The sequence below is a fragment of the Ammodytes marinus genome, assembly GCF_949987685.1.
Source record: "Ammodytes marinus genome assembly, chromosome: 21".
Lineage (NCBI taxonomy): Eukaryota > Metazoa > Chordata > Actinopteri > Uranoscopiformes > Ammodytidae > Ammodytes > Ammodytes marinus.
Window position 1 is genome coordinate 24867059 of NC_137225.1, and position 72089 is coordinate 24939147.

The 72089-nt window shown below is 38.8% G+C and overlaps 4 protein-coding genes across 5 annotated transcripts; all 4 read right to left on the reverse strand.

Moving 5' to 3' along the window:
- Nucleotides 1-15178: 15178 nt before the first annotated feature.
- Nucleotides 15179-18098, reverse strand: LOC307267501 (programmed cell death 1 ligand 1-like). The gene is made up of 5 exons (XM_080049834.1): nucleotides 17970-18098; nucleotides 16983-17312; nucleotides 16536-16796; nucleotides 16095-16223; nucleotides 15179-15725 (listed from the first exon to the last, which is right to left on the reverse strand). Exons 1-4 carry the CDS (start codon nucleotides 18046-18048, stop codon nucleotides 16135-16137), a joined length of 759 nt encoding a protein of 252 aa, XP_079905960.1. The 5' UTR covers nucleotides 18049-18098; the 3' UTR covers nucleotides 15179-15725; nucleotides 16095-16134.
- Nucleotides 18099-25196: 7098 nt separating this feature from the next.
- LOC307268110 (CD276 antigen homolog) lies at nucleotides 25197-30690 on the reverse strand. 2 transcript variants are annotated; one of them, XM_080050633.1, is made up of 5 exons: nucleotides 30566-30690; nucleotides 29543-29875; nucleotides 28771-29031; nucleotides 28343-28458; nucleotides 25197-27963 (listed from the first exon to the last, which is right to left on the reverse strand). In XM_080050633.1, the coding sequence occupies exons 1-4, from the start codon at nucleotides 30642-30644 to the stop codon at nucleotides 28376-28378; spliced, it is 756 nt and encodes a 251-aa protein (XP_079906759.1). In that variant the 5' UTR covers nucleotides 30645-30690; the 3' UTR covers nucleotides 25197-27963; nucleotides 28343-28375. The 2 variants fall into 2 exon arrangements, with proteins under 2 accessions (XP_079906759.1, XP_079906758.1); XM_080050632.1 differs by having other exon boundaries at nucleotides 25198-27963; nucleotides 28336-28458.
- A 1100-nt stretch (nucleotides 30691-31790) lies between these two features.
- Nucleotides 31791-42214, reverse strand: LOC307267724 (CD276 antigen homolog; the record flags this gene model as incomplete). Its single annotated transcript, XM_080050106.1, has 10 exons — nucleotides 42166-42214; nucleotides 41489-41592; nucleotides 39198-39533; nucleotides 38684-38959; nucleotides 38034-38184; nucleotides 37288-37351; nucleotides 34538-34646; nucleotides 33747-34001; nucleotides 33067-33303; nucleotides 31791-31849 (listed from the first exon to the last, which is right to left on the reverse strand). Exons 2-10 carry the CDS (start codon nucleotides 41553-41555, stop codon nucleotides 31791-31793), a joined length of 1554 nt encoding a protein of 517 aa, XP_079906232.1. The 5' UTR covers nucleotides 41556-41592; nucleotides 42166-42214.
- A 2841-nt stretch (nucleotides 42215-45055) lies between these two features.
- Nucleotides 45056-53787, reverse strand: LOC307267573 (butyrophilin subfamily 1 member A1-like). The gene is made up of 7 exons (XM_080049932.1): nucleotides 53381-53787; nucleotides 51054-51377; nucleotides 48025-48291; nucleotides 47260-47553; nucleotides 46679-46783; nucleotides 46540-46582; nucleotides 45056-46172 (listed from the first exon to the last, which is right to left on the reverse strand). The coding sequence occupies exons 1-7, from the start codon at nucleotides 53445-53447 to the stop codon at nucleotides 46145-46147; spliced, it is 1128 nt and encodes a 375-aa protein (XP_079906058.1). The 5' UTR covers nucleotides 53448-53787; the 3' UTR covers nucleotides 45056-46144.
- Nucleotides 53788-72089: the final 18302 nt, after the last annotated feature.

The window sequence follows — 72089 nt, forward strand, 5'->3', positions numbered from 1 at the left end:
CACACAGGAGAAGGAGAGACTGCCGAGCCGTGAGTCATGACAGACGTCTTAACATATACAGGTCCTTCTCATATAATTAGCATATTGTGATAAAGTTCAATATTTTCTGTAATGTACTGGTACACATTAGACTTTCATATATTTTAGATTCATTACACACAACTGAAGTAGTTCAAGCCTTTTATTGTTTTAATATTGATGATTTTGGCAAAAAATTTAAGAAAAACCAAAAATCCCTATCTCAAAAAATTAGCATATTTTATCCGACCAATAAGAGAAAAGTGTTTTTAATACAAAAAAGTCAACCTTCAAATAATTATGTTCAGTTATGCACTCAATACTTGGTCGGGAATCCTTTCGCAGAAATGACTGCTTCAATGCGGCGTGGCATGGAGGCAATCAGCCTGTGGCACTGCTGAGGTGTTATGGAGGCCCAGGATGCTTCGATAGCGGCCTTAAGCTCATCCACAGTGTTGGGTCTGGTGTCTCTCAACTTCCTCTTCACAATATCCCACAGATTCTCTATGGGGTTCAGGTCAGGAGAGTTGGCAGGCCAATTGAGCACAGTAATACCATGGTCAGTAAACCATTTACCAGTGGTTTTGGCACTGTGAGCAGGTTCCAGGTCTTGTTGAAAAATTAAATCTTCATCTCAATAAAGCTTTTCAGCAGATGGAAGCATGAAGTGCTCCAAAATCTCCTGATAGCTAGCTGCATTGACCCTGCCTTTGATAAAACACAGTGGACCAACACCAGCAGCTGACATGGCACCCCAGACCATCACTGACTGTGGGTACTTGACACTGGACTTCAGGCATTTTGGCATTTCCTTCTCCCCAGTCTTCCTCCAGACTCTGGCACCTTGATTTCCGAATGACATGCAAAATTTGCTTTCATCCGAAAAAAGTACTTTGGACCACTGAGCAACAGTCCAGTGCTGCTTCTCTGTATCCCAGGTCAGGCGCTTCTGCCGCTGTTTCTGGTTCAAAAGTGGCTTGACCTGGGGAATGCGGCACCTGTAGCCCATTTCCTGCACACGCCTGTGCACGGTGGCTCTGGATGTTTCTACTCCAGACTCAGTCCACTGCTTCCGCAGGTCTCCCAAGGTCTGGAATCGGCCCTTCTCCACAATCCTCCTCAGGGTCCGGTCACCTCTTCTGGTTGTGCAGCGTTTTCTGCCACACTTTTTCCTTCCCACAGACTTCCCACTGAGGTGCCTTGATACAGCACTCTGGGAACAGCCTATTCGCTCAGAAATGTCTTTCTGTGTCTTACCCTCTTGCTTGAGGGTGTCAATGATGGCCTTCTGGACAGCAGTCAGGTCGGCAGTCTTACCCATGATTGCGGTTTTGAGTAATGAACCAGGCTGGGAGTTTTTAAAAGCCTCAGGAATCTTTTGCAGGTGTTTAGAGTTAATTAGTTGATTCAGATGATTAGGTTAAGAGCTCGTTTAGAATACCTTTTCATGATATGCTAATTTTTTGAGATAGGAATTTGGGGTTTTCATGAGCTGTATGCCAAAATCATCAGTATTAAAACAACAAAAGACCTGAAATATTTCAGTTGGTGTGCAATGAATCTAAAATATATGAAAGTTCAATTATTATCATTACATTATGGAAAATAATCAACTTTATCACAATATGCTAATTATATGAGAAGGACCTGTATATATCCCTTAGTGATGATACATTTTTGACTTTCACTGATGGTCTTGTTTGCTGTAACATGTCATTTATGATCATCAGAGGAAAAATTAGACTGTTTCAGAAATATTCCTCGTAAAACCTTTAAGGGCATTGAGCAAAGTTACCTGTTACATTGTTATAAGAGCTGCAGTGTGTTAGGATGGGCTATTAGCAGGTGAAGAACACAGATGCAGACAGATTGAGGATATGACGATTTATTATTGTTTACCTGCTCGATTTCAGCAATGGATCTCAGGGTTCTGACTAGCATTTTATGCATTTTTATTTTTTTTATTTTTATGTTTTTATGTTTATTTTATCTTTTGCTCTTTGGTTTATTTCCTGTGATAAATGTGTTTTGTTTTATATTTTTCTTTATTTTGTGACTGTAAAGCTCTGAGCTGCATTTTATGTATGAAGGGTGCTATACAAATAAAGATTATTATTATTATTATTATTATTATTATTATTATTATTATTATTATTATTATTATTATTATTATTATTATTATTATTATTATTATTGTTATTATTATTATTATTATTATTTTTCACTTACTTTGGCACATAAAAAAGTTGGTAAGTAATTTGTTTTATTTTAGTCTTTTGACAACACGATTGATTTCCAGAAAAAAAGTATGTGGAATTGAAAAACACACACCTGTTATTTAACATAAAAAATACTGGTATTGGTAAAAATTAATAAATAATGGTTAAATTAAATACAACTCCAAAAGGCTCCAAGAGGTTCACATAGTTTCAAGCATCACTGAATGTTTGCATCTCTTTAAAAAAAACAAAAATCTAGATGTTAGATAAAGCCAGAGTTGAAATCTTTATTTAATAGACATAGTGCCCAAAGTTTTTACAGAACAGATTTTGGACACAGACTATTTTAATTTAATAGTGCATTTCGGCATGTTTTTAACAACAAAATATATCACAAATCAGACAATTAACAACATATGAATTAATATCAACATTTCCGGCAGATTACACAATCCAAACTTCATTAGAAAATCGTATAAAGTTATAAAGATACGGGAACACACGATCACAGTAAACATTATGATAACCATTTAAATTGCACATTTATCCAACATACATTTTGGTGAAAGAAATAATTTAAAAAAATATGAATAAATTGATTCTTCTTCATAGGAGCGTTTTTTATTTGAAGAGTGATGATGAGATGTATAAAATAAAATAAATATATATATAGTGAGATGATTTTACTTTAAAAAAATAAAAATAAAAAAACCAAATTTTATTACAATGAGAAGATACATTCATAAGCAATAAAATACAGTGGCTACAGTAGTCTTTGTTATCTTAAGTTTCACAGTTTCATTTTAATAGCTAGATAGCCTTTAATCATTGTAATCATCTTCACACCCACACAGGTGTTTTCACTATGGTAACTGGACTCCACTTAGCAATAAAATGCCCAAATATACACAATAACGGGGTTATATAACGTGTGGGAAACAACCATTTAAAAAGCAGGAAAAAATACAAAGAAAAACAATAAATTGAACAATTCCAATGAACGTAAAAACAACAACAAGAATGAACAGTTTAGTTCAACTATTAGAAATCTGCAAAAGTAAAAAGCGAAAACTTACCTTTGAGAATATTCTTAGTTCTTATGTCGCCTAACCGAAATAAACTCATTAACGCTTTTATGGTTGAAATGGTTACTGGATACATAGTGCACAGACACACAAACACACACTAACAAACCACGCTAACCATCGGGAGCAGTTTGCGGTTCAGTGTCTTGCTCTGGGACACTTGGACCTGTGGTAGGAGCCGGGGATTGAACCGTCACCACTTCAGTCCCATTCAGATTCACAGTGGTGCCTTCTTTTTGCTCTCTTTCTCTCTCCGCTTTCTTCATTGCAAATACTGTGAGAGAGAGCAGAAGTTTTGGGGTTAGAAGTTATCTTTGTTGTCATTTTATGTGTTTTTGTGTGGTCATTTGTATCCATGGCTCACACATGCTTTGCCTTTAAAACCTACATTTTAAATTGATGGTCTGCTCTCTAGAATATGCCAGTGTAAACTTTATTAAGCCTAGTTTAAACTTTGAAAACCAGTTCTGCATGCTAGAAGAACGTCCTACTCTCAAGCCTTGCTCTGTGTGTGTGTGTGTGTGTGTGTGTGTGTGTGTGTGTGTGTGTGTGTGTGTGTGTGTGTGTGTGTGTCCAGTTGTTTAAGGTGTGTTCAGGTTTTTTTTTTTCATGACTTGTTTGAAGACAGAAGTGACATTTGATTGGTCAACACACGATGAGTTGACAGGTTTGACTGTGAACTATTTGCTCTATGGTCAGACGAGTGTGGGTGGGAAGGTGTGTGTGTGTGTGTGTGTGTGGGTGTGTGTGTAGTGTAAACATACTGACTCAGTGTAATCAGACCTCACACCCACGCACACACACACACACACACACACACACACACACACACACACACACACACACACACACACACACACACACACACACACACACACACACACACATAATTGAATCCGAACACTAGTTAATTTTCCAATGAGTCTATGAAATGATTGGTTCATGTAGTCGTCAATCTAGCCTCCAGTCAGACCGGACCCTCCCCACTGTCTGTCTGTTAGTGGAAGGCAGCCCCTGATTGGTTCATGTAGTCGTCAATCTAGCCTCCAGTCAGACCGGACCCTCCCCACTGTCTGTCTGTTAGTGGAAGGCAGCCCCTGATTGGTTCATGTAGTCGTTGACATCAACATGGATCAACAAAATAAACTCATGAGATATGGCTGGTCTCACGGGGCTAGACTGACGACTACATGGACCAATCAGAAGCTGCCTTACACTATATGTAAGGTCAGAACAGGGAATTTTTTGGAACTGTTTGAATATACTCACATCGATTGCCCTTAACTGCCCCCGTCACAACCGCCACACACAGGAAGACAGCCAGTGTAACTATGACGTCGATGTACTTTCTATAGACTGGAAAGTCAATTTGAGGGAGAATTGGTTACTTATATATTCCGGATATCGTTCAAAAGTAAACATACAAGACATCAAAGCTTAGCCCTTCATCTTTACCCAGTGGTTAAAAGTAGCAAACTTAAAGTCCCTGTAAACCCAAGGTCACAAAATCCTTCTTTGTAATGTGGGGAGTTAGTTGCATGATAATTAAGCATCTGAAAAGAGTTAGGCATATTTATCAATCAAAATAATCAATCAAAAGATATTGTCATTTAAGTTTGATAAACTTTACAGGAATTCGGTTTAAATGAGGCTATGGGCTATGATCTGGTTCTTATGACACAATAAGTATTTTGAACCAATCACAGCAGTTCTCATGCCGAACATTCTATAAAAACATTGACTGACGCCCACACAGTCCTGTCAAAGGGTCTAGACTCTAGACAGTAAAAAAATATGCTTTTTTAAACTTATTTTATAATATTTCTGAACATTTATTTTCATCATCATTTACATCAGATTTTTGGAAACGCTCATTGAGACAGCCAACTTTGATATCATATTTTTATTTTATATTTTCTTTAATTTTTTACTATTTTAAACCAGGTTTACATGAGGCTTAAACATTTCATTGCCCCGCCCCTGTACAAAACGAAATTGGATGCAGTGACAGTCCTATAGTAGTAAATATATTTATTTCGGTCCATCAAAGCACATCACATACGATCAATACAAAAAAAAAAAATAATAATCTGTGTAAACATAAGAAAAGTGCAAAAAAGTCATATATATATAAAAAAAACATGGTGAAATTGGCCTACCATCCGTCACAGTGATGTCTGTGGAGGTGATGTAGGTGTGCTCAGGTGTGTTGATCTCACAGGTGAAGGTTCCCCGGTGTTCTGTCTCCAGGCTGTGCAGCTGTAGGTGTCTCCATGCCAACGGGCCACTGGTCACGTGACTCTTCCACCGATCCCAGACCTGAGAAGAATCATGAGACTGTTTCAGAAATATTTTATTTACTGTAAATTCCTCGTAGCACACACACACACATATACACATGCACACACACACACACACACACACACACATATACACACATGCACATACACACACACACACACACACACACACACACACACACACACACACACACACAGGGAGACACACACACATATACACATGCACATACACACACACACACAAACATATACACACACACACACACACACACACAGACACACAGGGAGACACACACACACCCTCACCCTCACACACACACACACACACAAGCACATGCATACACACACACTCACACACACACGCACACACACAACAATGTAACGGGTAACTTTGCTCACTTTCCTTGCATCAGGACTTTAAATTTGATATTCTAATTACATTTATTTTTTTATTTTTTTCTCATGAACGATTTTTATTTAAATTTTTCTTTTTTAACAAACATACAAAACATTTAGAACCCCCTCTCCCCCCACCCCAAACAATCCTTGGAAAGATGTTAATTACATTTTAATGGGAAAGTTAAGTGGCATATAGTAAATCATGTACTAAAGTGTGTTAATGCTAAATTTAATTGTGTTTTAATCTGAAATGTATAACTACAGCTGTGTGTATTGACTCATGGTACCTATTAATTGTATTATTCACTGTATCTCTATCACTGCATTTATTGTATTTAGTATCTTTGATTGTATTTTAAAGCCTGACCCAGGGACAAAGACTGCAAATTAGCTGAAGCTAGACGTCTTATATGCATCACATTTTCCCATTTTTTTGTGGCAATGTTGTATGTATTGTCCCTGTCAAATAAACATTAAAATAAAAATAAATAAATAAACTTCCACTGATCCCAGACCTGCACACGCGACTTTGAGATGGAGAGAATGGTTTCCGTGTGTTGGAACCTCCAGGTCAGGTTGGAGTTCAGGACATCGATGTGAGGCAGACTGCAGGCCACCGTCACATCGCTGCCCGAATAGACCACGATGGAAGCTATGCAAGAAAGAGACAGAAAAGATGGGTTAAAGGCCTACTTCACCGGTTTGAATATGAAGGTGTATTGTCACAGTAAAAGACATCACAGTAATATTTACAAAGTAAGTTTTTTTTAACCCTATATTTCTCTTTCTGTGATGTCACGAGAAAGAGAAATATAGGGTTAAAAAAAACACTCTTTCTGCCTTTTCTCAGGCAAGAATGAACCGATTTTAATTTTTTTTGCACATTTATACTACATAGGATCTCAGAATTCAATACACCTTCATATTCAAACCGGTGAAGTAGGCCTTTAAAGATGTTTAAAAAAAATATAAAAATTTGAGATTATTGCACTAAGGTCAAGGTTCAAAGGTCAGTATTTCTGAGTAGGAGCCCAGGAGAATCCTCACACTGACATTATGTTTTTAGCGTTTTTCGCTTTATTAGACAGTGTGGAGAGACAGAGATGAAATGTGTCAGAGAGGGGAATGACATGCAGAGAACGACCCGGGCTGGATTCTAACCCGGGTCTGCTGTGAAGAGGACTGAGACTCTATGGAGTGTGTGGGGTGGAGCGGGGGGGGGGGGGGGGGGGGGGTCTCTAACCACTACAACATGAACAATTGTTTTAACGATTTAAGTTATAATGTGATCAGCTTGTATCACTTTATAACGAGATACTGATATATTTCTTTGTTTACCTAGTTGTTATGGAAGACAAAATGAAGCATTTCGCTATACAAGAGAGCTGAGCACATTTCTACAGGTGAGTAAAATATATGAAAAATAGATAAATAAATATATTTACTCAGTTTGAAAATACATCTTATGTGACTTTTATCACAAAATCGTCATATTTTCGAGCATCAGAATCATGACGAGCAATAATGTTTTCTTTTCACTGTACCAATGTAGCACTTGTTACTTATACATGCACCTTATTTGTCTAAATAAGTGTCTAATGGAAAATAATACTGTTAATGGTGATGGTGAAATGTAAGTAAGTACTTTCTACTTTTATTCTACTTCTTGTCAGAGAGAAAAATATTGTATTGTGTATTTCACTGCATTTGTCTTGACCGCTTCAGTTACTTAGTTATTTTGCAGATAATGATTTCACATACAAAATGTGGCACTACGCAGACCAAAGTGTATGTCAATTGTTTTATTGTTGCAGTGCAAACATGAATACACTTAATTTTCCCTGTTTTAAAAAATAAATCAAACACACAAGTTATACAGTATATTACACAGCCAACAGCAGTTAAAAACCCTTAATCCCTTCCAATGGTTAACCTCCCTCCCACAAACCATAGCCCTACAGCGACACCCAGTGTACAACCAGTGAACAGCAATTACATGATGACTATTCAAACAACATATTTGGCTCTTTGAGATTCAGTGTTAAACATGTTAACATTTCTACTCAAATGAAATACACAAGATATGAAAACAGCTTTGCAGCGAGTTTTCATTTGCTCAGAAGGACAAAGAGATACAATCATTATTGTTGTTGTTGTGTATATTCCCCGAAACTGTGCAAAAGACGACAAGAATCTGTGTTTGTTTCAAACCTTCCCTTCAAAGCATGTTGAAGTTTCGATAGATAAATGCAATCCAGTGTAGAGCCGTACACTCAAACCTGTCTTTCATTAATCAGTCTGGATGAATATGCTGCCAAATAGCTCCAAAATACAGAACAGAAAGTAAAAAAAAAAAAAAAAAAAAATGTGAAATATGTCAAAACATTAGGGCCCGACCGATTTATCGAATTAAATCGACCGATTATAGCATATTTCTGAATTATCGGCATTGGCCGTTTTTTTGCCAATTTTCGGACGATATTTTTATTTTTTAATTTTTTTTTAAGCAATCATGTTTGAAATGTATTGCAGCCCTGGAGGTAGCCTAAATTCAAGTTCTTTCATTCCTTTCTCTTCGTTTCATCTTTAAGGATCAATTTTCCTGCAAACAAAAGAGACACAGAGAAAGATAAACTTTTACATTAAAAATCACAATGTTAATGTACAACTCTTTGTGTGCGTTTTGCATGTTTTTATGATTGTTTTGCATCACTTAGAAGTCGTTTTTATATATTTTCTTAGTCTATTTAAAACTTTGTCGTCATAGTCTGTTTCTTTGTGGCCGTTATGTCTCTTTCAGTAGTTTTATTTCATAGATAGCTTATAGGATTTACTTATATTATTTTGATCTCATCATTGTCTGGCTCTTTTGGGCATTGTTCTTGTTTACCTGAGAAATGTCTGAAGTCCAGAAGGCATGTATCATCAATACAAACAATTTAACACAAAATGAATTAAGTACTAAAAGGCAGTAAACCATATCACCGTTTACATTTTTAATTCTCCGGTCCATTATGAAGCCAGCTCATGCTGCTGCTGCTGCTGCTGCTACGATCAGAAGGACTCCAACCACACTGCGACTCACACCTGCGGCTTTATTTGGACACGCTGAAAGTGAAAAACAGTCCAATTATATAACTATAAGTAAATCAGGGTTCCCCCCCCCTCCCAAAGAGGATCAGGAGCTTATAGGCTTAATTAACTTTGTGTTGACTCGTTTGGCAATGGCCTGAATGTAACCGAAATTCATTTATATGAAAAGTTACGCACTATATCTTTAATGTTGAAGTTAAACAATAACACATCATCATCTGTAGTATCTGCACAGCAATATCCTTTGCATTGTATAAAAACCCTCTGAAGTACCAGACCAACACACTAACTTTGCCTGTTGCCGTAATATTACTGTGGGTATATTTCAATGTTGAATGGAAAACCAATATCCATTTGGTTAATTGGTTTAAAGGACAGATTACACGTTGTACTCACGTGGTGGACAGAAAGTTGCATTCCTCCAGTTTGTTTGAGTGCTGACGTTGCAGCTGTAGACCAGACCAGAAACACTGTCTGAAAGCACCAGAGAGCTGCTGATGTTGTAGAGCTGCTGGTCAGTCTTCTGGACTGTGGTGTTGAAGGTCACGTTGGATGAAGGGCTGGTGGACCAGGTGATCTCAGGCTCAGGGTAGATCCTCTCTGAGCTGCAGATGATCCTGTTTCCTACCTGCTCAATGTCCACTTCACCCACCGGAGCTGAAAACAAAAAATCCTTTAGTTTGCAACAAATAATTTTAGTTAAAGTATCAGTACAATATTAGACTGTTTCATAAACATTTAAAAGTTCCTTTAAAATGTAAATTTGTGCAATCCTTTACAAATGCACTGCACATGTGGAAGTATGTCTGTGTGTTTCTCATACCTTCCACTTTTAGGTTGATTTTTTGGTGCAGGTAGCCAAGGCTGATTCTAATAGCGCATGTGTATTTGCCCTCGTCCTGAACATCCACCCCAGTCAGCAGGAGCGAGGCGTTTCCTTTGGAGATTTGGTCCTCAAATAATGAAGTTCTGTTGATGTATTGCTGGCTCACGGGTGGGTGTTTGCTTGAGCCTGTGTAGTTGTATTCAATGACAATCAACATATCCGCCTTCATCCATAACATATCCTCTTTAATGCCCCCCTCGTGACTGCACGGTAAGATGCAGCTCTCCATGAAAACACAGGTGACATCAACATCAGGTTTTTGCTGACCTGTTTCAAAAAAACAAACTTAGTTATTCATGATTAAAGTTTATCTCCTTTTTTAATCGTTAATAATAAAATGTTATTTAAGCAAGAAGCATCTTAAAGTTCTCTACAGCCAAATAAAAACGATAAGACCAAAAAGACTGCAGAAGGAGTTTAACTCTGTCGTTTATACTACGAGAATAAAAGCCGTAATATTATGAGAATAACTGGAAGTTTTAGGCTCTGTGTTGTTTAGAGAAGAAATATCAGGAGAAGAGTATTTTCCCTTGTATTAAATTGAGTAACGTGAAGCATCTTGTAAAGTTGTAGTTTCACAAATAAGAATAGCCTACTCTACTTAATCTCTTAACCGCAACGAAAGAAACTGTGTCTGTTCAGAAGAAAGAATCACACATACTTGGATGAAATTGTCTCTTTTGTGGAGGAAGAGGGTGGTTTTGCCGAATTATGTATTTTTCCCTGTAAAACTACGACTTTATTCTCGTAATATTATGACACATTACTCAAACTGCTATATAATTTTTTTTATTATTTAATGTAATAAAATACTAATAAATAATTGATGAAAATTAGCATTGCAATAGAATGTAGCACACTGAAAGGAATGCTATAGTTCCTCTATGGAATAACATCAGACGGGCAGAGAACGTCTCACTCACCTCCTCCTGCTAAAGTAATCGTCCACAGAAAGGCCGTGACCACCAAAACCAGAATGCCCTTGACCCCAATCATCCTCATGTCAAATTCAATGTGTCGTGCAGCACAGTACTGCAGAGGAAAGAGACTGAAGTGGGTATGGCTTTTCCACACCAAGGAAGCAATAAGTCAATCACCTGGAATCTGTGACAAATTCATCATGTTGTAACTGGCCCAGAAGGAGTCATGTGAGGACACGCTGCAACAATATGCTGCGTCAAGAAATCCCAGTGTTTTACAATTCATAATACCTGTTAGATTGATTCTCATATGTAAATGTTCAGCTGTGCTTGTTCCAGAAGTAGAAAGTTACTAGGTTTAATTGAGATACATTTTGATCTACTTGTGATTTATTAAGCAATTCAGTGTTATGCTTTATGTCACCTTTTAATAGCAGTCAATAAGACCAGTTCAAATTAGCTTTAACTTTAACAGCTGCAACATTGTAATGCATCAATATGATTATAATATTAATTTGCTATTTAAACTATACTCATGTTTTAGTTTGTTGCCTCATTTCCTTATTTAAGGGAACAGACAATAGACCTGTATTAAGGCTTGGGAGTAACTGGGAGAGCAAGGCTATACGGTTACCATGGGACTTCAGCCAATCATCATTAAAGATGACCTGATACGCTGTTCATGTAAAGGCAGGTTCAAGTCATGCAATAATAGGTACTGCATATGTCTTACAATATTCCTGCAGAGCTGGTTAGTAACTGACAAGTCAAGTCAATTTGATTTATATAGCCAAGCAACCGCAGTCTGGTCTCAACAAATAACAATTTGCCCCAGGGAACTTTGCAATCTGCACAGCCTACCACACCCTCTATCCCTGATTCAGATAAAGAAAAACGGCCTGAAAATAACTTTATCAGGAACAAAGAGAAGGCAGAAAGAGACCAACAGAAATCCACAGTTGAATGTTATGAAGCCATCAGACTGTTAAACAAGACTGAGAAAGTCAGTTAGCCCACAGCCCCATCATTATTTTAGTCTTGCACTTTATAGTTGAACTACAGCCGGACAGGTACATAAGAATTTCACTGCGCATTGCCCTGTGCAATTGTGTATGTGACAAATAAATAAACAAAACTAAAATGTGTGAATAGGGCAGGGTTTCCGCTAGACAAAATTGGTGCCGGTCACGTGACCAGGTTTCATTAACGGTCATATCGGAAAAATCCAGTTCAAGTAGGCCTATTGATAAGCAACTACTGTAGGCCTATATAAAGATTGATATCATCAAGGCATGTATATTTTTAGCCTACTATATTTAAATGTGGGCTGCTTTCAACAGGCAGTGACGACAACACAATTCAATCAAAGCACAAAACATTTAATGTGCCAATAGGCATATTTTTCACTTCAAAAGCAGAGGAAATAAAACAGCAGTTTTTGCCTAGAACTTTGTGAAAAATGTCGACTCAACACCGATCTTCGACTCGTAGCCGACTGAAGTCTCAAAATAATTGTATTATTATAATGATTGTTGTTGGAAATGGAAGACGTCAGACGCAGCCGTATGCGAGTTAAATGTTGTGAGCGCACTGCAGGAGCTTCACTTCTGCTGTGTGTACATGAAAATGTCAGCTTCACAAATGGTTTGGAGATTTTTTTCAAACAAATGAGAAAATAGTGCAATGCAAATTATGCAGCATAAAGTTATAACACCCATTTACGACTGGGATGTTTATAAAAAAGCCTTCGTCCGAGGAAAGCAGCGTTTCACCGTGACACCTCACCAGTGTGAGAGAGTGAGCCGATGCGCAGACAGACTGTGGTTTGACGACTAAAATCATAATCGGGGATATTCCGCCCGTAAGGGCTGCCAGGGGCGGAAGGCTTCCGCTATCTGATTACATTTATCAAGCCCGAAAAACACAGTGCCATGTCGCCAAACTGACTGCGCAACCGGAGAAAAAGTAAAGTGAAACAGCCGCTTCCCTCCGTGAGATGTCTACAGCAAACCGATATACAACCAGTCACCACCGTCACATGGACAGCGTTTAAATAAAGCTTCTCTTTATTACTATCATTAGAGCTTTGGTGCAAATTCTGAACATTACGGTGGCCGCTGTCTGTGGTGCTTAAAGGAAACCTCCGATCGCAATTTGTTTGCCCTGCCGCTGCAAAAAGTCAATGAATCGACTGATTTGTCGATATATGCCTCTGACACGTCTACACGCAAAATAATGAGTCGTTCATATAAAACAAACTGGCTAGTCATATTATAAAGTGCGGACACAATTATTTACGCTGCAAGTCAGAAAGTCATAATAAAAACTATACTGGCTTATAACAGTAGGCCTGCTGCCTGCAGCGACTTACCTAGGCTACTTTTATAGCCTACTTTAAATAAAGTTTAGGTCTTTTCTCATATCAAATACTCTTTGAAAAAATAATAAAAAAATGCACTAATGAGTTTAACAGTCTCTCTCTCGCTCGCTCTCTCTCTCTCCGTTTCGGCTGAGCCACGGGCATCAGCTGTCTCTCCGGAGTCAGTCTTCTTCATTGCAACTTACGTTAGACTGGCCGTTTCTTGGTATTAAGAAGTCATTCTTATATATAATATGTCCTTGTTTTGCTGTGGCTTAGGCTTTGATTTTCCCGCTTGATGTCGCCGTTTTTTTAGTTTGTAAACAGTCCATTCAATCAAAACGAGAGCGCGTCATGCAGTTTTTTTTCCTTTTCCTTTTACGCATTCGCTACAGTCTACACAGTTATTGTTTTAAATGAATGAAACATGGTTTTTCATCTATTCAGTAGTATTAAATAGTTGAAAATCACTGTAGCATGTTTTAAAACAATTCAAAGTGTGAAGAGGGAATTATTTCAACCAGACAATCTGACCGGAGACAATTAGAATTTTCGGTCCCCGTCATTTTTTTCCGGTCAATGACCGGTAATTACCGGACAACGGAAACTCTGGAATAGGGTGCACAAGGACATATAGAAACGTCAGCATGTCGGTAAGTACAGTAGGTTCAACCTTAGCTAAAAGAGAGGCCAACAAGCACAGAGGGAGAGAGAAGGAAACAACATCATTTTTATACCTCCAAGCCTGCGATAGCCGAAGTCTGGAAATTTTGCACAAATGTCGACTTAAAGATGAACTGAAGTAACCTTGTAACATATTGTAGCTTCCTAGGAGCTTTACCTTCTTAAAAGCAAACGTTTATCTTTCTTGTAACAAACCTTGTCCTGTCCAGAAATATAATAAATGCAAGTCATAGACCTATAAGATAATAATCATTTGTGTAATTATCACAAGCTTTGACACAATCATGAAAACATGGGTGTTTGTTACATCCCAGACAAAACATAAAAGTTCCTCCATCATCAGTAAGAGTTTGAACAGTCAGTTTTCCTCCTGTTGGCTCATGGACTGGATGTCTGATGGGGCTGTGGCGCCCCCTGCTGGGTTGAAAATAACATAAATGTGCTCTGACAGTAAACTATAGCTGTATCCCATTCGAGGGTCTGCATCCTTCTAAGGACCCGGTCCATGAAGGCCATAGCCCGTGAAGGCTGAATCGAAGGCCGAACGAGCGTTGTTAAACGAGAAGGCCTCCGCAGGTCTCCGTATACGAGCATTTCCAGTTTGCGTAACAAGCCGTTACCTTGCGTGACGACTCGCCGCTCCTGTGCTGCCTAGCAACCCTGATTGCTACCAACGGAGCAGCCTTGTCAACGGAGGAAAGAAGAAAAAGAAGTTGCCTACCAGACGAAAAGAAAACAACATTTCTCGGCCGCATATTAAGGAGCCTTGCAAATGGGACAAGCCTTTGCGCGCTGCTATGACGCAATCGGTCTTCAAATGCAGCCTTCGTAGGCTGCGGCCCCTTGAATGGGATACAGCTTATAATTTACAGCCATCAGCATTCAAAAACCCTTTTCCAACCTACAAACCATAGCCCTACAGCGACACCCAGTGTACAACGAGTGAACAGCAATTACATGATGACTATTCATACAACATATTTGGCTCCTACAATCAGTAACGTGCAGATTTTTTATAAAGGTACAAAAATAAAACTAGTGCCCTAGCGAAATACAAATGGTACTTAAAAGTAGACACTAAAAAATGACAGTAAACCTGCATCACGTGACACCACTCACTACAGTGAACAAAGCTGGAGCCCCAAATGAAACCAGACCTTTGAGATTCAGTGTTAAACATTTTAACATTTCTACTCAAATGAAATACACAAGATGTGAAAACAGCTTTGCAGCGAGTTTTAATGTGCTCAAAAGGACAAAGAGATACAATAATCATTGTCGTTTCTTTCCAAGCGTTGTGTAAACTCCCCAAAACTGTGCAAAAGACGAGAAGAATCTGTGTTGGTTTCAAACGTTCCCTTCAAAGCATGTTGAAGTGTCGATAGATTGATGCAGTCCAGTGTATAGCCGTATACTCAAACCTGTCTTTCATTAATCAGCCTGGATGAAGATGTTTGCCAAATAGCTCCAAAATACAGAACAGAAAGCTTTAAAAAAATTTAAAATGTTGTACGTGAAAACATTACTCAGGTGAGCTGGGCCCTGTTAGTTGTAACATGATTCACCATGGCAACAGGAGAAAAAAGGCTCTGTTCTCCCATTGGACTTGGGAATTCTAATGAATGCACGCACAAAATGATTAAGAAACTAATGAGAATATTAGTATTAGTCAGTATTAGTCAGTTCCAGCGAAGCAAAGACCATACTCTACTGAATGTCTTTCATTCCTTTCTCTTCGTTTCATCTTTCAGGATCAATTTTCCTGCAATAAAAGACAAACAGAGAAAGATAAACTTTTACATTAAAAATCACAATGTTAATGTTCAACTCTTTGTGTGCGTTTTACATGTTTTTATGATTGTTTTGCATCACTTAAAAATAGTTTTTATATATTTCTTTAGTCTTTTTAAACTTTGGCATGTGTTTCTTTGTAGCCATTATATCTCTTTCAGTAGTTGTATTTCATAGTTAGCTCATAGGATTTACTTATAATTCGATTGTATCATTGTCTGGCTCTTTTGAACAGTGTTCTTGTTAACCTGAGAAATGTTTGGAGTCTAGAAGGCATGTATCAATTCAGACAACTTAACAAAAAAATAATGGAGACGTAAAAGGCAGTAAACCATTTTACCATTTAAATTTTTCATTCTCTGGTCCAGTACGAAGCCAGTTCATGCTGCTGCTGCTGCTGCTGCTGCTGCTACGATCAGAAGGACTCCAACCACACTGCAACTCACATCTGCGGCTTTATTTCGACACGCTGAAAGTGAGAAAACAGTGCATTAAATGATATAACTATGAATAAATACAGAGATATTTCTGGAGCTGATCATTTATATTTGAAGTTACGCACTATATCTTTAATGTTGCAAAAGAACAACAACACATCATCATCTGTAGTATCTGCACAGCAATATCCTTTGCATTGTATAAAATCCCTCTGAAGTACCAGACCAACACACTAACTTTGCCTGTTGCCGTAATATTACTGTGGGTATATTTCAATGTTGAATAGAAAACCAATATCCATTTGGTTAATTGGTTTAAAGGACAGATTACACGTTGTACTCACGTGGTGGACAGAAAGTTGCATTCCTCCAGTTTGTGCGAGTGCTGACGTTGCAGCTGTAGACCAGACCAGAAACACTGTCTGAAAGCACCAGAGAGCTGCTGATGTTGTAGAGCTGCTGGTCAGTCTTCTGGACTGTGGTGTTGAAGGTCACGTTGGATGAAGGGCTGGTGGACCAGGTGATCTCAGGCTCAGGGTAGATCCTCTCTGAGCTGCAGATGATCCTGTTTCCTACCTGCTCAATGTCCACTTCACCCACCGGAGCTGAAAACAAAAAATCCTTTAGTTTGCAACAAATAATTTATTATAATTTTAGTTAAAGTATCAGTACAATATTAAACTGTTTCATAAAAATTTAAAAGTTCCTCCTAGAAGATTTAAAATGTAAATTTGTGCAATCCTTTACAAATGCACTGCACATGTGGAAGTATGTCTGTGTGTTTCTCATACCTTCCACTTTTAGGTTGATTTTTTGGTGCAGGTAGCCATAGCCGATTCTAATAGCGCATGTGTATTTGCCCTCGTCCTGAACATCCACCCCAGTCAGCAGGAGCGAGGCGTTTCCTTTGGAGATTTGGTCCTCAAACAATGAAGTTCTGTTGATATATTGCTGGCTCACGGGTAGGTCTTTGCTTGTGCGTGTGTAGTTGTATTCAATGACAATCAACATATTCGCCTTCATCCATAACATATCCTCTTTAATGCCCCCCTCGTGACTGCACGGTAAGATGCAGCTCTCCATGAAAACACAGGTGACATCAACATCAGGTTTTGGCTGACCTGTTTTAAAAAAACAAACTTAGTTATTCATGATTAAAGTTTATCTCCTTTTTTAATCGTTAATAATAAAATGTTATTTAAGCAAGAAGCATCTTAAAGTTCTCTACAGCCAAATAAAAACGATAAGACCAAAAAGACTGCAGAAGGAGTTTAACTCTGTCGTTTATACTACGAGAATAAAAGCCGTAATATTATGAGAATAACTGGAAGTTTTAGGCTCTGTGTTGTTTAGAGAAGAAATATCAGGAGAAGAGTATTTTCCCTTGTATTAAATTGAGTAACGTGAAGCATCTTGTAAAGTTGTAGTTTCACAAATAAGGATAGCCTACTCTACTTAATCTCTTAACCGCAACGAAAGAAACTGTGTCTGTTCAGAAGAAAGAATCACACATACTTGGATGAAATTGTCTCTTTTGTGGAGGAAGAGGGTGGTTTTGCCGAATTATGTATTTTTCCCTGTAAAACTACGACTTTATTCTCGTAATATTATGACACATTACTCAAACTGCTATATAATTTTTTTTTATTATTTAATGTAATAAAATACTAATAAATAATTAATGAAAATTAGCATTGCAATAGAATGTAGCACACTGAAAGGAATGCTATAGTTCCTCTATGGAATAAGATCAGACGGGCAGAGAACTTCTCACTCACCTCCTCCTGCTAAAGTAATCGTCCACAGAAAGGTCGTGACCACCAAAACCAGAATGCCCTTGACCCCAATCATCCTCATGTCAAATTCAATGTGTCGTGCAGCACAGTACTGCAGAGGAAAGAGACTGAAGTGGGTATGGCTTTTCCAGACCAAGGAAGCAATAAGTCAATCACCTGGAATCTGTGACAAATTCATCATGTTGTAACCGGCCCAGAAGGAGTCATGTGAGGACACGCTGCAACAATATGCTGCATCAAAATGCTGCATCAAGAAATCCCAGTGTTTTACAATTCATAATACCTGTTTGATTGATTCTCATATGTAAATCTTCAGCTGTGCTTGTTCCAGAAGTAGAAAGTTACTAGGTTTAATTGAGATACATTTTGATCTACTTGTGATTTATTAAGCAATTCAGTGTTATGCTTTATGTCACCTTTTAATAGCAGTCAATAAGACCAGTTCAAATTAGCTTTAACTTTAACAGCTGCAACATTGTAATGCATCAATATGATTATAATATTAATTTGCTACTTAAACTATACTCATGTTTTAGTTTGTTGCCTCATTTCCTTATTTAAGGGAACAGACAATAGACCTGTATTAAGGCTTGGGAGTAACTGGGAGAGCAAGGCTATACGGTTACCATGGGACTTCAGCCAATCATCATTAAAGATGACCTGATACGCTGTTCATGTTTTTATTTTTATTTATTTAACTTTTATTTATCCTCGAGAGACCAATTGAGGGGTGACCCTCATTTACAATTGCGTCGAGTTCAAACAAATTCAAAGGAAAAACAACAATACATAAACAATATTCAATGCAAATACATCAAATACACAACAACAGGTGAAGAGAAAAACAATTGAAACATTTACACAGTGGTGAAGAGTGGCAGCAATTAAAATGAAATGGGTGAAAGTACAATATAGCCTAATTAAAACAGTTACAGGTAGAGTTTGGCAGATTTAAGATAGTTTGTTTAAATTGGTTAAAGGATATGAAGTTATTTAGTTTAATTTGTTGCTGTAAGTTGTTCCAGGAGTCAGGGGCACTGAAGCTAAAAGCTGTCTTTCCCAGCTCAGACCGGGCTTGTGGGACATAAAGCATAAGCATGTCAGTGGAGCGGGTCTGATAAAGCCCATCTGAAATTTGCAGCATTTCTGTTAAATAACGAGGAAGCTTCCCGGACAAGGCTTTGTAAATAAAAATGTGCCAGTGTGCGTCACGTCTCTCTTTAAGGGAGGAACACCCAACCTTTTCATATAAAAGACAATGGTGTGTGTCATAAGCATCTCCTGTAATGAACCTTAAAGCAGAGTGAAAAACAGAGTCCAGGAGTTTAAGACATGAATGTGATGCATGCCGGTAAACCACATCACCGTAATCAAGGACAGACATGAAAACTGCCTCAATAATCCTTTTCCTACTAAATAAAGGGAAGGTGGTTTTGTTCCTATAAAAATAGCCAATTTTTTGTCGTAGTCGACAAACAAGATTTTTTATATGAAAATTAAAAGTGAGTTTATCATCTAACCAGATGCCGAGATATTTGTACTCTGTGACTCTTTCAATTAAAAATCCATTATTTGTAAAAATATTAAAATCATTCAAATTTGTAGTTCTTGCTCTGGAGAAACACATATATTTGGTTTTGTCTGTATTTAGAACAAGCCTGAGGTCCACTAGACAGTCCTGCAGGGTGTTAAAAGAGCTTTGTAGGTTCTGAATAGATTGGTGCACCGAATCGGAAATGCAATACAGTACTGTGTCGTCAGCGTATAGATGGGCGTGACAGTTTTTTAGCGATGAAACAATGTTATTTATATAAATTGTGAAAAGAACTGGACCTAAAATTGAGCCCTGTGGGACACCATTTGTAACAGTTAAAAACTCAGATTGGTATCTTCCGAGTTTAACTGACTGCTGTCTATCAGAGAGATAATCCCTAAACCAGCTACATGCAGAATGATCAAAGCCAATGGCATGCAGCCTCTGTAAAAGCAAATGGTGGTCAACAGTATCAAAGGCCTTTGAAAGATCAATAAAAAGTGCTGCACAGTGCTTTTTCTTGTCTAATGCTCTAACAATGTTGTCTACAACCAAAGTCACAGCAGAGACAGTACTGTGACCTGCCCTAAAACCAGATTGGTACGGGCTCAAAATGGAAGCACTAGTTAGAAATGTTTTTAATTGATTATTAATGAGTGATTCTAGAATTTTTGCCAGGCATGGGAGTTTGGAAATTGGCCTGTAGTTATTAAGATTATTTTTGTCACCACCTTTATGTAAAGGAATTACGTGAGCTTTTTTCCAAATTTTAGGAACTATTCCAGAGGAGATGGAAAGATTAAAAATATGGGTTATTTGTTTTGATATTATATGTGTCGAAAGCTTGATTGAAAACGGGTCCAAATTGTCCTCTCCCATGTACTTCTTGGGGTTGATGGCGAGGAGCGCATCTACAACAACACTTGTGGGAAGAAGATCAAGGCTGAAAATAGGAGTTTGAGAGACAGGCGGTACGTTACTACTGGTGGTAGAAGGTGTACATCCTCCATTCTGAAAGAGTTGACCAGCAGCTATAAAATGTTTATTAAAAGCTAAGCCAATCTCTTTTTGATCATTGAGAGTGTGATCAATTAATTTGATCTGAGTGGGAACTGTGCTAGAATTGTTTTTATTATAGTTCACAGCTTTCCAAAATAGTGCAGGGTTAGAGTAGCAGTCGGAGATTAATTCAAGGTAATATTCGGATTTGGCTTTCCTGACCATGGCTGTGCACTTATTCCTAAATTGTCTAAAAATAGTCCAATTTGAATTATCTCCAGAGCGTCTAGCTAGAGACCATGCTTTATTTCTTTCGGAAAATAAATCAGAAAGTTCACTTGTAAACCAGGGGTTTGATCTACTTTTTACTCTATGCTTTTTAAGGGGCGCATGCTTGTTTATAATTGAGGTGAAAGTATTGATGAAATAGTCTAAGGCTAACTCAACATCCGAAATTTCCGTAGTGAGTTGAATGTCACTATGACGGAGATCACTTAAAAAGGCTTGCTCATTAAAACCTTTAAAATTACGCTTAATTATGATTTTAGGTTGAGATCTTTTTAAATGAATACTTCTGATACAGGCCACTGGGCAGTGATCACTAATCCCAAGATCAAAAACACCAGCTGAGACTATTTTATTTATTTTATTTGATAGGATTAAATCGATTAAAGTTGATTTTGCTGGGTTTTTTAGATTGGGTCTTGTGGGCTCAGTTATTAATTGTGTAAGATTAACGTTGCTACAGATTTCTTTGAAAGGTTCAGAGGCACCAGAAAGCCAATCAACGTTAAAATCACCCATCACAATTACCTCTCTATTTACATAACTGGAGAGCATATGTGTTAGATCGTTTAAGGAGCTAGTTACAGCTGAAGGGGGCCTATACACACCAATTACAACAAAAGAATCATTTGACGATAAAGATAATTCTAGCGCGATGAATTCAAAGCAATTTGGAACAGAGACAGCATGTAAAAGTGTTACAGAATAACAGGATTTAACATAGACAGCCACTCCCCCACCCCTTGCGTTTCTGTCTATTCTGAATAAGTTATAATCATTAATTGCCACAATAGAGTCATCTGTACTCTTCTTTAACCAGGATTCAGTCAGAATCAAAACATCTGGGTCTGCCTGGGACACTAAAATCTTTACGTGGTCTAATTTATCATGCTGCAATAAACTTCTAATATTTAGATGAAGAAAACCCAAGCCCTTTCTTGATTTGAGAAATTGTGGGGAATTTAGATTAGAGCTAGGAAGCGTGGTTTGTTTTTCAGGGTCATACAATACAGGTTTGTGCCTGTAGAAGGAGCCAACGTTAGAAGCAGCAGATGGATGGGTCATTGGAGGTGAGAGAGGGCAGTCAGGTGTGATGTCCAGAGCTGGAGGAAGGTTTGCAGCATAGATGGAAGGGGAGTATAGTTCATGTTGAGCAGGACTTCCGGGGGGGTCTTTTTTAATGGAGGTTCTTCTGATGGTGTCATGCTGTGGTGAATATCAGTCCAAATTAAATGCAATGTGCTGAATGAAGTTATTTGTTAGTTCTCTTACACCTTTGGTGTTGGGATGGAGGCCGTCAGATTTAAAGAGCTCGTGTCTGGTCCAAAAAGAGTCAAAGTTGCTGATGAAGCCCAGCATGTTTGAAGAGCAGAAAGACTTCAGCCAGTCATGAAGACTCAGGAGGCGACTGAAGCGCTCTGGGCTTTTAGACAGAGTGGGGGTGGGACCGGAGAAAATGCAGGTTTTCCCCAAACTCTGCAGGGTGATGGACAAACTCTCTAAATCGGCATAGAGTTTGCATGATTGTTTGTTCATAACATCATTTGTCCCAATGTGAAAGATGACAGTGTGGGCTGTAGGGTGGCGGTCGATGAGGGCAGGTGATAGCTCAATTATGTCACTTACCTTTCCTCCAGAAAGGCAATAGGTGAAGGCACCAGGGAGGTTAAGATATCTAATAATGGAGTCACCTATGACCAGGATCTCTGGCTCCTCATGCATACAGCTCCCTCTGTAGAGTGACAGCTTGGAAGCGAGTGACAGCATGGATGTGAGGGGCGGGGCATAGCTGCGAGAGTGAGCCGCACCTGTACAGGATACGTCATCGCCAGCTGCAGCGATCTCGGGGATATCAATTTGTAGAGGCACTGATGGATGAGCAGTAAAGAGGGAGTAGTTGCAGTGTTTTTAGACATTGAAAAGGCTTATGACATGTTGTGGAAGGAGGGGCTAATCATTAAGCTGTATGATGCAGGGGTTAGAGGTCGTATGCTTAACTGGGTACAGGACTTTCTAAAGAACAGGGTCATTCAGGTTCGGGTGGGGGAAGCGATGTCGAAGGGCACGTGCATTGAAAATGGAACACCACAGGGAAGTGTAATAAGTCCAGTTTTATTTAATGTAATGGTGAATGACATTTTTAAAGAGATTGGATCAGGGTTTGGTTTCTCATTGTTTGCGGACGACGGAACAGTGTGGAAAAGAGGCAGGAACATCAAGCACATAACAGAGAAAATACAGGAGGCATTAAATAAAATAATGCAATGGGGAAGCAGGTGGGGATTTAAGATTTCCACGGAAAAAACTAAATATGTTGTATTTGGCAATAAGAAAACTGAGTGTCAAGGTTTGCAAATGTATGGGCAAGCAGTAGAGAGGGTAAAAGAGTTTAAATTATTGGGAGTAGTTTGTGATGAAAGACTGACTTATAAAAAGCATGTAGACAGTATTGTGAGCAAGTGTGTAAAAGTTATAAATGTTATGCGGTCCCTATCAGGAAGTATGTGGGGTGCTGGCCAGGATACACAGATGATGATTTACAGGGCAATGGTCAGATCGAGGATAGATTATGGGTGTTTGTGTTACGGGACGGCAGCAAGAACAATTCTTAAGAGGCTAGATGTAGTGCAGGCAAAGGCTCTGAGAGTCGTCTGTGGGGCCTTCCGTTCGACCCCAATTGCAGCCTTACTTGTGGAAATGGGGGAGACCCCATTGGGTATCAGAAGGTCTAAGCTGGCAATGCAGTATATCTGTAAACTAAGGGGACATCAAGGGGAGAATGTGGGGGAGTTGGCTCTGGAAGGGGCATGGGAGTGGGGAGGAGTAAGAGTGAAAAGGGAATGTTTCATTTTTAGAGTCAATGAGGAAATGGGGAGGATGGAGTTTGGGGAGGAGGGGGTGGCCCCTGTAGTTCACTGGCCAACTATACCACCATGGATGCTACCAGTGCCAGAGATAGATCTGAGTGTGTTAGCCCAAGAAAGAGCTGCAACGGTTGGGGGAATTGTCAAGGAAAGGCTAAGGAACAAATGGGGACAGTACATGCATATATACACAGATGGGGCTCAAGACCCAATAACTGGGAAGTCTGGGTTTGCCTTTTGCATCCCAGATTTGGATGTGGTCAAATATAGGCGACTGTCTGAGGGGGTTTCAGTTTACACCACAGAGCTGCTTGCAATAATCTGGGCTATGCAGTGGGTGGAGGAGGTCAGGCCGGGGCCAGTGGTGATATGCTCTGACTCTGCTTCAGTGCTGATGACATTGAGGGAGGGAGGGCTTGGAGCCAGGTCGGACCTCATGGTCGAGCTTCTTACCCTGATGTACAGGATTGAGCAGGCGGGAGAGTCAGTGGGGTTCATGTGGGTCCCAGCTCATGTGGGGATAGAGGGGAATGAGCTAGCTGATGGGGCAGCAAAAAGGGCTTTAAGAAGGGAAGATGTGGACGTAAAAGTGAAGCTGGGGTTAACTGAGTGTAGGTCAATCATCAAAAAGAACATCATGGCTGTGTGGCAGGAGGAGTGGGATAAGGAAAAGAAGGGGAGGCATTACTACAGCTTGCAAAATAAAGTCACAAAGAGCCAGTGTTTTTTGGGAAAGGAAAGGAGGCATACAGTCATGATGACCAGACTGAGGCTGGGGCATTGCGGACTCGCATGGGACTTGCACAAAGTTGGGAAACATGAAGATGGACTTTGTGGAGTGTGTAAAAAACAGCAAACAGTAAAACACATCCTGATGGAATGTACTGGACTCACTCGACAGAGGGAACAGCTGTATGCAGCAGTGGAAAGCCTGGGCACAACTCCGGTTACACTAAGGAGCCTTCTAAGTCCTATTGAGAACCAGCCTGGGACAATAAAAGCTGTCCTGGTGTTCATAATGGCCACTGGATTATCCCTATGGAAATAGGATGGACTGATTGCGGCTGAAATATATATATATATATGTATATATGTATATATATGTTTTGTTTGTTTGTTTGTTTATTTCATTAGTCTATTTTTGTCCTGTGGGTGGCAGCAATGTGCCTCAAAGGCATACAGTCTGCCGGAAAAAGAGAAGAAGAAGAAGAAGAAGAAGATGGATGAGCAGCACGGGACTCACGTCTGAATTGAGCTGGTGGACGGCGGGGATCCTGGCGTTTACCCTGGGGAGTGGACTGGGAACTTGAACGCGAACGCCTCTGAGACAATATGGAGCGGGTTGGGATTGGCGACTCGGAGCGGGAGAAAACAGCCCCAGCTAGCTCTTCCAGCGGAGCAAAACGGTTGTGCATCAGCACAGGATCTGGCGAGAGTAGAGGGGGAATTTGTCTGCCCTTCTTCACGACAGCCGACCAAGAAGCGTTGGAAGGTGGAGTGGAGACCGGAGACACAGTAGCGCCACTAGCCGGCGGCTGAGAGCCTCGGAGCGGAAAATGCTCCAGTGCGGCTATCCGGGAGACCAGAGAGGACTGCCGCTGGAGGACATTGTGAATGAGGCTCTCGATAGAGATAAGCTCAGCCTTCAAGATGGAAAGCTCTGGGTCTGCCTGGGTGAGTGGTGACATTTTTAAAGAAAAGAAAATAACTCTGTTTGGCTAGCGCTACCAGGGTCAGTACTTGCTAGCATGGATCGTCAGCTTTCACCACTCCGTACCCGAGCGGGACGCACTCTGAGGCGGTCACGGAACGCTGGACTCACCGCTGAAAAGTTCAACTGATAATATTAGCCGCGATAGCTGTCCATTACGACCAGGATTACTTCCAAGTGTGAAATTAAGTATCAGAGTCAAACTGTCCGGTTAGATTATCTCAAAACGTCGGAAAAAAACATTTTTTTGTCATTTGAGTAAAACAAAAGAAAGACGCGACCGTTAATTAACCGTTCACTAATAGTCCTCTTATTAAATATGTAAAGGCAGGTTCAAGTCATGCAATAATAGGTACTGCATATGTCTTACAATATTCCTGCAGAGCTGGTTAGTAACTGACAAGTCAAGTCAATTTGATTTATATAGCCAAGCAACCGCAGTCTGGTCTCAACAAATAACAATTTGCACAGTCTACCACACCCTCTATCCCTGATTCAGATAAAGAAAAACGCCCTGAAAATAACTTTGTCAGGAACAAAGAGAAGGCAGAAAGAGACCAACAAAAATCCACAGTTGAATGTTATGAAGCCATCAGACTGTTAAACATGACTGAGAAAGTCAGTTAGCCCACAGCCCAATCATTATTTTAGTCTTGCACTTTATAGTTGAACTACAGCCGGACAGGTACATAAGAATTTCACTGCGCATTGCCCTGTGCAATTGTGTATGTGACGAATAAATAAACAAAACTAAAATGTGTGAATAGGGTGCACAAGGACATATAGAAACGTCAGCATGTCGGTAAGTACAGTAGGTTCAACCTTAGCTAAAAGAGAGGCCAACAAGCACAGAGGGAGAGAGAAGGAAAAAACATCATTTTTATACCTCCAAGCCTGCGATAGCCGAAGTCTGGAAATTTTGCACAAATGTCGACTTAAAGATGAACTGAAGTAACCTTGTAACATATTGTAGCTTCCTAGGAGCTTTACCTTCTTAAAAGCAAACGTTTATCTTCTTGTAACAAACCTTGTCCTGTCCAGAAATATAATAAATGCAAGTCATAGACCTATAAGATAATAATCATTTGTGTAATTATCACAAGCTTTGGCACAATCATGAAAACATGGGTGTTGGTTACATCCCAGACAAAACATAAAAGTTCCTCCATCATCAGTAAGAGTTTGAACAGTCAGTTTTCCTCCTGTTGGCTCATGGACTGGATGTCTGATGGGGCTGTGGCGCCCCCTGCTGGGCTGAAAATAACATAAATGTGCTCAGACAGTAAACTATAGCTGTATCCCATTCGAGGGTCTGCATCCTTCTAAGGACCCGGTCCATGAAGGCCATAGCCCGTGAAGGCTGAATCGAAGGCCGAACGAGCGTTGTTAAACGAGAAGGCCTCCGCAGGTCTCCGTATACGAGCATTTCCAGTTTGCGTAACAAGCCGTTACCTTGCGTGACGACTCGCCGCTCCTGTGCTGCCTAGAAACCCTGATTGCTACCAACGGAGCAGCCTTGTCAACGGAGGAAAGAAGAAAAAGAAGTTGCCTACCAGACGAAAAGAAAAACAACATTTCTCGGCCGCATATTAAGGAGCCTTGCAAATGGGACAAGCCTTTGCGCGCTGCTATGACGCAATCGGTCTTCAAATGCAGCCTTCGTAGGCTGCGGCCCCTTGAATGGGATACAGCTTATAATTTACAGCCATCAGCATTCAAAAACCCTTTTCCAACCTACAAACCATAGCCCTACAGCGACACCCAGTGTACAACGAGTGAACAGCAATTACATGATGACTATTCATACAACATATTTGGCTCCTACAATCAGTAACGTGCAGATTTTTTATAAAGGTACACAAATAAAGCTAGTGCCCTAGCGAAATACAAATGGTACACTAAAAAATGACAGTAAACTTGGAGCACGTGACACCACTCACTACAGTGAACAAAGCTGGAGCCCGAAATGAAACCAGACCTTTGAGATTCAGTGTTAAACATTTTAACATTTCTACTCAAATGAAATACACAAGATATGAAAACAGCTTTGCAGCGAGTTTTCATTTGCTCAAAAGGCCAAAGAGATACAATAATCATTGTCGTTTCTTTCCAAGCGTTGTGTAAACTCCCCAAAACTGTGCAAAAGACGAGAAGAATCTGTCTTGGTTTCAAACGTTCCCTTCAAAGCATGTTGAAGTGTCGATAGATTGATGCAGTCCAGTGTAGAGCCGTATACTCAAACCTGTCTTTCATTAATCAGCCTGGATGAAGATGTTTGCCAAATAGCTCCAAAATACAGAACAGAAAGCTTTAAAAAAATTTAAAATGTTGTACGTGAAAACATTACTCAGGTGAGCTGGGCCCTGTTAGTTGTAACATGATTCACCATGGCAACAGGAGAAAAAAGGCTCTGTTCTCCCATTGGACTTGGGAATTCTAATGAATGCGCGCACAAAATGATTAAGAAACTAATGAGAATATTAGTATTAGTCAGTATTAGTCAGTTCCAGCGAAGCAAAGACCATACTCTACTGAATGTCTTTCATTCCTTTCTCTTCGTTTCATCTTTCAGGATCAATTTTCCTGCAATAAAAGAGAAACAGAGAAAGATAAACTTTTACATTAAAAATCACAATGTTAATGTCCAACTCTTTGTGTGCGTTTTACATGTTTTTATGATTGTTTTGCATCACTTAAAAATAGTTTTTATATATTTTTTTAGTCTTTTTAAACTTCGGCATGTGTTTCTTTGCAGCCATTATATCTCTTTCATTAGTTGTATTTCATAGTTAGCTCATAGGATTTACTTATATTTCGATTGTATCATTGTCTGGCTCTTTTGAACAGTGTTCTTGTTTACCTGAGAAATATTTGGAGTCCAGAAGGCATGTATCATCAATTCAAACAACTTAACAAAAAAATAATGGAGACGTAAAAGGCAGTAAACCATTTTACCATTTACATTTTTCATTCTCTTGTCCATAATGAAGCCAGCTCATGCTGCTGCTGCTGCTGCTGCTACGATCAGAAGGACTCCAACCACACTGCGACTCACACCTGCGGCTTTATTTCGACACACTGAAAGTGAGAAAACAGTGCATTAAATTATATAACTATGAATAAATACAGAGATATTTCTGGAGCTGATCATTTATATTTGAAGTTACGCACTATATCTTTAATGTTGCAAAAGAACAACAACACATCATCATCTGTAGTATCTGCACAGCAATATCCTTTGCATTGTATAAAATCCCTCTGAAGTACCAGACCAACACACTAACTTTGCCTGTTGCCGTAATATTACTGTGGGTATATTTCAATGTTGAATGGAAAACCAATATCCATTTGGTTAATTGGTTTAAAGGACAGATTACACGTTGTACTCACGTGGTGGACAGAAAGTTGCATTCCTCCAGTTGCTGTGAGTGCTGACGTTGCAGCTGTAGACCAGACCAGAAACACTGTCTGAAAGCACCAGAGAGCTGCTGATGTTGTAGAGCTGCTGGTCAGTCTTCTGGACTGTGGTGTTGAAGGTCACGTTGGATGAAGGGCTGGTGGACCAGGTGATCTCAGGCTCAGGGTAGATCCTCTCTGAGCTGCAGATGATCCTGTTTCCTACCTGCTCAATGTCCACTTCACCCACCGGAGCTGAAAACAAAAAATCCTTTAGTTTGCAACAAGTAATTTTAATTAAAGTAGCTACGAGGAAATTTCATTTTTTTGTGAATCCTAGCACACCCTTTGGACCAAAGCGGTAGTGTTTTTACGATACAACCTTTGCTAGCGCATGCATTTGTTTTGGAAGCGAGAGCCCAGATGCATCCCCATTAGATAATGTATTTATTTAAATGTGACCAATAATGGTAATATGCCGATGGAGAAGCAGATTAAACTTGCTTGAGTACCGTTCTGGAAACACAGGCTTTACGGTCTGCCCTAAATCATTTTGTCTATGTTAAAAATCAGACCTGTGCAAAGGCATTAATAGTAACTAAAAATAGCTTTCTTTTGCTGTTACAGGTAATTTATTATCATCAGAAGAAAAATTTGACTGTTTCATAAGCATTTAAAAGTTCCTTGTTGAAGTAAAAAGTACATTTTCTGCAAACCTTTACAAATGCACTGCACATTCTGAAGTATGTCTTTGTGTTTCTCATACCTTCCACTTTTAAGTTGACTTTAGACTCCTGGTAGGTCCTGTTGACTGCAATTGAGCATATGAATTTGCCCTCGTCCTGAAAATCCACCCCAGTCAGCAGGAGCGAGGCGTTTCCTTTGGAGATTTGTTCCTCAAATAATGATGTTCTGTTTATGTATTTTTGGCTCGCGGGTGGGGGTTGGCCTGGGCCTGGGTAGTTGTGTCCAATGACTAACGTATATCCTAGCTCCGTAACCCAATAGATATCCTTTTCTATTCTCCCCTCGTAACTGCACGGTAAAATGCAGCTCTCCATGAAAACACAGGTGACATCAACATCAGGTTTTGACCAACCTGTTTCAAAAAACAAACTTAGAGTTATTGATGATTAAATTTATCTCCTTTGTTAATCTTTAATAATATGTTATTTAAGCAACAAGCATCCTACAATTCTCTACAACCAAATAAAAACAATAAGAAAATTACTTAAAACCAAAGAGACTGCGTAAGGAGTTTAACTGCCTGTCGTTTATAATCCTTGGTCTGGGCCTTGGAGCTGCAACAATGGCTAAATCATAGATTCGGAATTATAACATTACTACATTTATTTTTATCATTTATTTGTTTATTTTTACAGGGACAGCGCAATATTAAGAAATAATTGTACCAGAGTTATAAATAAGCTAATTTGCATCAGGCAGATAAAACAATACAAAATAAATACATTACATTGTGGAAAACAAACGTGGATTAAATCATCCCTACGAGGAAAATCAAATTAACATTTTATAGTTTACATCAAAAAGTTTTATTCCTGGTCACTCGTGATGTAGTGGTAAGAGCATCCACCCACTCCTCTATACAGCAACCTGGTCCGGGTTCGACCCGTGGTCGTTCTCTGCATGTCATTCCCCTCTCTACCCCATTTCATCTGTCTCTCCAAACTATCACAAATAATCATTGCAATAGAATGTAGCACACTGAAAGGAATTCTTTAGTTCCTCAATGGATTAAGATCAGACGGGCAGAGAACGTCTCACTCACCTCCTCCTGCTAAAGTAATCGTCCACAGAAAGGTCATGACCACCAAAACCAGAATGCCCTTGACCCCAATCATCCTCATGTCAAATTCAATGTGTCGTGCAGCACAGTACTGCAGAGGAAAGAGACTGAAGTGGGTATGGCTTTTCCACACCAAGGAAGCAATAAGACGATCGCCTGGAATCTGTGACAAATTCATCATGTTGTAACCGGCCCAGAAGGAGCCATGTGAGGACACGCTGCAACAATATGCTGCATCAAGAAATCCCAGCATTTTTAAAGTCTTTATACCGGTTTGATTGAACAGCCTCCTTAACACTTTTTATCAGTTAACATTTTTTATCTACCTTCTCTCATGACAGTGTTCAGCTGTGATTGTTCCAGAAGTAGAACGTTACTAGGTTTAATCATTAAAGATAACCTGACAAGCTGTTCATGTTAAGGCAGGTTCAAGTCATGCAGTTATAGGTACTGAGTATTTTTATTTGATTTGTGCAACCGAATATCACATCTCTTTAGACTGCACTTTGACTAGGAAGATGTCTTACAATATTCCTCCAGAGCTGGTTAGTAACTGACAAGTCAAGTCAATTTAAACTATAATATATAGCAAAGCATCAACTGCAGTCTATGTTGTCAGCAAATAACAATTTGCCCCAGGGAACTTTGCAATCTGCACAGCCTACCACACCCTCTATCCCTGAACATTTATCTGGAACATAGAGAAGGCAGAAAGAGACCAACAAAAATTCACATTTGAATTTCATGAAGCCATCAGACTGTTAAACAAGACTGAGAAAGTCAGTTAGCCCACAGCCCAATCATTATTTTAGTCTTGCACTTTATAGTTGAACAACAGCCGGACAGGTACATAAGAATTTCACTGCGCATTGCCCTGTGCAATTGTGTATGTGACGAATAAATAAACAAAACCAAAACGTTTGAAATAGTGTTGATGCCTCAACCTGAGCCAAACAAGAGGCCAAGGGAGAGGGGAGAAGGAAATAACCTACATTTGTTATACCTCCAAGCCGGCGATGGCCGAAGTCTGCAGGTATTTAGATTTTTGGTTGTCCATCCGTACGGCCATTATGAGCGCAATATCTCAAGAACATTTTTAATTTGTGTAATTATCACAAGCTTTGGCACAATCATGAAAACATGGGTGTTGGTTACATCCCAGACAAATCATAAATGTTCCTTAAATCATCAGTAAGAGTTTGAACAGTCAGTTTTCCTCCTGTTGGCTCATGGACTGGATGTCTGATGGGGCTGCGGCGCCCCCTGCTGGGTTGAATCAGCAAACAAATAATTTATTTTCAGATATCTTATTTCTCAAATAAAATAAATAAACTTTACATCGGAAGTAAGAGTGATAGTAGAGGAAACATACAATTTAAGTATTAATCTGTGTGCAGAATATTTCATCATTTCAGTCTTTAAAATTGTTTTATACGTTACAAACATCTCAAGAATGCTTAGGCATTTGAATTAATAGCAGCTGGTTCAAGGCGAACTGTGATATTTTCCTAAAATATAAGTATAAATATCTCGGTCTTAAAACAATTGTTAAAACAGAATGTCCCAAAAAAGGTAACAGGCATGTCCAGGTGCAGGTGATAGGTAGAAAAAAAAACTAAAGGCAAAGTTGTATTATCATTTATTTTAATTCAAACAGGACACAAACGCACAACAAAACTTTATGTATCTGTTGAAAATGAAATAAAATATTCATGAAAACATAAGCAACAAAGCCAGAGTTAGGAAAAAATAGAACATAACTGAATGACAGCGTGCCCTGTCCTAGAATGGTTTGTGTTTGAAGTTTATTTCAGTGCTGCAGTGCTATTGTATTTAATACAGAGGGTATACTTAGAGAACTACATTGTTCTACAGATACTTGTGAAAAAAGTACGCTGCCAGGGCAACAAATCCAACGACGAGTACAATTACAGTTACACATACAATGGCTATCGACGCCGCGCCGGGAGTCGGAGGTTCTGGAACCAAAGAGTCTGAAACGAAAAACAAATCTGTTAATTTAACTTTCTACAAACCAGCGTAACTCTGCGGAACTCAGTGGAACTACCACATGGAAACGCCTTTAAAGTGCTCCACCGATTTAGCACTGGACTCTTATTACACTTGTCAAACTATGTCAAATACCATAGAAGAAAATAGTGAATATGCACATTGAGCGTCTTTTTGAGCGAGGGCGGCGAAAGGTCAGCAGATGAAAACAACATTTGCCATGCACAAATTAAGACCATGAGGGCAACATTTCTCATAACCTCCGTTTTCCCTGTTGCTACGGAAATACTGAGTTTTCCAAAATCTACACTTTGACCGTAGTTTTCAAAACTAACAGAAAATACCCATTTACTGTACGTGTGGACATGGTCTTAGAACATACTCAGTGGCACCCCCCAACACCCGGAAACAAACGCTGACTGTGGCTTAAACTGATAAGCTAATGAGAGAGAACCTACTTCATCCCACCTTACCTTCGCTTTTTTTTAACTTCAGATTGGTGTTGGCCACGTAGATCTCCTCTGCGTCACTGAGTTCACACGTGTATACTCCCTCCTGTTTGGAAGATAAGTCTTGTAGCGTGAGGCTACCTGACCTAGACACAGCCTTCACCTGCTGCCTCCACTCCTCTGAGACTGAGTAGGAGACGTCAGCTCCGGGCTTGGTCAAGATGATGTCACTGTGGTTAAATCTCCAGACGAGGGTGAAGACTGTTAGAGGAATGTTTGAGGCAGAGCAGGGGACCGTTGTTTCAGTGTATGAACCATTGATAGAAGCTGAAATGATAAGAACACACCATGAATATGTTTTTTATTATTTAATGTTTTAGCTGGTGAAATGAGAGGTAGACCAATGCTACAAAAACACAAAATTTAGAATAGAAATATATCCTTTATTGACATTGTATAACGAGATTCAGTGTGCAACTGCCTTTTATCAACACTAGTAAAAAAACTAATACCATTTAAAGATTACAAAGTAAAAACAATAACAAGGGATTTAAACTAAAAGCACTGAATAGAAAATAAATATATACAATATAAAAGTAGTTCAAATCTGAAGGTGATTGTATTGGCCTAGGGTGGAGCCATAGTATGTGGTGCAAGTTTGTGTGAGGTAGTTTCCCAATTTAATAATTAATTAATAAACTCACATTGTGGCATCAAACTGGCTCTTCTCCAGTTGCTGTGAGTGCTGACGTTGCAGCTGTAGACCAGACCAGAAACACTGTCTGAAAGCACCAGAGAGCTGCTGATGTTGTAGAGCTGCTGGTCAGTCTTCTGGACTGTGGTGTTGAAGGTCACGTTGGATGAAGGGCTGGTGGACCAGGTGATCTCAGGCTCAGGGTAGATCCTCTCTGAGCTGCAGATGATCCTGTTTCCTACCTGCTCAATGTCCACTTCACCTGCTGAAATCAAAACAAAAAATTCAAAATAATATATTTTAGGTTGAAAAAAGTTGTAACAGTTGTAGAGCACTTCAGCACCGCCCTTGAAGGTGCAAGAAAAGACGCAACTCTCCATGAAAACACAGGACACATCGGCATCTGCAACATCAGATAAAAAGTCTGTTATTGGGGGCACCCTTAGCTCAGTAGGTAGGGCCCAGCAGCAGACCCGGGTTAGATTCCCGCCCGCGGTCGTTCTCTGCATGTCGCTCCCCTCTCTGCCCCATTTCACCCCTGTCTCTTCATACTGTCAAATAAAGCATGAAAAATGCAAAAAAAAAAAAAAAGTCTCTTATTGAGAGTCGGGCTGTGAATTCTAAACATTTAAACGCTTAACTTGCCAGAAAATGACCGGCAACAGACGTCTCACTAATGGTGACTGTTTTCACTTTAAAGCTATAGTGCCTAACTTCTGGCGCCCCCATTAAGGATGTGTTGCTTTAACAATGATTTTTTTTTTAAATACAAGATTAAAAAAGGTAAAACGCTTCACTCACCTGTTCTGGAAAGAGTAGATATCCACAGAAAGGACTTAAACACCAAAAACAGGGAGCACTCGACCCTCGTTGACGTCCTCTTAAATTCCATGTCAGTGCAGCTCTGTGCCTAGAAGAAATGTGAAATGTGTAGCAGTTAGACCAACTCTATGTGGTGGCATTCACGCCCTAAAAAAGCAGGATTTCCTATGGGGCCATTATTGTTGCAAAACATTTACAAAGGTCTGACTCAATTCATATTTGTGTAATCAGATGTGGATCTCAATCCACGTGTGTGTAATCAGATCCGTATGTGGGTACATCTTTGTGGGTTACATAGAGCGCGGCTGTGGAGAAGCGGGTAAGGTGGTCGTCCACTGGATTGCAGGGTCAGCGGTTCAGTCCCCACCTCCCGCCACATGTCGAAGTGTCCCAGGGCAAGACACTGAACCCCAAGTTGCTCCCAATGGTTAGCTTGCACCCTGCGTGGTAGCCACTGCTATTGGTGTATGAATGTGTTTGTGTGAATGGGTGAAGGGGGCAGAACAATGTAAAGCGCTTTGGGGATGAAAACATCAGGGAAGAGCGCTATATAAGTGGAGTCCATTTTCCATGAAAAGGTGAAAAGGACACGACACAGACTTCAGAAGGACATAATTAATCATAGGATTGCTTTGAAGAAAAAGGGGAAGCACATTTGTTCAGGAAAGCCTAAATTGCTTCACTCACCTTTTGTCGAAAGAGTCGATGTCCACAGAAAGGTTGTGAACAACTGGATGCACTTGACCCCATTTGACCTCCTGTTAAACTCCATGTGAAAGAAAAGGGAAGTGAAGTGGGTGTAGCAGTCAAACCAACCCAAACCTTCCACTCAGACCATGTTGTCGCATTCACAACCTGAAAGGAAAGACTTTGCCCCTGTTTGGGGGCGACTGTGGCTCAGTTGGTAGAGCGGGTTGGCCGATGATCAAAGGGTTGGAGGTTCGATCCCCGCCCTGCCACTTATGTCATAGTTGTTGTGTCCTTGGGCAAGACACTTCACCCAACTTGCCTCGTGTGAATGTTGATAGTTAGCCTGCTATCGGTGTATGAATGTGTGTATGAATGGTAACGTGGGAAAGGAAAACAGGTCTCCCTTGCAAAAGAGTCTTCGGTCTCAATGGGATATACCTGTATAAATAAAGGTTAAAAAAAAAAAAAATAATCTTTCCCTTTCCTGCTCCACATTGGACTGTCTAAACACATTTGGCATGAGGTGGAGGGGGAAAGTTATCTCCTAAATGGGCTGTTCTGCTGAATTAATACTTTCACTTTAGGTAATATGTAGAGGATACTTTGATGCTAAAACTTTTTCTTGACAGAAGTGGAGCAGGTATTCATATCAAACTATGGTTTTAAAATATAGTGATCAGTTTACTGCGCCTCCTGGGCCAAGACTAAAAACAAATATCCCCTTTTGCCTGAGCTATTTGAGTTCTAAGAAATTGAGTTGATAAGAGGAAGAATAGTAGAAATATAACAAACACAAGATCTAGCCGTGAAAAAGCAGTGTTTCAATACCTTACTTAAACATGATTTTGTTCCGTTATAAATCATTCTAAAGTTACAAGTCAATAATATAAACAAAAGCTGCATCTTGACTTCATTAATTTTAAACCTCATGTTTATATTTAGACTCTTGAATACAATATTTGTTTCCCACTTGTAGACTTTCCTGTTTATTGGTGCAGTTATAAATACGTTTCACCTGAACTTCATGCCTATAACCTCACCAAATCCTCAAGGTAAGGTAATGTGTAGGGTTAAGGTGGTGGGATTTTATAAATATACCATTTTAATGTACTCAGAAATAAATACATTTGTCACATGTATTTAGACCATAAAACTTCTAACTTAGGCACATATAAAACCCTTGTGGATAGAGTCGGTAATGCAGTGCCACTTTTTAAAATTGTGCTTTTCTTAGCTCTTAAAAAGTGTGTATGGTCTCTCGAGGATAAATAAAAGTTAAATGAAATGAAAATGAAAAAAGTGTGGAGATGTGAAGTTTGCACCATAATCATTTATTCTAATTCAAACAAAACACACATAAAAAAAGTTTTAAACAGTTGACCATTCAGCACCTTTGCGTATAATTTGTAGCTTCACCAGCAGGTGTCACCAGGTAAGCTCACTAACTGGTTGCCTTAGTTTTGATGACAGCTGCCACATATCAGGCACTGCAGTGAACACACCTTGCAACAATACAATCGGAACTCTTGAGGTGCAAACGATCTTTGCTAAAAAGTTTCTGCTAAAAAGTATGAAATCTAATGTCTAATGTCTCACTTTATACACAAATAAAAACACATACAAAATGTAGATTGACTCTTGAGATGTAGACGGATACAACTTGTAATTAAAGCACCTTTTCCCAGCGAGGCTTCAGAAAATCCTGCCCTCTCTCTTTCACTCGCTTCCTAAACAAATGCACACACCGCCGGCACGCGCTAGCAAAGATCTTTAGGACAGCAGGCGCTGGTTTAGTAAACACACTACCACTTGTGTCTAAAATCAACGGAAACTGAAAGTTCCCCGAAGCAACTTTAGGTATTCCTCTGTCCATTTTTTTTTTTAATCGTGAAAACATAAGCAAAAAAAGTAAAAACAAATAAACATTCTTATCATTGTTCATCACTCAAAAACTCAAACACGCATAAGACTGGCTTGGGAAACCCAGATTGGCACATTGTAGCGTAGCAGCAGTGTAGTGCAAAGCATCACAGTCTTACAGCAAAATGTCCATCTCCTTCATTATTCAGCTCAGATAAGGATATTTTCCTGATAGGATACATCCTTCAATCCCACATGGAGAGATGTTTCTGTTCACTTTGAATCCAGCTCTTTGTTTAGTGCAGATTCCTTCACTAACGTCTTTGTAAACTATTTATTTATATTTATTTAATTCAAACACACTTCTATTGAGTCTTCTTTATGTAGGACATTTTATGTGGAAGCTTGTGGGGTGTTCAATACTTCCAACTCTTGATCGCTGCAAACAAAATGAAATAAAACTCAGTGTTGAAACATTTTAAACTCATAGCAATCCTCATTACTTTTTCTTGAGTTAGAATCATAATCATAATTTTCTTGACCTATCTAAGTCATCTTTAGCTGAATTACTTAATTTTAAGTTAGATTTAACTGTAGGGAAAGGATTCCATGAAAAATATTTAACAGAATTGAGCTTAATTGTTGCACCAAGGCAGGAGATTTGACTTGGCATTGACAATGATTCAAATGATAAACACATCTCACATCACAAACCACCCTCAACAGTCATTAAATGTGTAGATGTTATTGATTAAATAAATGAATGACAGCATGCCCCGTCCTACAGAATGATTTTAGGGAAATGTAACTAGACACTAAAACAGAAATTCAATGACTGTGTTCTCCCTTTTACCCAGGCACAGCTCATACAAAGTTCATTTCAGTGCAGCATTACTGTTACATTCAATAAAGTGGTTATACTTACTTGGATCCCGCACTCGGTTTCTCTGCATTTTTGGGTCTTTTACAGAATGCTACTGATCCTATGACAATTATCAATGCAATTATCCCACATACAATGGCTGCTATGACCCCGCCTGAAATTCCTTTGTCATCAGGGTTCGGAACCGAAGAGTCTGAAACAGAAAACAAATTTGTAAATTTAACTTTATACAAACCAAACGCCACCAGGTGCAATGACGGCTACTGAATAATCACAATGTTAGGGGACTTTTTACATCACAGTTATTTCTTTACTCCATTTAAAGATATTGTCATAAGCAATCACACAAGCTCACTTCTTTCTAACTCCACACTAACACATTGTTTTCATCTTCAGTTTCAACCGCCAAAACACTGACTAAAATTCACACAGCATAAAGGCTTTTGCACACCGGGCTCATTTCTCGCGGGTTAGAATCCAACCCATGTCGTTCTCTGCATGTCATTCCCCTCTCTGCCCATTTCAACTGTCTCTGGAACTGGCAATAAAAGCATGAAAAATGCAAGAAAATTCAAAAATAAATCGCAAAAAAAACATTTATCATGTTGTTGTCACCATCTGAGCTGGGTCATGACAAATAGGGGCTTGTCCGGGATGCAAATATTGCAAAAATCTTTTGCTATAAAGTTTACCTCGACCTTGACCTTGTTGTTTCGTCAAACTGGCTCTTCTCCAGTTTGTGCGAGTGCTGACGTTGCAGCTGTAGACCAGACCAGAAACACTGTCTGAAAGCACCAGAGAGCTGCTGATGTTGGAGAGCTGCTGGTCAGTCTTCTGGACTGTGGTGTTGAAGGTCACGTTGGATGAAGGGCTGGTGGACCAGGTGATCTCAGGCTCAGGGTAGATCCTCTCTGAGCTGCAGATGATCCTGTTTCCTACCTGCTCAATGTCCACTTCACCCACCGGAGCTGAAAACAAAACAAGAAATTCAAAATAATATATTTTAGAGTAAAAAATAATTTTTGTAGAAACTTTTGAGTTGTTGTAGCGCCCTGTTTGTAGTGCCTGTGTTTATTAACACTGGATTTATTGCACAACCACACAGTATGGACAGGACCAGAGGAGATATTCAATGATTTTGACAACAAGCATTCTTCAGAATCGCCGACTCCTCCTTCAACTCTTTTTTCTGTGCGTTTCTCATACCGTCTACTTTCAGGTTGATATATGACTCCTTTGCGATGTCAGTGCTGATGTAGCACAGGTATCTGCCCTCATCCTGAACCTCCACCCATGTCAACAGGAGCGAGGCGTTTCCTCTGGAGAACTGATCCTGGAACAGTGATGTCCTGCCTCTGTAGCGCTGGTGCTGGTAAGCGAGCTGATCTTGGTGGTCATAGAAGGAGTGCACAGGCGTTTTATTTTCTCCCCCGTGAGACACATCATACCAATGGATCAGCAATCCATCGGTGGTGGATTCGAAGCTACAATTTAAGATGCAGCTCTTCATGAAAACACATGGCACCTCGACATCTGCAGCATCTGTAAAAGAGATCATCCATTAAAGTTCACTTAAAGGAGTAGTGAGCGATTCTGAAGAATGCTTGTTGTGAAAATCAGAGAATATCTCATCACTATCCGCTCCCTGTCTATGTGTGAACAAAGGGTATGTAAACAAAAGGGGCCCAATGAAGGAAGCAACATGACAGTTTACAGATCATAGGCTGTGTATTAACCCTGGATTTTATTTCAGCACACACACAGTATGGTGTACATTTTAAGTTTATTTCGTAAATGAGAGACACAGATCTGGCCTGATTGATTATTGTTGGTTATTGGTCTGAGCCTTGGAACTGCCAGATTTATAAGAATATAGATTATAAATGAGAAAGAAATAGCAGCGCTGCATGTCAGGAAATGTGTTTGTAAAGTGTTAAAATGCATTGAAGGGCCTGTCAGCCAGTTTCAGAAGTGACTGTAGATTCTGTTGGAGATGTGAAAAGACTTTAGTGGGTCATTATGCCCTTAATAAAACAACAAGTAAAGTAACTGAAACCATAGTTTAATAACTAAATTACATCTTTATAACACCACCACTATAACTACTAGTAATACTTGTGATTATTATGCTAACAGTCATGTGTACATGTTTTCACTTAAAAAAACAACAAACACTTTGACCTCCACAATCGAATCAGTTCATCTCTTGAGTCAAAGGCGAAATGTGATTCAATTTGATTTGATTCAATTTTATTTCAGACATATCAAAAAAAGAAAAATTAAAAGCATGAAAATACAACAAAACAATATGTTCAAATGATTTCACAAATAAAAATAAACAAAAAATAAACAAATAACATATTGAATTGATATGCCTGAAAAGGAGTAGGAAGAAGTATAAACTTATTTGATCCTACCCCTTTTCCACAGCTCAATAACTTTATAATAATTTTTTATAAAAATGTTTGCAAAGTTTGAGGAAAATCGATTGTGGCGTACTTGTACTACTAATATAAAGTTATTTGTTACCTTCTCTTTATGGAAAATAAAAATTTAGAAAAATATAAAAAAAATACAATCATAAAATGCAGCGACCGGACATTAAACAACATTAAAGGACGTTTTGTAGATGTAGTAACTGCATTTGTTGTTTTGTAGTAACAAGGAGGAAATGCAATCCTCAGAAATGTGACCGTGTCAGCTTTTAACAGAGATACTGGGTGTGTGTGTGTGTGTGTGCGCGCGCGTGCAGGGGAATGTATGCCGACACGTTCTGCAACATTCCTTTTACAGCTGTCACACTTTTATCGTCTCAATCTTGCCTGGTGAAGGATGTGTGACCAAAACGTTGCTTCCTACTGAATAAATGTTTTATCAGCGAAATACCTAGACAATGTGCAGGAGTTTTTTTCCTATAGTTTTACTGAACTCTCCTCCAATCCACCTGTCATCCACTCAGGAGTGCAGACATCTTTTAGAACTATTTAAGGATCTCAATCTTGACATTCTACGTAAATCAAACATTTTTAAAAGAACTACATTATGTTGTATCTGTAAATCCAAGTATCTTTAACTATTGCAGGCGCAATGAATGTAAACCTCAGTGTCTATACTAACTCAGACTTTTCATTCAGCAAAGCTTTATTTAATTTGGTTGTTTTCATTTGTGTCTTTGATTTCAGCCTAATAATAAGAGAGTTTTTTAACATGTTGAAACATTTGATACACTTTAAAAAGGTGTGATCAGATAAAACAAATACAAATCAGTTCATGTCACCAGCTTCTTTTGTTTCAAAGGATTGTATCTTTCAACATTTCCACATAACACCAAAACTATCTGAACGGCTGAACAACACTTTCGTTCATCACAATAATCATATCTTGTTTAATTACATTATCTGATTTTACACTTTTCTCTGCTGAAAGTAAGAATGACAAAACAATTCTCTAAGTTTAAACATTTATTTTTTGATTTCGGTTTTGAAAGCTTCACTCACCTCCGTTTGAAAGATTCTGTAGAAAAGTCAGGACCGCAAAAAAAACAACACACTTGATCCCATTCATCCTCCTGTAATGGATCCTTCGTCAACACTGTCGTGAGCTGAAAAGGAAACCATATAAATAAACAGAGAGAGTGACAGACACGTCTGACTGCCTGTGCTTCGATTGAACCTGAAATCTCACACTGTGAGGCAGTGTTTTACTTAAAGGAGGAGTCAGTGATTCTGGAGAACGCTTGACGTTTGTCAAAATCAGTGAATATCTCCTCACGATCAGTTTCCTGTCTGTATTGTGTCTGCGCTTTCCAGTGTTAATATACAGCCCAGGGTTTGTAAAGTGGTGTGTAAACAAAACGGCCCACTGTAGCTAGCAACATGCCTGTGAGGAGAAAAGATATTCACTGATTTTGACAAAAATTATTTAATCCTTCAATCCTCTCACTATAGGTGTTTTATTCCTGCTTCCACTCTAAAAGTTGGAAAACAAAACAAAAACATTTGTAAAAAAGAAAACAAAGTTTGGTCTGCACACACACACACACACACACACACACACACACACACACACACACACACACACACACACACACACACACACACACACACACACACACACACACTTTCCCTTTCAGAGTAATGTAAACACAAAGTAGTAATCTCACTATTCATCTTACCTTTTCTTTATAGTTGTCCTGGTATGTTATAGAGTAGTTAGTTAATCCTCAGCTCAAAACTTATGTCGACGATGTTCACTGAGCTTAATTTAACAGATTCAAATTCAATTGAATCGGAAGCAGCGTACAAACAATGACTCAGCAACTTTGGAAATACTTGAAATATTTGCCACACTGCCAAGGTCAGGGTGTGTGCAGATACACCTGTAAAGTAGGGCTCCGAACGTCAAGACATACAGTACCTGTAATGGAACTGGAAGGTCTTGTTGCACTAGAACTAGAACACAAAACTGCTGTGCAATAACAACAAAGATAAGACAGTAAATACAAATCAAAGTATGAAATAATATAAAGAAATGTAAACATGTTCCATCACTTAAGAAAAAAATTCATGAGATGAATTTCGAGTTGACAAAATATTCCAAAAAGGTGTCACGTTCCCTTACCAAATAAGTTACAGTAAATGTGGAAAAGTAAGATTAGAAGCTATTCAGACAATAATAGTGCTTATAATAAAGGTAATTAAATATCCACAAAGTAACACATTAGATATAGGAAACCTGAGCTGTTTACTCTCTTAAACATCACCTACATTGATGATTGAAATAAATTACAGACTGTATACACAGACACATAAACCTACTTCTATACTGCAAATACAAGCAGAAAAATCATTTCTGCATTAGAAAATCATGAAAGAAATTAGGAAAAGTGAATCCTTCTCCTTCCTGTAATATTCAAACAGATAGAAGATACAAGAAGAAAATTCCAGACTGGTCTCTTAATTTTTTCCAGAGTTGCTGTATATATAATATAATGTTGGCATGTTCGACATTAAGCACACATCACAAAGTGCAGCTGAGGTTGATGTGAAGGCCATGCGTTTTGCAAGATAAATACAAACTTTGACCTGATGATGGCGCCAGAGAAAAAGTTAAATGGATCACCAGACTCAGCTGCAATCGCATAGAAATCCATCCATACAGTAGTTGTTGAGATATTTTACTAAAAGCCAAAATCTGACTGGAACTACAGGTACATTTGACCAACCAAACAATTAAATTCAATACAGTTTTTAAATATTTCTGAAACAGTCTAATTTTTCCTACAGTACAAATAATAAATCACATGATCATACATTGGTTAAAAATCCAGAATAAGACAAATGGCTACTTGTAATCTCAAATCAAAGAAGAAGTTATGATATACATTTCAGTATTTATCTGTCCGATAGTTGAGATATGTCTGGACCAAAGTGTTGGGTTGACTGTCTCTCTCTAGAGCCGTGTTTCCAGCGCTGCTATAAATAACATTCAAGTCAATCCAACAAGCATTCGAGTTGCTAAAGATATCAGTAAACATGTTGCAAATGTTGGCAGCTCCATTGGGATGGGTGAAAGTGAAACAAGAGCATTTATTGGAAATGAACACGTCCTTACTGTAAGGGTTGTGAGATATAAAAAAGTGTTATCACATATTGTTATCAAATACTCAGATAGGACCAAAGTCTATTTCTAAGAGCTCAAACACACACTACTTTGTCTGTGTGGTTATAAATGCTCCTGTACTGTAGTAGAGTCGAAGGTGTACAAAACATATTTCAAAATTCTAACAAAAGTGTGTAAATAAATACTTAGCTCCAGTGTTTAAACAGCTGACTGATAACGAAGTTCGTTCTGTCCTAAGGAACTTTCTCCACCTTTTTTTAAAAACAAATAAAAAACTTTTTCATATCCCTGTGCAAATAATCCTGAATGAACCAATATTCATTATATACAAAACAGACATCGACACAGAATCTCAATAAATATTTTTTTATAAAATGCAGTTACCGTAGTTACATATAAAAATACATTCATTCAAATAACATGCACACCATTAAGTGCAATACAAACAAGATTTTGCTTTTAAAAAAAATGTATTTGATCAGTAGTCTTTGTAAATTTCAGCATCTGAAATAATGCCCTTCGTTTTGCTTTCTCACAGAGAAGCAAAGAAAGAGAGAGAAAAAGTATGTGAATTTCTGAGATTAAAGTGATAAATGAACGATATAGAACCCTAGTAGACTCTAGTAGTAGATATAGGGCCAGTTTCACAGACATGGATTAAGCCTAGTCCTGGACTAAATGGAATTTTGAATGGAGATTGTCCATTGAAAGTACAATTTAGTCCAGAACTAGGCTTAATCCATGTCTGCGAAACCGGCCCATAATAATTGTATTTTAAAGCCTGACCCGGGGACAAAGACTGCAAATTAGCTGAAGCTAGACGTCTTATATGCATCACATTTTCCCATTTTTGTGTGGCAATGTTGTATGTATTGTCCCTGTCAAATAAAATTTTATTATTATTATTTTTATTATTATTATTATTAAATTAGTAAATTTACTAGGAGAAAAAAACGTGGAATTTGTGGGTGTGTTTTGGTCAAGGAACCTCACAAGGTTGGATCAATCAGATTAAACCTGAGACACTGTAGCTTGACCTCCTTTAGACCACAAGTTGCCATTACTTGGGCATATTCAGAAGAAAAAAATATAAATGCGTGACTTAAATCTTAGAGAATATCTGAGGTTTTTCTTGTAAATTTACGACTTTAATCTCGTAGTATTTCCCCCCGCCCCAAGCACCGTAATTATTATTTATTTTTTAAACTTGCAATGGCCCAGATATACATCAAATAGACATAAAAACATTCATCATAAGCACACAATAAAAAAATAAGGTAACACTTTATAATAACTATCCGTTGTAACTCGTTAATAGATCATTAGTAAACTCTTAATTAATGATTATTAATGATTTGTTAAGTGTTTGTTAGCAGTTTGTTAAGGATTTATAACAATAGTAGATAGTTAATAGCTTAATAATTGAATCAGTTCATCTGGGACGAGGCTGAAATAGGCTATAGACTATACACAGTGCATGGGCAACTGAGGGCAGCCCCATTTTCAAATATTTTTAAATAAACTCAATACACACTGTGCATGCCATGGATTTGAACGTGACGTGATCAGTTAATCTCGGATTACCTCCCAGATGAACTGATTCAATTATTAAACTATTAACTATCTACCATTGTTATAAATCCTTAACAAACTGCTAACAAACACTTAACAAATCATTAATAATCATTAATTAAGAGTGTACTAATGATCTATTAACGAGTTACAATGGATAGTTATTATAAAGTGTTACCAAAAATAAAAAAAACAGTGCAACTCAATCTAATATCAAATATTCGTACCAAAATTTCACAGCAAACCACTAAATGGTTGTCAAGATATTCCACAAGAACACAGACCATTTTATGATTTCTAATAACATTCGACACCAGCGTGGGACACAGTTGTAAACTATTCATGAAGTAGGTTTAGATTTAAAGGATGAATTTGTGTGATTTTCAAGGCAGCATATGAACAGTTAGTCATTATTATTGCTTTTTATAGAGAACACCAGCTGACTAGAATACCTCATTGTCACATGCAACTTCTCCTATCCGGCTTCTTCTTTTTATTTGGGAAAAAAAAAGATTTTTCCATTTTGTCCCGAGTGTGAAATTCAAGTACACGAGGTAGTGACGCAACGGCCTGATGTATTTCATGGGACAAAGTGTCACACGAATAAACAAAACTAAACAAATACAGAAAAATAATCAGTATAGTGGATATACAAGTGTCCTTGTCCTCCATTTATCCATCTCTCGATAAAGGTTTTCCAAACACACAGGCTGAAGGTCTTGTTCTCTTTTGTTCACACTGAAAGCTGACCTCGAACGAGCCTAACGTGACATAACTTCTGCTGCAGAAGATTGTGGGTTGAACAGCCATAAAGCTGCTAGTTTCAACACTGCAAAATACAACCGGATGTAGGCGAAATCCAGGCAAACTTCATCTGACATCATGTAGAAGAATATATACTACCATACCAAATAGTATGGATTATGTCTTTGTTCACAGTCACATTTATTGTTGTTGGATCACATGTTTTGCTGGTCACCATGATTCCTGTAATCAGAAATTGAATTCAGTCATGATACTCCCATTTATTCTTCTTTCTTCTAGGAAAAAATTTCATTGAATCACTTTCTTCACATCATGCATTACGTTATACTTTGCTTCTTAACAGAAATGTGTTATAGTCCTTCAAAAACATACTAGCTTTAATTATTCTCAACTAAGGATTACACCATTAAGTATTAGTTGGCTGTAACAGTTTTCTGCTTTAGTACAACAGTGCTTATGTTTTTTTCAAACACAGAATACAGAGTTCACAGAAAGAGAAGTTTGGGGTTCCCTGCTCAAGCTGCTGCCCCCGCGACCCGATTTCGGATAAGCGGTTGAAGATGATGATGAGAATACAGAGTATACTTACTTTAAAGAGTGCATCTGGTTTACCTCCTCTGAATTTCTTCGCCCTGGATCCAAAATAGATTTTTTTAGTACAAAAAATTAAAGACTAAACAAATCAATTGGTGGAAGGAGAATTATTATTATTTCTCTTTATTACTTACTGGGTTTTCTACTTCTGTATTTTTTAACTGCCACAACTACACCTATTCCTAAACACACAATGGCGACCACTCCAGCTACAATGGCTCCAACAGGAGTTGAAGAGTCTGAAACAAGAAAAGATTCAGTAAGTACAATGAAAACTACTGCACCATCAAGTGCATACATGACCTAATGTAAACTTTTACTATGTGTGTATTTGTGCTTGTTCGAGTTCAAATCAAATATTATCTTCAATTCCATCAAATAATTAATTAATATATAGAATTGATTCTATAGAAATACATGTTTCTTTCTTTTATTAAGATTATTTTTCGCTGTCAGTATGGAGAGACAGAGATGAAATGTGCTGGATTCTAACCCGGGTCTGCTGCGATGAGGACTGAGACTCTATGGGGACGTTCTAACCACTACACAACGAGCGCCCCCAGATACACATGTTTTAATCTCTCCAAAAATAATGGAGCTATTATCGCATGCAATCCATTCTATGTGGATCTGGCCCAAAGTCTTAATGCATAACATGTACAAGTCTTACACCAGATATAACCGACTATAACAATTCTACTTCATGCTTTCTTACCTGACGACGCTTCAGATTCTGATACCCTCAGAAAGGTGTTGGCCACGTATGTCTCCTCTGCATTTCTGACTTCACACGTGTAAACTCCCTCCTGTTTGGAAGACAAGTCTTGTAGCGTGATTCCCTCTGGCACGAAACCCTTTATATGCTGCTTCCACTCATCTGAGTAGGAAATGTCAGCGCCGATCTGTTTTAGGATGATCAGACTGTGGTTGAATCTCCAGGTGAGGTCTGTTAAGGAACCGCTTAAGGCAGGGCAGGGGACAGTTGTTTCAGGGCCTGAGACACTGGAAGCTAAAATGATATAAGACGGAGAAACAATCAAGAAATTGACATTAACAATGTTGTAACATTCCTGTGTGTAATATATTTGATATGGAAATCATCAAGACCGCCATGTCATACTTTGTGGATAAAATACATCTTTAAGAACTTGAACCTTGAGAAAACTCAGGTGTACATTAAATGGCTCCACCAAACATTTTGGGGAAAAAATACAGTGTTAATACACAACCTAAACGGGCATGTTGCTAGCTACGAAGGGTGTTTACTGTTTACATAAGAGTTTACAGAGCCTAGGCTGTATATTAACACTGTTTTTTTTCCCCAGTGCACAAACAGTACAGACAGATAGCTTAACATGTGGAGATATACACTGATTTTGACAACAAGCGTTCTCTAGAAATTGCTAACTCCACTTGTAAAATGAAATCTTGCCATTTATGGTCCCAGATTTGACCCACATCATACAGGGGTCCTTCTTACTTGTTTTAAACAGAGTTGCTCTCCTCCCTTTTCCATTGCTGGTGCTGACGGTGCAACTGTAGTCCAGATCAGTGACATTTTCTGGAACTAAAGAACTACTGATGTCGTAAAGCTGCTGTTTATTCATCAGTACTGTGGATTCGGGCTGTAGGTCCAGGGTGGTTTCAGAGCTTGTGCTCCAGGTGATTTTAGGCTCAGGGTAGATCCCCTCTGAGCGGCAGGTGATATTGTTTCCTACCTGCTGAATGTCGATTTTACCAACTGGAGCTGAAAGAAAAAAAAGATTTAAATTTTAAGATTTTTTTTTTATGTTAGTGACGTGAGAGACTGACATCTTCAGTGCTCCTTGCTTTGTTTGTTTAATTCAGTGAACCTCTAAACATATCACTTGTCAATCAAAGACTCAGTAGGTATATGTTAAGTGAGACAAAATTGGGGTGTTCGTGGTATAGTGGTTAGAGCGCCCGCCCATAGAGGCTTTGTCCTCTTCACAGCAGACCCAGGTTATCCCGCCACTCCAAACGATCTAATAAAGCACAAAAATGCCAAAAAATTATCAAAAATCTTCCTAAGATAATACAATTGGGAGTCGAGCTTTTCCAGGATATATACGTGGTCGGTACCATCCATTGATGACTAATTTGTGTTCTGGTTGCCATGGACAAAAATAATCTGTCATAGCTTAAGTGACATGTTTAATGACTAAACTTTGGTTCATTGAAGAAACAAACAAGTGCAGGCGTGGTCACTGGTCATACACTTCAGACTGTGGACTTTGCTATCAGAGGATCATAATCATATATATTTTATTGGGTTTTTATGATGATTAGTTTTTATGCTTTTTATTTTGCTTGTCTTTCTGCTGTGCTCAAATTGTCAGTTTCTGTATTCAAATAAGACTTGTCCGGACTCTAAAGAGACATTGCCATAACATACGATGATGTCATCTGTGAAAGGACTACTTTATGTCTCGAGTTTATGAAGTTGGTGTAGTAAATGTACGACTTAAAAGGTTGACCTATGCAACATTTTCATTAAAAATATAAATTATAGAGTCACACAAAAGTAATCTGACCAAGTGATCACTTCTGCCCCCCCCACTAGCATGTATGATGGTGTGTTTACCTGCACACTGGCTGTATTAGCTTTGGTTTCTTTTGCCCCGTCGGGACGTTTCTAGACTGGGGTTAGCTCTGGTTAGCACAGTGGCTAACACACTGATATGTACTGTATGTCTAACTGGGAAGTGTCCTCCCTCTAGTGACTTTCCCCCGAGAGTCTGAGGTGCCTGCTCGCCTGCCACTCTCCAACAATGTTTACTATGTCTCTGCCTACGGGATGACCTTATTCACATGGCCTTGCACCATGATAGTATCAGTGTCCTGTTCCCGGGAGTGAAATCTTATCAGCCAGGTGCCTGTGCTGCGGGGGCTGAACGAGCTCAGTGCACTGCAGCATGAGCAAACTAAAATGCTGATTTTGGACAATTTGATTAAACGTAAACCTGCATTTTTTCTGTAGAAATTATATTTACTTTTTAGAATTTTAAGCCTTTTAAGTCCTACGTAAAAAAAACATATTGCACGTTAATCTGCTGATCTGAAAAATGTGTTTCCTGGTGAGTAGGTTTTGTACTTTTCAAGTTCACAAGACTTCAGAAAAAGGGCCTAAGGGTCTAAGGGTTCACACTTAATCATGCATTCAGACATCACTGAGTAAGTCGGCGAGACGAAAAAAAGCCAACCCAAAACCCACACTTAAGGGCACCCTTATCCTTAATACTGTATACAGAACTAATGCTGAGTTCCCACAGGAAAAGTTTGCAGCAGGTTTTTCCACTAAACAAAGCAATGTTCTGTGCTAAACTGATTAGATTTAGGCCTAAACAGAAACAAAGACAGAGATAGTAGTGTCCTTGAAGTCCTGTGTATGGCTCTCGGGACTTTCGCTACTTCATTGAATTACTTCCATGTTTTTTTTTTACTGTTCACTGGCTGTTATTGTAGCTGTATCAAAAGGGATTCATGTGTTTTTCACATGTTACATTTGTAAACTAAATAGGGTAAAATGTTGTAATAGGCTGTTGTGACACAGAATACAATATTACAATCTTAATCATTTTGCCTGGAAAGGGAGGGTGAAGCCTTCCTCTTTATGTGTCACAAGGAGTAAGATCTGCTACGTATTAGAAGATGCATCATGTGTGGTCTCTTTTTTTTTTATAATATTTTTTTATATTTTTTATAGCTGCTTTAATTGGATAGTTTGAAGATACAGAGATGAAATGTGGCAGAGGGGAATGACATGCAGAGAACGACAACAGGCCGGATTCGAACCTGTGGTCTGCTAGGATTGAGCGTCTATGGGTGGGTTGGGGCGCTCTAACCAATTGTCCTCCCATTGTGGTATTTAGTTACCAATTCTAATCTGTGCTAAACTGTTTTTTAACTCAATTAGAAAATGAAAAAGACCTCTGCCTCTCTTTCCCCTTTTTCTTCTTTAATAACACACCTAAATGTTCGACCAACCCCACTTAGTCAGAGTTGCATTCTTCAAGAATGCAACTCTGACTAAGTGGGGTTGGTCGAACATTACCAAGAATTTCTTGGTAACGTAGGCGGTAGGCAGACAGATAAGGGACTGATGATAACTCCAGCATGTCGCATCATGCATTGGGACATCCTGAATCTTGTTTCTGTGATACTACATAGCATGAAATAATGGCTATTGGAACACATGCAGTATTGAAGCAATTGTAGCATATTGCATACAAAGTACATACGTTTAAAGAGCAGCTGCGGTATGTAATCTAGTCAAAAGAAAAAGTATGTGAAGTTTGAGTTTGGAACGCAGGGATTATCTTTGGTTCTGCAAATCTTGTTCTTCTGGCCTTTTTCATAATATTTCACATGAGTTAGTTGATGTGTGACAGCTTAAAAATACACCGCGAATATACTGTTTATATAAAACCTAAGCGAATAGTATTAATCGTAATTGCTTATTTGCTGTATTAACTATGAACTTTATACCTTCCACAAGCAGGGAGACGTAGGACTCCTTGTTTCCGCTGATGGTGCTGCTGTAGCACTTGTATTTGCCCTTGTCTGCAACCTCGACCATTGAGATGTTAAGCGAGGCATTTCCTTTGGGGATTTGGTCCTTAAACAGTGACGTTCGGCCTTTGAAGCGCTCGTCCTGGTTTGCGAGCTGGTCATTGTTTTTGTAGTAGGTGTGGACTTGAGCTTCTCCTGCTGACACCTGAATCCAATGGAGGACGACTTCGGGGCCGGGCGTGAAAGAGCACGATAAGATGCAGCTCTGCATGAATACGCAGACCTGAGTATCGGTGCAACCTATCGGGCGGAGAAGAAGATGAAAAAATATCTTAAATTCAGAGAACAATAGTCATTAACTTTTTTAACATATAAATCAAAACTAAACACACATGAAACATAATCAGACAAGAGAACTGATTTGACCCGATCCGAAACACTGCAGATTTTTACAGAAATAGATTTAGTGATATTAAAGGTGTACGATTTTTGGGGAACTCTTGTTGTCAAAATCACTTTTAGTCAAAATCAGTAAATATCTCGTCATGATCCGCTACCTGTCCGTACTGCCTGTGCACTGGAAAAAAAATCCAATGTTCATAATACACAGCCTAGGCTCTGTAAACGGGCATGTTGCTTGCTACGTTGGGCCCCTTTGTTTACATACCAAATATCATTACTGCGGCTTTAAAGGTGCAGTGTGTAATATGACATCATCAAGAAAGTTCTACAAAGTTCTAGAATGCAACACTCCCTGGGTAACCCCACCCCTTTTGAATAATAACAGAAGCTACAGTGGCCTTCAAGGACAAGAACAATTCTAAATTTTAAACAATGCACCTGATGACATTCCAACTATGACACTTTCAAGATGGCGGCACTAGGCCTTGGTCCAAAATATGCAGAAATATGGACATATATGAGACCCTTTCTAAGGGAAAAACAAATAATAAAAAAAAAAAATTCAGCTGTTATGCACTAAATTAAATGTACTTATGGATATTATAATTACTTTCTACAAAATCTGCTAGGAAATAAAACCCAAAATTCTACACACTGCAGGTTTAAAATAAGAAAATTTTTATGGTTAACAGGCCATTGAAAAGTCGACTTAATCAAAACATGGTGATGAGAAGGGCAAAGGAAATGTTGATTAAGTAGTTAATGACGCTTTACCGTGAACTCAAGTCAGAGGAATGTAAAACCAGAAACAAAAAACGAAAGCATTCACTGTATGTAGAAGGAATGTGACCTGACCTGATCCACATTCTGTAAGTAACATGCAACACAAAGAGTTGTGTTTCCTTTTGCTTCACATTTTGATTGTCATTGTTGTCAAGATAAAAAGAAAAGAAAAGGCAAGGCAAGTTTATTTAAAAAGCACATTTCGGACACGAGGCCATTCAAGGTGCTTTACAGAATCAAGAACAAAATACATCAAGTGTAGAGTACACACAAAAAAAAAGCGAATGAGAAACATGAATACAAATAAAACATAAAATAATAAAAATAAATTTAAATTTAAATTTAAAATTACAGGTTAAAACGGAAACAGTCAAGTCTTCAGGCCTGATTTAAAAGAGCCGAGTGTCGAAACAGACCTCAAGTCCCCTGGAAGTTTATTCCAGAGCTTTGGTGCATTAAAACTGAAGGCTGCCTCTCCCTGTCTAGTCCTTACTCTGGGTACTGTGTTAATAGCCCAGTCCCTGACGATCTGAGAGCTCTGGCTGGTTCATAAGGGATCAGCAGGTCAGCGATGTATTTAGGCCCTAAACCATTTAGGGCTTTATAGACCAACAGAAAAGAAGCGTTGTGATCATTCTGGACTTTGCTGCTTGACTCAAAGTTTAAAGTGTGACTTTGTTAATAAATAATCTCAGTTATATAATGCCTCTGGAGGAGTTATATGATGTTGTTCAAAGTTCTTCATTTAAGTGGTTAAATCACACATATTAAAAGGACATTTCACATTTTTCTACAAGTTTCTAGCTTTGTATAAAGTTTCATTGCTGTGAGTTGACATTTTCTTGAGAGAATTCCCTCTAACACAATACATGTCTGTGTCAAAGTCATTTTGTTTTTAATGCTTAAACAGAAGCTTAACTTTAACATTTTAACTTTAAAGTTTCATAGGACAATATCGGGAATAAATGAGCACTAATAACTATCTGAATTTGTGTGAAATTCAATGTAGATCTATCTGGTTAAATCATGTTGAGGCTGACCCTTGTTCTACATGTAATAATCTGTGATATAAATATAGACTGGAAAAAGATCAGACAGTCCTTGAATGTCTCGCTCACCTGCGCTTGTAATGGTCCTCAGAAAGGTCAGAATCCCCAATAACCAGGCATACTTCATCCCAGACATCCTCCTGTTAAATATTCCTCTGTCACGGCTGTAGTGAACGGATACTGTCTGTACTTTACTCACAAGTGTGTATATCTCCACCGGAAATCTGACTAACCTGTTAAGGATTGTTATCGAGTCCGTATGATACTACTGGTAAACTAGGAGGAACCGTGCCAACTCAGAGTTAAGCATTGATCACCCATCCGTCTTAGTATTCAACTTTTTCTCCGGACCAGATTAACTAAAACTTTTTGGCAGCCATTAAAAAAAAAAGGTGCTACGAGATGTGTCATTAAAACATAATCCCCATCTGTAGCGACACAAATGAATCTCACAATTTTGCTGTCTCAGCTATGACCGAGCCTTAAAGCTGTACACGGCTGCTCAGCACATGAGTGAGGAACAGGCTGGATCGGAGTGTGTGACTAACCTGCCTGACTGCAATGCTATCATTCCTGGATGACGGGCACTTGAGGCTGCTGCTGTGGTTAACTCTGGCTAGCACACACTGTGGGTGGGTGTGGCTTAGCTGGGTCAAAAGTAACCAGATTAATATTATTTGATTTAATAAGCAAACTTTCGTAGCTTATTAACTCATTACAAGGCTTGTGATGTTTGAGGCTGCAGAAAACTTTCTCTAACACACACAAAATAGCGCAAACAGACACACCCATACACACACACACACACACACACACACACATATACAGCAGCTCTATTATTAGATCCCCTTGACCTTATTTAGTAGCTGGGGTGTTGTATTCAAACCTTCAGCTGCTACTTAGTTGTTTCAGTTTCGATACTTAATAAAAATTTTAAAGAAACATTTAATTTAATTGTTAACGCAATTATTCCCTTAACTCTTGCCTTCTTTCCTTGTATCTATATATTAGTCCTTCCTTAGTATTTCATATAAACCGCATTTATAAAGATAATAACGATGTCATTTGCAGGCTACAATCTTACCAACATGTCAAATAATTCCACTAATCCACATCAGTCTGTCTTCAAAGGGAGGAGGTTTGATTGTTTTGATGAAACCGTAAAAATACACAACTGAAAAAAGAAAAAATCCACGAACATATAGTGAAACATTTTGTATTAACGCACAGCTGTCTGCTTAGAAAATCCATATTTATTTATTTATTTATTTTTTTCAAAGTTTTTTTAAAATTAAATGTTGGTAACGAAATTGTAGCACAACGAGTACAATTTTTTTCCCCTTTTTTTCCCGAACATACCCCACCCACATCCCACCCTCACACCCAACAACACGAAATATACCCTACAAGAAACAAAAATAAACAATCAATATGAAAAAAAAACACACATAAAGAAATAAAATTGAATCAAATTATTATTATTATTATTATTATTATTATTATTATTATTATTATTATTATTATTATTATCATTATTATTATTATTTATTTTTTAAACCACTCCGAACCTTATCGACTGAGGAATTTGCAAAACTTCATTACACAGACAGCGATCCATTATCATTCCAGTGTTCTTTGTTTTCTCCTTGAGTTACCGTCATATGCAGTAACCTCAAACCACACATTTTATTTTTAATCTAGATACAATAGCCACCTGAACAGGTAGAAGCTGTAAATGGAGTTTCAATGGGCTGTGTGTGTGGGTGTGTGTGGGTGGGTGTGGCCATGTGTGTGTGGCCGTGTGTGTGGCCATGTGTGTGTGTGTGTGTGTGTGTGTGCGTGTGTGTGTGTGTGTGTGCGTGTTGCTCTTGCTCTACCTGCCTCCATTCATCTCATCAGAATGCAGTTTAACTACCATTCGTCTACCAGTTTCTGCTCCATTCTTTGCTGGATTGTTGCCTCGACTACTTTCACAGTTGTATTCATTTTGGAATTTCGTACGGGTATTAGTAATTGGCATTGTTTGGGAAGCTGCAGCACGTTTCTCCTGATGGAAATGGCTCGGGTCGTTTTGGTATGTTTGCCCCTCGTCAGCCAACGTAGTTAAAATCTCAAGAAAAGGCTAATAAAGTGCAGTCTGAGGTAAAAAGCAAACAAGGAACAGATACACAAACCTTTAGTGATTAGTCTTTTTTAATAACATTACTTTCATTATCACACATTTGTGAAAGAAATCAATTATGATACAATGTAAAGACGTACAGCAGAAGGTATAAAATCCATGCACGACCACCGAAGGCTTAACTCATGTACTGTAGATGCATCCACAGTGTTGTTGTAATTACTCAGAATTCCTTGTGAGGGGTGACAGTATGGAAGAGTTTATTAGACTTTAATGTCTGTGAAAGCAAAACAGTTTTGTAAAAGCACAGAAGACAATTGACAAGTGTGTATCATGATTCACACGTATTTCACTATCCACAAACCTGTAATTTTTGACTTGCAAATATGTAGAACTTACTCTGAAAATACAAAGTCATATTTACGCATATACGGATCTGTTTCTGCTTGTGAAAAGGGGTTTGCATATTTGTGGATTGCCTCCTGTGAGTTTGTGAGCCACATTACATTTTTACATAATTTTGTCCAACTTCTACCACCGAGATCTGTAGAACAAGCGTTACAAATGTGAAGTGCAATAATTTGTATGTGTGTAATTGTGTTTTGTAAAGTTATATCCACACAAAGAAAAAGCGATTTGCAAATATGTAGAATTTAGTCTGTAAATATGTAGAACTTACTCTGAAAATACAAAGTCATATTTACGCATTTACGGATCTGTTTCTGCTTGTGAAAAGGGGTTTGCATATTTGTGGATTGCCTCCTGTGAGTTTGTGAGCCACATTACATTTTTACATAATTTTGTCCAACTTCTACCACCGAGATCTGTAGAACAAGCGTTACAAATGTGAAGTGCAATAATTTGTATGTGTGTAATTGTGTTTTGTAAAGTTATATCCACACAAAGAAAAAGCGATTTGCAAATATGTAGAATTTAGTCTGTAAATGTGTATTTTAATTTTGCATAATTTTTTAATTTTTTTTTAATGCAAATAGTTTCACCACAAAAAAAGACATGTCAACTCTTATTTACACATTTACAGAACCATTTCTACATGTGAAACTGGCTCTGCGCATTTGTGGATCGCTTCCTGTGCGCTCACGGAATATTGTCCCATTCGTGCCGCAGGGATCTGCAAAACCACACCTGTAAAATGAGACCTGTATTTTTTAATTCTGTAACTTTAGGTGCAGTTAGACAGGTCCACCAGCAGATGGCGCACTCGCGGCGCAGCCTTTATCTATCGGCGAACCACATGGTCCCCTTGACCAATCAAAGGAGCTTGTTTAGGGGCGGCCACCTCATTGGTTCATTTGGAGGCCTGTCACACGAACAGAGGAGGGAAAAAAAGCTGTCCACAGCTCAAGCTCATTCTCGAGTTCGTCGGACATTATTCCTCGTTAGTGAGCAGGAAAGCAGCTGGCTGCAGACTAGCGGAGCTGAGTATCGGTGATAAGAGAGGTATGTTGTTATGCTGACCCACCATTATACTATCATACAGTAGTTTGTGCGCTGGTCACCTGCGAGGGTAATCAGCATTTCTTGCTAGGCTATTTAGCGAGCTAGCTGACATGTTACACACTAAGCATGATTATTTGAGTTTGTCGCCATCATTTTTAGCACACAGACATGCCGCGACCCGCGACAGGCAAAGCTTCTCCCTTTCATATAATATTTCAATTGTAATACAACAATATGCCAACTAATTAGATGGTCATTTAAATGCAGGCTATACATGTGTGGGGCATACCTCTAAAAAAAATTAACGTTTTACTCTTAGTAATATGTGTGTTGGTCACCTCCTGTGTATCTAGTAAATGGTGTTACAGGGTTAAAGTGATAGTATTGTGAGCTTGGTGTAGTTAAAGAATTGCAGTAACATTGCCAAAGTATTGTGATCAGATGAGTTTCATAATTATGCACTTCAGGGGAGATTGCCATTATAAGAATTTAGCATGGTAAAACATGATTAGCATCACCTTGTTTATTTTTATATTATCCATAGTTTACAACGTAACACATGCTGTCAAAGAAAGGTACTACAAGCCTCCCCCTGACTGTTATGGTGCTTTCAGCTAGACCTGATTTAAAATAAAATAATGCTAAGAATACCAAGAGCCAGTAGAAGTGTAATGAGATTGTTATTAAAACATGTATATTCGTGTCACATGATTGTGTAACCTATAAGGTTTCTGTCATTCTTGTAACATATGGTATTTTTCCTCCTTTAGGAAATGCTGCTGAATCATTGACTGACTGCACTACGGACCAGCAAAGCTGTCACCATGGTGCACCTGTGGACCTAGACCATCTCCAGTTTATACTGTTACGGGACCAAACCAACTTCAGATCCCACATGCAAATCATTGGTTATGTGAAGGGTCATCTCTCTCATATCCCGGTTAAAATTACCCTATAGATATCACACTCAAGGACTAAAGGCAGTGCATTAACCCAATGCTCATTACTTGGTTACCCATGTACATTTTGCATTAGTCCATTGTATACAAGTTGGAAAATTACAGAAATAAAATAAACAAGTGAATGTATTTGAGCATATGGTTTCATGTTTTGCATGTTGATGAAGTGGGATGTTCCACTTGCTTCCACTCATGTCAGCCCTGGGAATCTCCCAGCCAATCCAGAATTTGACCATTTTAAAGCTTGTGGAAGTGCAAACGACTAAAGGACTGTACTAACAATTACCAAAGAACTGGAAACGGAGATAATTGAGTAACTGCATGCTTGACACAGACACATACGGCTAGTTTGAAAATGGTTAAGGGGTGAAAATATTGTATTTATACTGTACACATTTTATTTGTTTTAGGGGGTAATTGTTTTTTGCTGCTTGCCCTGTTCACAGGCGTTACATTGCTATGCTCGGGCACTCCTGCCTGCTTGTACAAACTGTGTGATGTCGACCACAATCTACTGCAGCTAAAACACAATGACTATGGATAACCAAATTCTGCAAATAATCTGAACTGAATCCAAACACTGTATCCTGAGGATGTATGTTTATTTGACATGTTTCTTTACTTTTTATGCATCGCTATGGACCCATTTGTGAATCTGAAATAAATTATGGATATCCCTTGAATGGCCACATAGTGTGTTGCTGTGAGTTCACTTTGTCCATGAGCCAGACCAGAAATCGGTACAATCTTGGTGCTCATGTGCACCTCTCGAATATGTATTGCGATATACCTTTTATATTTTAAGCTTTATGGTGGTTTTCCCCTCTTACAGCAAAAGTAAGAGCTAGTCATTGAAGGTGAGACACTGCAGGGGAATAGGATATGTTATATTTGTAGATATCATCTTGAAACTTTTCCAGTTGATTACTAGCATTAAAACAATTCGTTTTTGTGTTACCATTTGTTCAGAAATGCTTTATAAATATTCTATTCTGACTGCAGAGATGCTAATTCACGGAAAGGGGTGCATAAAGGGCAACTAGTGAGCTCTTGTAAAGCTGTTGGGAAAGTCCTAAGCCCTCAATTAATTAACATGCTGAAAATTGCTTTTAATTTAAAGGCTCTATCCATCCTGGCTTTATCCAACATCTATATTTTGGTTTGATTTTGCTTTTGCAAATGTTCACAAAATAAGTCACTGTATCCTGAGGATGGATGTTTATTTGACATGTTTCTTTACTTTTTGGCATTGCTATGGACCTATTTGTGAATCTGAAATAAAGAATGATTGGTAGGGTGAGTTGCCCTAATGTGGGACACTTTTTGCAATTTCAATTTATGTACGATATTAACATATGAAGCCAATACATTTGACCCATACATGATACCATTCTGAAATCCCCAAGATGTTGGCTAATTAAAAGAGAAGAAATAATTCAGAGATCATACTCAGAGAAGTGATGGCACGTATATTAGTGGTCCATGTGCAAAATTGCTCAAGAAAAGGTGTTTGCTTTAATCTGGGACAGTGTGTCGCTCTAATCTGGGACAGTGTGTCGCTCTAATCTGGGACAGTCTGTATTATGCAGAAAAAAACAATATCCCTTAACTAATTCAAATCAAATTTATCTGCTCATTAACACTCATGGTCTTAGGTACATTACTCAGGTTTGATGGTTTCAATTTGAACAATACTTTTCTTGCACTCGCTTCATGTCCCAACTCTGCGCTTTGCCATTATAACCTGACTTGTAATACATTGCATTGAGTTAACATAGGACATGAGAAAATTACTATTTCCTAGGCACAGGGTTTAGTTAATTTCTATTTGCTTCAGGGATGCTTTCTTTATAAGAGTATTAGACCTGTATACCTTGAATAAAATTCATATTGCACATTTAATTTAATGTATTTCCCCAATTTAAATGACTGTCCCAGATAAGGCAAATCATGCTGTCCCACTCTTGGAAACACCTTTCCGAATGTGGGACAGCTACAGATTGATTGAAGATGAAAAAAACTTAAAACATTCTCCTAATATCATTGCATACTTTGATGCATAATTGTATCATAAACATAATCTGATAACAAATGGCAACATTGTTTTGTTAATGAAAAATGTATAACCTTAGCATTGAGTTCCTTTCAAACCTATGTCACTGTCCTTTTTCTGGACTTCACATGGTTTACTTCCTTTTTGACTCCCTTATCTTTAAAATCAAAATTGTAAATTCATGTGATTTCAATCACAGGGAACCCTTGCTTGGATTTGACAACAATATTATCTATTTATATGTGTTAGAAATAAAAGATAAATGCTCTAGACCTTAGGTGTCCCACATTAGGCAGTGTCCCACATTAGGGCAACTCACCTATACTATTTCAACTGACAGATATCATCATCAGATATCATGAAACTGTTTCAGTTGATAACTTACTTGATTAAATTAAAACAATTTGCTTTTGTAGAAAATGTTTTTCAGAAATGCTTAAATAAATATGCCAGTGCAGGTCCACCAGTAGGTGGCGATATTGTGCTCATCATGTTGATGAGATCATAGACGTAGAAGACGAAGACCACGTTCACGCACATGCTGCCTGGTGGTTATTCGAAAATGGCGTCCAACACTAATTCTACACAGCAAACCGTAAGTAACAACTTAAAGTAATACGAATAAGAAATATAATTACACAGCACTTCTTCAGAATGTAAGAAGATGTGTGCATTTTAAAATTGTAAGTTACAATTCCATGCATGTAGCCCCAAGCTAACTATTGCTGCTGCAATAGCATAATTTACACGTGGGTTTGCACGTTATTTCACGGCGTTGAGTTCTGTAGTTTAACAGAATAATAGTTGTATGTACAAATCGCACCTTCATTTGTGCAAGTGAATAAAAGTAAGCATTTAAACGTTGAAGAACGAGTGGACATTCATAGTTTCAACTGTCAACTGTAGGCTATAGGCACGCTTCACACACCTAACGACATGCAGCCTACTGGCTAATGGGGGGCCGCTACATACAGTCTATTTTTATTTAAATCGGTTAATAAATAAGAACTGCAGACATCGTTATTGATGAATGAGAGGGTGATCCTTGGATCTCGTAATTACGAGATCCTCATCTCGTAATTACGAGATACTTATCTCGTTACAGTCTATTTTTATTTAAATCGGTTAATAAATAAGAACTGCAGACATCGTTATTGATGAATGAGAGGGTGATCCTTGGATCTCGTAATTACGAGATCCTCATCTCGTAATTACGAGATACTTATCTCGTTACAGTCTATTTTTATTTAAATCGGTTAATAAATAAGAACTGCAGACATCGTTATTGATGAATGAGAGGGTGATCCTTGGATCTCGTAATTACGAGATCCTCATCTCGTAATTACGAGATACTTATCTCGTAATTACAATTACGAGATCCTGCTGTGAAACTTTTTTTTATTTGGTGAATGCTCAGCGCCACCTTACATTCTGATGGGTCACAGCTTTTCGTGCAACATTTGACAAATGCAGACTCTGTACAATGAGCAGATAAGACTAGATCCGCCCAATGCTTCTTATCACCATGTATGTTCTGAGCATTTTATACAATTGAAATACAACCCTTATTTAAAGCTTTTTTTGTAAAACAGAATTGAGTGATAATTTCATGCTGATGGTAATTGTAACATTCATGTAAGCTATTTCTATCTTTCTCTCTTTAATCAGAATGCAAGTGTGGAATCTGCGGCCAGGGCATTACTCGATGCCCTGACCAATACTTTAGGTACAAACATAATGTTGCCTGCTTCTCCGGTAACGCCTGCTACGGTAACGCCTGCTACTCCGGTAACGCCGGCAACACCAGCATCCAGAGTGCAGAATGAACTGAGAAGGTCTGTTAAATAAGTTATGAAAACCTAAATATGTTTCTGTGAATTGAATAATACTGCAAGAAGGAATACTAACAATCAAAAATGGATGGAATTGAAAAATGTGTTAATTTAGTAAAGAGAATTTTTTTTTCTCACAAATACGGCTTGAGGATTAATTTAGTCTCACTCCTTCTCCCTAAACCACTCATCCATAATGCAATATCAGCTTTATCATTGATTTAAATCTATACTTTCATTTATATTGTTTTTATCTGTAGAATCATTACAAATATAATAACCCTTATTGAAAATATACACGTTATGGTAATAATCGTATGTAAAGACAATTTAACTTAAATGAACACTGCAAATTAACAAAGATTTGAAGGTAAAAAGAAATGTAATAAAGTGATCCAACACTGTTTCACACCCAAAAATGAGTGGCATTATACAGTGTTATACAGTGTTTGCCATGAATACAACATGAAATCCACAGTTCTTTGCTTGCGTTAAGTATTTTGATCTTACAGTTAGGGCTGCAACTAACGATTATTTAGATAATCAATTAATCTGACGATTATTTTCTCGATTAATCGATTAGTGTTTGTAAAATGTCATAAAATGGTGAAAAATGTTGATCATTTTCCAAAGCCCATGTTGACGTCCTCAAATGAATTGCTATGTCCAAAACACACAGATATTTCAGTTTACTGTCATAATAGGATTAAAGAAACCAGAAAATATTCACATTTGAGAAGCTGAAATCAAGAGAATTTGGAAACGATTATCAAAATAGTTGGTGATATTTTAATAATTGATTCGTCGATTTGATCGTTGCAGCTCTACTTCCAGCTTTTGGTTGAACATGTAACACAATCCAGACATTTATTCATGGTTGGAGTTAATCCATTGCGACTGTAGTATTGTATAACTTTACATTGACTTTGGCTTTAATTATGTTTAAAACTTTCTTATCTATTTTTATCTTTTTGTAGACAATTCCCTGGATTTTACAGGGGGCAGCCAAAGGGGAAAAAAAGGCCTTGTGCCAGTGTCCCCCCAAGCAAGACCACTTCATTTCTATTTAATCTTATCCCTTCACCCTCCACCATTACACCCAAGCCTACGGACGAACTTGTCCATGCCCAGGCGGGCCTTGGGAGGAGGCAAGTGGTCTTGCCCGACACTAGCACCCATGAAGAGGTAAGGGATAGTCACAGATATTACTATGGCCACAAGAGGCACATACAATTAGTGAAACAGCTTTCCTCTAAGGTGCTCTATGTAACTTTGGGTGTGTCAGAAAAGTTAAACATTTTCTAAGATATATTCTCATAACTGAATAAACAAACTTTCCTCACAGGAAAATGTGATCCCTGTGAACACTGTTTGAAGTTAGAAAGCTTCCTGAAAAGTTACTGTTGTTGTTAACAGCGACAGGGCCCACAGTTTGGTTAACAACCATGTTTGGTTCCAGGTTCCAAATTAATTTATTTTTCATTTGTGACGATACAATTCGGTGTTTCCCCCAGCGCTTTATAGTTAAGGCGGCCGCCTTAGCAAAACCAGCCCCCCGTCTTGACTACTGACCGACCAAAAAAATAAAAATTAAAAATTAAATCTTTAATTTTTTTATTTTTAGTGCTGCACAATTAATGTACTAGCAGGCGCGATGTGTGATGTGCGGTAAATAAATGTGCACATATGTCTCAAAGCGTTTCTCTCTGCTCAGACTATCAGCTGCTCTGTGGCGGGGGCTCTGCGCGCTGCGCGTGACTACGGCATGTACGCGGGAGAGTAAACGAGCAGCAGCAAACCGACATTTAACCGGTGGCGATAATAAACGCAGTGCGGTTCTATGGGGACATATTTAGCTGAACAGAAAGAAGTGCTCTGCAAAGCTAGAACAGTTTAAGACTCCACATCACCGTGGCAACACAACTTATCGGCTCATACAGCGCAGAGAAAAGTCTGATACATGAGAGTGATGGCCCAGGCACCTTTCAGTAAGTTTACAGAAGTGCACACTGTAACTGTCTTTGAAATGCTTTAGTCATTTTAAGGGGAAAATACATTGTATTATTTTCAAACAGCATGCTTGTGTAGGCCAACAAGATTTATTTTTCTGAATTTTATATGCTGCTTTATTTTTATGTTTTAAATTTGGAAAGACATGTTCCAAAACAACCAATAACCTCTGCATTTAAAAAGAAATCAAGCAAGTAGGCTAATAATAACCATATATGAATTAATCGCATCACAGTATGCTTATTGTCCACAATAATCTCACAACAGCCCCCCATCCAAAAAGGAACTTTAGAAAGCACTTTGATGTGCATACACATGTTAAGTGTATGGTCCATTATTTTTATTTAGTGTGTCTGCATGGTATTGCACCAAAACAGTAGAATTTATTTAATTGTATTTTTTTTGTCTGCATGTTTGCACAAAATGTGCACATAGCAAACAAAATTGCACAACTGTAAGGTCAGTGTCATTCAAATAAACAGAACTATTTCTTTAGTGCGCATTGGCATCTTTGAGCAAAATTTTCGCCGAGGCGCGTTGCGCCGTGCCCCCTGTACGGCTAGACCAGGGGTCGGCAACCCGTGGCTCCGGAGCCACGTGTGGCTCTTTCATCCTTCTGTTGTGGCTCCCTGTGACTTTCTTCATTTTAAAATATAATTCTTTATTTGAAGATTATGGTAAACTTGTAACATTTAAATAAAAAGTTTTTAATATTTTTATCGCGGCCCAGAGAGCAGTCGCTGGAGACAGGGGAACCACGGCGCACTCGTGCGTTGCGGTGCTTGAGACCGAGTCCAAGAGCCGCTCCTCTTGGACTCGGTCCAAGACTTCAGAGGGACGGGTGGGAAAGCGTACAGGAGTGTGTTCGGCCACGGTCTGTGAGTGAACGTGTGTTCTCCCGTGTGGAGAATAGGTCGACTTCCGCCTTCCCAAACTCGCTCCATATCTGATTGATCAGATTGTGGTGCAGAGTCCAGTCTCCTGGTCGGGGTCCCCCCCTCGACATTATGTCTGCCCCTCTGTTTAGGACACCGGGGATGTACACTGCTCTGATGGAGAGCAAGTGTGTGTGCGTCCAGCATAACGTCTCGCTATGCTCAGCTGCTGCGCTGAGCGCACGCCCCCTTGGCGATTGATGTATGCTGCTATCGCCTTCTTGTCCGTGCGAATCATTACATGTTGATTTGTTAACGTTGGGGCAAAGTGTTGGATTACTTTCCACACAGTGAGAAACTCCAATGCGTTTATATGCATGGTCACGGGGGCCGGCCAAACGCCGCCCACTACGTGAGACTCGCAGGTTCCTCCCCAGCCCGACAGAGATGCATCCGTGAACACTGAGATGTGTGACGTTGCTCTGCCCAGCGGCACCCCTCTCGTGAGGGTTAGGGGATCGCCCTATGGGGGAATGGACACTTTGCGCCACCGTTGGCGCACTGGGTCGATGCGCAGGCGAGAAAACCATAGGTTAAATGCAACATAGTATAGTTTTTTGTACATAGCATACAGGTTATATGTATATATATATACACATATATATGATGTCAGAATGGTTTGTGGCTCCGAGTGCTTTCTTTTTATTGGGAGGCGGTCCCAAATAGCTCTTTGAGTAGAAAAGTTTGCCCACCCCTGGGCTAGACAGTGACCAACTTGACTAAGACATTTCCTGGGGGAAACACTGGAATTACTCAATACTAAGAGTTATGTGTAGAAAAAAACATGTTTAGCAAACCATCAGCAGTATTTCTTTCCCCCTCACTCTTTTCCATGATTGAACTTGCAAGTATTTAGAACATGTTTTAGGTTCTTTATTGTCTATTGATGGTAGTTTTCCCTTTCCACAACCCCACACCCCAATCAGATAAGCGAAATCCTGGAGGGGGAATACCCCAAACTGGCGCAGCTCAAAGGCGGCTGGATGTTCTATAAAGCAACAGGTAGAGGTTTTAATGCAAATGAATAAAGACACATTTTGTGTAAAAAAAATACACATCTTCACACTGTGCCTCACTCCATTAGCAATCTTTATTATCATCTTATACTAATACTTTGGTTCTAACATGGACACATATTTTTGATATTAAGTTGTGCCTTTTTATTTATTTGTTAAATATGGCCATATAGTCACGCTGTTCAAATTCACATTAACATCCATACTTATAAATATGCCCTGTGCAGTAAAATTCCATTTACTGTAATGTATTCTTTATCAGTGTTTACAGTGTTTCTATCATCATGAAGTTCTGAGCGTTAATCATTTGTTTGTTATCTTAAGGTGGCAGTGGGCGGAGGAAGATCTCCATTATACCAACGGATTGTGAGGGCTACTCAGTCCCTAAACTGAAAAGCTATTCCTCAAATGGAAAGAATTGTATCTACATTGCCCCGCTCCAAGAGACCCTTAATCAGGATCCTCTCCCCCACGATGCCCCAGAGTTCTCGAGGATGCCTAAGGCCAGGTGCACCGTCTGTGGCTTGATAATGCCCCTGCAAATGCTGGCACTGCATGTGCAAGAGTGCAAAGTGAGTAGCAATTTGGTTGCATAATTATTAAGGTGATCAAAATGGTATTTGTTGTTTAGTAGGCCTGCTACAATACTCACTATTCGATTTGTATCACAAATTTTGACCCACGATTCGATACATAAAACAATTTTAGAAATTTGAAAAGCATTGTATTTAAATTACATCAATAATAACATTTAACTTAATGTAACATTTAATAACAAACATCCTGAACAGATTTGAACGCAAAGACCAATATGAGCAACATGAATATATTAATAACCAAAGATATAACACTTCTCATCTCTGTAACAAAATAATTCTGTTGAAAATTTTTTTTTTTAAATGTGCTGTAAACCGAAAATCTACTTAGAAAACAAATAAACACTAAAGAGCTACAGCTTCCTTCACCAAACCTTTTATCCAAAACTTAAAGGTGTTGTAAGCGGAATGGTCAGTTCAGCTAATTTCCTGTCCGTTACTGCAGTTAGCAGTCCCCTCGCTCGTCCCTACGTCACCACATTAATGTACTGCGGTCTTCTTGTAGCATTCTCTCTTCTGATTGGTTCTTAGTAGTGGGATCCCCGAAAAGTTTATTTGCCGATTACATGTAGAGCGAGTGACTGAGAGATCGGCTTTATGAAACGCGCAAACTATACAAGTGATCACTGTATGAATAAAGACTGATTTAACACTTAAATTAACATAAATAAATCACTTACTTCACCTTTTAAGCCTAAAAAAAATTATAATAAAAAAGAAAATTTAAAAAATCCCATTCTCCCTTCTCACACCGCGATGTGGGATTGCGGCTCTGTGTGTCTCGATTCTCTGTTCGATAAACATATCGTTACAGCCCTATTGTTTAGTTGATGTGACTTATTGCTAATACCAATCTTATTGGTGAAAAATAGTACTTCCTTGAATGTACTAAACCTCAAGAAAGGCTCCACTCTGCGACCAAATGCTCGCCTTTTGCGACCACTTTTTGAGACAACAGCAGCCGTCTTGTCCTTCTCAAACCCACTGACGAGCCTCACTCACACCCCCCGCCACCTGCAGCAGCCAGACAGCAGTGTGTACGCTCAGTGCGAGAGCTGTTTTATAGTTTTATAGGTCCACATTCAATAGACCACTGCATATCTAAAAATAACCTAACCTTATATTTATATACAACAAAGAAAGTAAAGGCCAGTAACAATTTTCCTTACAGAGATAGAGGAAAAATCAGAGGGTGAGGGCAATGAAAAAGGTGAGAAAAAAAAATCCTTTTTCTAAAGGAATGTCTGAAGGGGTTCACAAAAACACATTGAACTTTATCAATACAATATCAAGTAAAAAAAAAAAAATGTCCCCAAGTAATTTTTTTTTGTTAAATTTTGAAGTGGACAAGACATTTTGTGTTGATCTATAAATCTGTATGTCGTCGCCAAAACATGGTTTCCATGCTGACGTCTGAATGGCGAGGATTCAAAATCATCAGTCTGAAGCGCGCAGTTGACTTACATTAAGAGAATTGACTGAGAAAATTCGGATTCGGGGTCAGCCTTACAGCCTCCACACACATCGTACCTCTACTGCGCGTCTGACTTTTTTTTCACTGACCGTGCGATCAACCTAAAGCGGCCACACATACAACCTCGGACGTGCTGCAGACGCCTGTCAGAGGCACGTCTGCAGCGACGCTCCCCTTTACCTCAGGAGGAGGAGCCTATTTTTTTCTGAGAGCCGCGCGTCTCCCTCGGGTCTCTCTGCTTTCACTGATAGAGAAATACTCTGCTGAGTCATATTGACTTCATACCGGCAGCTTTCGCTGTAGTTTCACCATTTCCTGTTGGGTCCCTTTCAAAAGAAAACTTCCAACAAGCAAAAATGTGTCAAAAAAAGAAAAGGGCAATTGGGCAAGCGGATTACTGTCGGCTCGTTAGAGTTGACTGGTACATTGAGCTGCCTTTCTGCTCTGATCAAAGACGTGTCTTGTTTTACTCCATTGCAGGAAGAACAGAGACAGGAGGAGCCAGATTTGGATGAAATACAAGAGGTTGTTGTTTTGTTCTTCTAGTATAGCATTCTGTTAAATTAAAAAGGTTAGATGTTATTATTGTGTATTTGACCCCTTTCTTTAATGTACCATCCTCACAGGTTTGTCCAGTTTGCCAGGAAGATGTGGCATCATCCTTACTCGTTGTACATGCCAGCCTGTGTGTAGAGAGGTATGCTTCTTTAGCTAATGCACAATACTTAATATATATTTTCTAAATAAATACAAAAGTGTGCTTGTCTCTGACAAGTTGTGTGGTACATCCACAAACCCTGCTAAATCAGGGCTGTAGTTTTCTCTCTCTCTCTCACTTAATACAATAAGCCTTTACGTGACCACGGTTGCATTGTGCATTACAGGCACTTTGGAGCCAGCACATCCAGTGCTTCTGCTGGAGCCAGCACATCCAGTGCTTCTGCTGGAGCCAGCACATCCAGTGCTTCTGCTGGAGCCAGCACATCCAGTGCTGGAGCCAGCACATCCAGTGCTGGAGCCAGCACATCCAGTGCTTCGTACAATATAGACAATCTATTGTCACCAAATGCTTATGCATACTCAAGCCGTGAGTTTTTTTAATTAACTTAATTGTTTTGCTTACTAGGTTTGTTTTAGTTATTCTCATAAAAGCTACCATAGGCAATATTATTTCCTTTATAAGGTTGTTTTAAATTATTAATTTTGACCATCACATTGCAAAAATATTGAACTGAAATGTTCTTTTGTGTGAAGGTACAAAAATTAGGGCTTTCAAAATGTACGCGGGATGAATAATTTCTGAATTTTTTTTTTTAGCATGAGCAGAATTACCCGCACCGTTTATCCCACCCACTCTGCACTATAGTTGCTCTAACGTTGTGGCTGACGTAGGATTTGCACTGGGCATACAAGCGGTGTTCGGTTGCACATGGCGGCATGTAGCAACACATTTTGTTTGCTCCTGCCATCTGCAGCTGTAAAACAGCCTCATCTATGTGGCATTTACTGTCACAGGAGGCGAAACATTGTCTGATTTGTTCAGAGCAAGGGAGGACAGAAACGTCTGCAGTTGTAAGGGGTGTGTATGTGATTAATAGGTGACCCCGACATAATGTCGGCTTTTTGGCATTAATGAACTGTCTGCCATAACGTGGACTGATTTACCCCAGATTTTTTGTGTATTGAAAAAAAATCTTTCTCTTGAGCCTGTCTGGCTTGGCAAACCAAGAACAAAGCATAACATTAATTTGGAAATATAGATTTTTCCTACTGTAATTACAAAGAGGCTTGCTCATATTATATGTTATCATTACTTAAGTTCCACATTTTTATTAACAATACTGCTGTCAATTTTAATTATTCCTAGATTGGAGAGATGTTGTCGACCCCCATGACGCATGCACCATCTTCACAGGAGAACTTCTCCAACAACATCTAGACGCCAATACTCTTTATCTCACAATTGATGTAACAGAGGAAGAGGACGAACAGGATGCCGCATTCGTCACCTTTTATAAGGCCAGTGGTATTCAGTGGGCTGCCCCACTGAAGTGCAGAATGAAAGGTGTGGCTTCATATTTCAGTGTCATTCAGTTCTACATCATTAGATGGGTTTGTAATAAAGTTGTGAGTCAAGCTTGAATTTGAAGTGTTACTTATAACTTCCCTATAAGGTGATACTGCTGTTGGAGCTGGGGTGAGAAGGTACTTGCTGTCATCTTCAATCAATAAACTGAAGAATGGATTCCATTTTAATGTTGGTAAGTGACAGGTCAAGAATTGCTTATTCGTGCATTGTCCTTGCACAGTAACTTTGCATGAAATCAAAAATCCACAAAGGTTGGACCTATTGCTGCACCTAATGATAATTTAATAACAGGTCATTTATCTATTTGTTTTAATTGATGAATTGGATAAAACATAGAGCAGCTGATGGGCTGGTCAGAGGAGAGGATCACTTGTAGACACATTTGCCCATTTATTTGTACACTACCTGGTCAGCATTTTCTATTAATTTTGTCTCTTTCAGAAAAGCATAGGCCATAAAGCAAATTAGTTGATAATGTAATCTAGCTCCTACTAGTTACCTTTGGGCCAATAACTATTTTCCTTACAGGAGTCAGCAGAGATAAAGTAGGACAAATCAGAGGTTTGGATGTAGAAGTGGTTGTGGTGAAAATGGGCAAAAAAAAAATCCTTTTCCTAAAGGAATGTCTGAATAATTTCACATGGTGACGCAAAATCAAAAACACAATGAAATGTATAATCTGTTGTCAGTGTGGTCCAAAACATGCTGGCAATACAATATCAATAGGCCTAATATAGTTAAAATTGGGAAACATTTTAATAGATGTGTTGCAGGTCTATTTAATGTTTGCCCCTAAATTTTCTGCTTGCGCCCCTAAAAATTCTGAGTTAGGGGCGGCAGTGCTCCTAGTAAAAAAAGTTAGTTTTGAGCCCTGCAAGTCCATTTACCATAACATATCTTAGATTACAGTCATTAATCTTTGTTACATTGTATATTTTTTAGGTAACGCACTTGTGACAAGGTTATTTGATGGTGAAGATGATCACCTGGTGCCATCATCAGCATCAGTGCTCCTCGACAGTGACCTTTTTGTCATGGCTGGACGAATGATCGGGCATAGCTTCCTGCATGGAGGGCCAGCATTAACTGGACTGAGCCCTGCAATTGTCCATTTGTTGGTGGGGGGGACAATGGACACGGCAGCATCCCTTTTAACGCCACAAGATTGTCCTGACCTGGACCACAGGGACACAATACAGCTGGTGAGTACAGCCATTTTTCTTCTCATCAAATCAGTTTTATTTGTACAGCCCAATATCATAAATAGACATTTTCCTCAATGGGCTTCACATTCCATACAGTATGACACCCTGCCCTTGGACCCTTAGCTCGGCTTCTTTTGCGCTGTTCAAATGTAGTCCTTGTAATTTTGCATCATATGTTAAAGGCATAAAACAGGGGGGGAGAGAGGGGGGTGCATATAATGACACCACCACATGTATTAGTTGGCTAGAAGTGATCATTGATAGGGATTATCTGTGATTAACTCGATAGTTAGTTTGTATTATCAAAATTCTCTCTTGTATGCCCTTAAATCACTTGTGATATGAAATAATTGATATTTTCTCATAGCTAAAGACAGACCCAACGCTCCTCAGCGAGGAAGAGACGGGCCAGATTAGGAGCCTCTGCCTGGCATGGGACCATCCTATGCCAACTGAGGAAAACAAGGACTGGTTATTCCAGAAGCTGCTTGTGCACGCTGTAAGAAAAATCAGTTTGTTGACATGACATATGCAACTTCTACTTTCCTATTGTGCAAATAAAAGAAAAAAAAAATCTGCAGAACAGCTTGCTGGTCCAACCCATTGACTTATGAAAACATAGAAATGTCCAGAGGTCTTGACACACTGGGGCTGTGACTAAAATTAAGAAAATTGTCTGCGAGTAATTTTGATCCAAACTGTTCATATAGGTCATGTTTATGCAGGATAATACATTTATTCAGGTTGAAATATGTACTACATCACGCCCTTTTGTGGCTTGAACAGTTAATGTGTTGGAGCATCGAACTGTTCCTTCTTTTTGACAGTATAGTTTATTTAGCACAGCGATAAAATGTATGAGCATAACACTAAAGTAAGTCATTAAGTTATCTACATTTAAACAGGTCCTTTTGCGTGCAAGTCGGCAAGTCAAGCAGATAAGAAAAGGAATAAAGGACACTGGATTATGGCCGCTCCTTGCCAACAGGGAGGACGTTGTCCCTCTTCTCTTCCCTCGGGAGGCTG

Excerpts from the sequence above, each read along its gene's own strand:
- LOC307267501 (XM_080049834.1), bottom strand. The coding sequence starts at position 18,048 with ATGAGGATGATTGGGGTCAAGGGCATTCTGGTTTTGGTGGTCACGACC. Across the intron at positions 16,797-16,982 it reads AATCAACCTAAAAGTGGAAG|CTCCGGTGGGTGAAGTGGAC; the intron begins GTATGAGAAACA and ends TTTTGTTTTCAG. Across the intron at positions 16,224-16,535 it reads TGCAACTTTCTGTCCACCAC|CGTGTCGAAATAAAGCCGCA; the intron begins GTGAGTACAACG and ends TCTCACTTTCAG.
- LOC307268110 (XM_080050633.1), bottom strand. The coding sequence starts at position 30,644 with ATGAGGATGATTGGGGTCAAGGGCATTCTGGTTTTGGTGGTCATGACC. Across the intron at positions 29,032-29,542 it reads AGTCAACTTAAAAGTGGAAG|CTCCGGTGGGTGAAGTGGAC; the intron begins GTATGAGAAACA and ends TTTTGTTTTCAG. Across the intron at positions 28,459-28,770 it reads TGCAACTTTCTGTCCACCAC|TGTGTCGAAATAAAGCCGCA; the intron begins GTGAGTACAACG and ends TCTCACTTTCAG.
- LOC307267573 (XM_080049932.1), bottom strand. The coding sequence starts at position 53,447 with ATGTCTGGGATGAAGTATGCCTGGTTATTGGGGATTCTGACCTTTCTG. Across the intron at positions 48,292-51,053 it reads CGTCTCCCTGCTTGTGGAAG|CTCCAGTTGGTAAAATCGAC; the intron begins GTATAAAGTTCA and ends TTTTTCTTTCAG. Across the intron at positions 46,784-47,259 it reads AGAATCTGAAGCGTCGTCAG|ACTCTTCAACTCCTGTTGGA; the intron begins GTAAGAAAGCAT and ends TTCTTGTTTCAG.